The sequence below is a fragment of the Conger conger genome, chromosome 10 (assembly GCF_963514075.1).
Source record: "Conger conger chromosome 10, fConCon1.1, whole genome shotgun sequence".
NCBI lineage: Eukaryota > Metazoa > Chordata > Actinopteri > Anguilliformes > Congridae > Conger > Conger conger.
The window spans coordinates 9,361,067-9,433,155 of NC_083769.1; the positions used below are offsets into that span (position 1 = coordinate 9,361,067).

At 45.9% G+C, this 72,089-nt stretch overlaps 1 protein-coding gene across 1 annotated transcript; it reads left to right on the plus strand.

Moving 5' to 3' along the window:
• The first annotated feature begins 1,788 nt into the window (after nucleotides 1-1,788).
• Nucleotides 1,789-45,008, plus strand: cttnbp2nlb (CTTNBP2 N-terminal like b). The gene is made up of 5 exons (XM_061257565.1): nucleotides 1,789-1,900; nucleotides 11,185-11,292; nucleotides 34,205-34,432; nucleotides 38,272-38,379; nucleotides 42,482-45,008. The coding sequence occupies exons 1-5, from the start codon at nucleotides 1,862-1,864 to the stop codon at nucleotides 43,745-43,747; spliced, it is 1,749 nt and encodes a 582-aa protein (XP_061113549.1). The 5' UTR covers nucleotides 1,789-1,861; the 3' UTR covers nucleotides 43,748-45,008.
• Nucleotides 45,009-72,089: the final 27,081 nt, after the last annotated feature.

The following is a 72,089-nucleotide window of genomic DNA, read 5'->3' on the forward strand; positions in this document are numbered from 1 at the left end:
AACTAAACCAGGAGCTTTTCAAAATAAGGACATGGCTCGTTGATTACAAGCTCTCCCTTCACTTTGGAAACACAGAGTAAATATTATTTTGATACTAAACTGCATTTTAATAAGCTTGCAGTTACCGAGGTAGAGAGAGAGAGGAGAATAGTATGGGCTTGAAAGTGCTTAGCAAAATATCAAGTGGATAGAACGTTTCTTGCAAGAAAGGCTAAGCTAGTGGATATGGACAGAAACAGCATGGGCTTGATTCTCTGCCATTTTGACTAGAACTTTAGTTTCTTAATGCCTTGAATGTAATTTGGTAGTAGGCTACACCTTTCAGACGATGCAACTGAAATGACATATTTGAACCAAGAATTTTAGGAACACACATGTGTATAGAATCAAATGAGGTCAAAAGACAGCAAATAAGGAGAACATATGAGAGAGTCCGGGCGGAGACACGGCATTATTTCTCAAGCAACGCTATCAACGCCAACATCGATTGGATGCTGTCGAACGAGTAGAAGTAATCATAATTTGTGCCACCAGGGGGAGTTTAAATACCAGTTACAGATCGTAATCCTCGAACCATTACTGGCCTGCAAATCAAGCTCCAGTCACTCTTGATCTAGTTTTTCACCTACTTGAACGACACATCATCCTGCTGTCGAAATGGATTAGTTATGGAGAGTTTTTGACGAAAGGAAGTTTGAAAATAAATACGTAAGTGTTTTTTATTGGAGACTGATCAATAAAGACGGTTACTTCCTCCTTTTAAATTGGTCTGTGAAATTGGTAGATGCCTGGGGTATAAACATTACGTAGCCGAGAAGCCAAGGATTACTGGATTCGCGGCTCAAGGCCACTTAATAATTCCATTAAGTGGCGACGAGTCTCTCCAGGCTGCTGCTATTTCAGTTTGAGTGTGGTTGTGCGTGTTTGCTCATTCAATGTATATGTTGTGGGGGAAAGTTACACAGCACGGTTTGAGGAAACATGCCTCTTAGTGTGCAATATAGAATATATGCATATGACTTTTATTATTATTATTATTATTATTATTATTATTATTATTATTATTATTATTACTATTATTATTATAATTCTACAGTGGATCGCATCTCAGTAGTACACTTCCAATGACTACAGGTGGATTAAAAAATATATTATTCCCCAATTAACATAAAAAATTAATATCATAGCAGTAAAATGTTCAGAGTTTTTTTATTTTTATAATAGGTATAGTAATAATTAAACTGACAGTCTTGTTATGAATCCCTTATTGGTTGTTGGAAGCCGGCACTCTGCTTTCATTAAACTACGCATTTAGGAACTAGTGTCGAAGTAAAGTTGGGGCAATGGTTATTTCTGTCCTTTTCGGAGAAAAATAGAGTATCTGACAGATACCATATTAAGATCATCCAAAGCAAATACATGTGCTTATGAATGTGTGGCTTATGAATGAAAGTGGTAAATGTAAAAGAAGCCGGACATATGGAGGTGCGTGCGCAATGATGAGACTAACTGTAACTACAGTCAGCACGACCTCTTAAGTAAGAAGGTGGTCAGTGAATTATTAAAGATGAAGACGTATTTAAGTAGCCGTGAGGAATGCGAAGGAAATTACTTCATAAATCAGTGCAGGACAGAAGTAGCAGCGGGCGAAACAAAGTCTAAACAAAGAGATTTATCCGACACCCGTGCGACAGCCCCTTCCCCCTCCTTCTGCAACCAATACCCGTCTCCTATAGGACAATACGCCCGAATTCACTCCAGCCCATAGGCTGACTGTTTTGCCAAAGATTTTTGTCCATATTTTCCGCTGGGACTGGTCTACAGTAAGTGTACTTTTAATGGTAAATGTTTGTTTTTTTGGATGGGGAAAATTAAGGAAGCTGGAACTGGGCGTATGAAGGTATGGTCGTTTACTTGCTTTTAACGCGTACTGTTTTGGTGTGAGTGTGCGGTGTAAAGATTTAGGATACAGGCCATCGTCAAGTTAAAAACTTGCTAAAAAGCCGAAGCTTGGGGCAGATGCTCAATGAAACGTGCACGATTTTGTGAACTGAAGAATGAGATTTCTCGAAATAAGTAAATGATGCAATTAGCGCTTATCGTAAGGAAACATTTTCGTGTAGGCTACTCATTAACCGTCGACGATATCGGAGTTTTGAATAATATACCTTTTAAGCGGTTGATATAATTACTTGTTCGAGTTTTGGTCGGAGAATTGTCAGTTACAAAACAAAATGTTTCGATATTTGGTCAGGGATGTTTGATTTGTGTTAGCTGCATTCTTAAAAAAAAGAATTACTAGATAACAAAAACATGCTCTTAATACTGAGTGTCGATTTGCTTTATGCTGCCGACAATTAGTCTGTGTAGTTGATTTAAGGCAAGTTTCTGGTCTTTTTGTGATGTGGGATGGATGGCACGCTGGCAAATAAAAAATATTTATTTTTTTTAAAACACCAATAAAAGTGTTAAATGCCATTCGTTCATTCGTTTTGTTGGTTTTTGGATTCACAAATACATTTATCACTTTACTGCGTTTAGTGTTCCATTATCCTGGGGCACTCAAATTGACCCCCCTCCCCCCGACCCCCCTTCCCTCCACCTTACACTAGATGGAACATTAAGGATAAATATCTGGCACTGTGGACTAAAAACGCAGCCAGGCGCGAAGCAGCGCATACCGAATAAAAGGCCTGAAAGAGTGATGTGATTCTGAGGTAGCCGAGGATGACGAGAGAGAAGTTAATAGTTTAATAATTCCCCAAGGCACCAAATAGCAGACTTCAAACCCTAAATTCTTGCATGTCGTGTTATTATTATTTTTCTCCCATGATATGCCACTCCCATTTAGTGCGATTGTAAAGATTTATCGGTGTTGAGTTGGTCTGGGCTGGTATGCAGTGAACCTGCTATGCAAGTGTTTTGATGGGAGGTTACAGAGTTACCAGGACTTGGTTCTCTATTTATCGTTATTTTGTATAGCCCCATTTACAGGTTATTGCTATATATATTTCACAGACAACAAAAAACATGACAATATGGAATATCTGAAAATATGATCAAGTTGAAGAATAACTCATAAACTGTCACAGGGTGATTCACATGTCACATCTGTGATTGGCCAGCTCTACATATCCGCTAATTAGCCAGCCCTGCACATCCTGTGATTGGCCAGCTCTATACATTGTTTACGGGAAAGATACTCATGAAGGCAGTTCGCCTGCAAAAGCACATAATCTCAGCTATTATCTGGAGAGGAAGCCGTGAGCCTTTAAGAATTAATGAGCCCGAGGCTTGCTGACCTGGCCATGGGGAACGCCTAAACCTCAACCCAATAGGAAGCCCCGCCACTTTCCCCTTACATCTCCTCTGAGTTCGGCATAAGATCCACAATGCGATGCCTTTTCCACACAGACTGGGAAGCGCCCTTAGTCCCACGGCGGGAGCGAGAGCCAGTCCGGTTGTTCCGTTTGGGATGTTCGCTCGGTAATGCGAGTCACAGTGCTAAAGAGATCTGAGACCGTTTGTAGGGCATCGTTGACCTGCAGCCATACCCGGCCGCGGGTGGCTAATGGTGTTCCAGCCATGCAGATTATTCAGGGATGTCTCGAGTCAGCATAGCTCCCATGCCTCAACCCCTTTTGCTCGCCACTGAACCGCAGTTCTGCACTTCAACCTCACACGCCCTAGAGTACTCTATGGACCGGGGATAATCAAATCATTATCCTCGAGGGTTTTCCACCTTCTCTTTACCCTCAGTCAGGTGTGGAGACCGTCTGGCCATTCGGCAGCACTCATTGTTCACTTAGTTACCCGGGAGAAAATAAAACCTGGGCTGAATTTGGAGTCCAGGGCCAGATTTGACCATCCCTGCTGTAGACCTAGCAGTCAGAGCCCACTTTCGTCTAGGCCAGGGGTGTCAAACTCCAGTCCTGGAGGGCTGCAGTGTCTGCTGGTTTTTTTGTGTGGTTTCCTTTCAATCAGCAGCCAGTTATGGCCTTGAGAACAAGGTGTGTGGACTCAATGAAAGACTCTCATGCTGAAACACACCAAAAACCAGCAGATACTGTGGCCCTCCAGGACTGGAGTTTGACACCCCCGATCTAGGCTATGTCATCTGCCATTTTGCACGTGACACCCTGTAAATTCAGTTGGATTTTGATTGGCCATCGGTGTTCTATTATTCACACAGCTGGATAAAAGCTCTGAAAGTGGTCGTTGTCCTTAAAGTTGCGGTGTGGCCATTCACCTGAATAAGAACGATTTTTAAAACGACATATTTATAGTTATTGTTATCGTTCTTGGTGTGGATGGGCCTTAACAGCGCTGATCTAGGAATGTGTTTTATTCCTTTAAGCTCATAATGGGTTTAGAATAGAGACAGGAGAAACCTGATCCCAGATCAGTTTCTACTCTGAGATCCTTCATGAATATGGGGGTCCAGTCCAGGCCTGAGTTTCACCTGATCCAGCCAGAGGTTTGCTGGGCTCCAGAAAAAAACAGTGTGAAGGGGAGGTTGTTTACCAGTAGAGCGCAATTCATTTATAAAGCAGTCGTAAATTCCACCCGCTTCAGAGAATGAACTTTGCCTCCACGTTCCGCCTTGACACCGTGGCAACCCCCGGGGCCGAGCCCTCTTCGCAGGGCGGACTGTTGTTGTCGTTGGAAACCCTTACAGATTTTCCTGTCCAGCAGCGCTGGAGCCAACCTTTGGCGGTCCTGGTCACGGTTAAGGAAGGCCTTTATTAATTAGCCCCGGACATCTGTTTGCCTAAGCTGGGCCTCAAAGCCTGCAGCAGTTGGACACACGGCACTAAAATAACTTACGAAGGAGAAAGGAGAAAGAGTAGCGACCGACTTCTCCTAGTTTTTTGCTCACTTACAGATGTGACAATTATATAAAACTTTAATCTACAGTACGTACCACAACAATTCTGAGATTACTTTTCTCCAGCGTTGTAAACAAAAGGCTTATGTCATTTGATGAGGTTTGAACATTTTGTTAGCTAGAAATGTTTCAGGGACAGGTGCGGTGTTCTTTAATTTGCCTGGTAACGAAGGAGTTAAAGTGCTTAAAGTAGGCATCCGACTCGTCGGGTCACTGAATGCATGACGAAAGCAGGCCAAATGGGCATGCGACTACGTACGGATGACGGGAATTAGAGTGACAGCATTGCGGTGTGGTCGGGCTGAGGTTATGTAACTCCGTGCACTGGGCTGAAAATAAACTGGAATGAAGGGATTACTGCCATGGCCATTTTACTGGGAAAATGGAAACAGAGCAGTGTGGGAATCTTTTCAGTTTCCCATGCTAACGTTTTGACCCCGCGATGCCTTCCCTGAATGCCTATTCCATATGTTTTCAGTCGGCCTAACCGTCATCTGGAAGCTGGCAATTCCACTGAATGGGTCCACCGGTCTATCAGATTTGAGCACATATTTTAAACCTACATGCAGTGAGCACTTTATTGGGTATACCTGTACACCAGCTTTTTAATGCAAATATTTTATCAGCCAATCATGTGGCAGCAACTTAATGCATACAAGCATGTAGATATGGTCAGCTGTTTATTCAGACCAAATGTCAGAATGGGGAAGAAATTTGATCAAAGTGACTTGATCAAATTTGATTGTTGATTGTTGCTGCCAGACATGGTGGTTTGAGTATCTAGAACGGCTGATAACCTGGGATTTTCATGCACAACGGTCTCTAGAGTTTGCAAAGAATGTGTGGAAAAAAAAAAACATCCAGTGAGCAGCAGTTCTGTGGGCAGAAACGGCTTGTTAATGAAAGACGTCAGAGGAGAATGGCTGAAGCTGGCAGGAAGGTGGTATGCAGAAGAGCATCTCTAAACACAAAATGCGTCAAACCTCGAAGTGGATAGGCTACAGCAGCAGCAGACCAATAAGCTTAAAAGAAGTCACATTTATCAGTTGATCGAATCTGTGCTGAAACGTGAACTTGTAAAGTTGCAAAGTCTTACACTTGCTTTGAGGCCGGCGGGTGCCGTCTGCATTAGCGTTTTTCCCAAGTCTGTAATTAACATTCTGCGCATGTGGTCAAACCACAGACCGCTGTGCAGAGCGCGCTGGTGTACAGATCCACGACATACATTTTTGTATTTTCCTTATAGTTGGAAAAATCTTCTCGTAAACTTGACAAATACATTTCAATTGTGGACTTTAAACTCGATTGTGATTGAAGAATTCTCCGGCTTTTAACATCTGTTCTACTTTTCATTATCGTTTTGGCTACCCCTGTCTCATTCCCCATTTGATGTTGTAACGTTTGTCAACTGTTTTGTTGTGTAACTTTGTGTTTCATGCCAGGCCCCCCTTGTAAAAGAAGTTTCGATCTCTGGGTTTTTACTGGTTAAATAAAATAAAATGCGCGTTCCTCCGCTGTGCGTGCCGGGAAGGCGTGTCACGCAGAGACAGGTCTGCAGATTTTGCATGCGTAATGGAAAGGATTCTTCCTCGTTCCTGCCAATGAGTTGATTCCGTGTCGAGCACTTGCGTGAAAATATGAAGACAGACCTGTATCTCCGAGCAACAATAACAAAACATTCGAGCAGCGCGATGTTCGGCAAGTAAGAGCAGGTGTCGTTTATTATCGCTATTACACTTGCTTGGCGTACTGTGGAAAATGTAGGCTAACTCTCCTTTCCGTGCGAGGGTGGTCTTTGCGCGAAATGTGGTTGGCTTTCACACACAGCTTGCCAACCTGTGATATGCTGCACCTCAGTTCAGGCTAACCAGCTGTTATAAAGCTTATTTTTTTCAAGAGTGACTTTTTGGTGCTTTCCATGGGCAAAGAAATGCAGACAAAACATGATTGTCCTAAGATTGGTCTCATACTTAAATATGCCACTTATTTACCCCAAATGTTAGTGTGTCTTTTAAAAGGTAAATGCTCTCACTTCTTATTTTGAGTAAGTGGCAGTGTGTATACTGAATGAGTATATGAGTTATAGGTTTTGTCCTAGGACATGCAAATGGTAAGTTCATTTGAATGGGAAGGGTCCTCATTAAGTTAATGGCAACGTAAATGTATTTTACGTTGCGCTAATGAGAAAACAACACGAGTGCATCGTAAAAAGTGCCATAAATCGTCAGTAATGTTAGTTTTACAGCCCCAGCAGGCAACTGGAAGGGTTTCTGTTAAAGATTGAGACTACCACACTGCCTCACTGTCAGAAACAGAGCCCGTGAAAATTTGACCAATGAGAACGATGACGGTAGCACCAAAAACCGCTCTTGTGTTTACGGTCGTTACTCAGAGTCGTCTTGTGTTGCGGCTCCGATGATGTCACGGCTGTGGAAACGATGGGAAGTTCGGCCTGCTCTCAGACCTCATGCTGAGACCTGTCTGGAAGAGGGCTGCGCTGTAAAAAACGCCTGATTCACAGGAGACCACAATTCAAGAAAAAAAATGCATGCTGACCATACGAACTGTAAATCTGTGTATGTCCATGTGTGTGTATGTGTGCACATATGTGGGTTTGTGTGTGTATGTGTGTGCATGTGTCTGTGCTTGTGTGACAATGAGTGTGCATGTCTGGATGTGCTTGTGTGGGTTTGTGTGCGTTTATGTGCATGTGTGTGTGTGCATATGTGTGTTTGTGCAGATGTATGTGTGTGTGTCTGCTTGTGCGACTATGAGTGTGCATGTCTGGATGTGCTTGTGTATATGTGTGTATGAATGAGAGTACAGTGTGTGTGTGTGTGTGTCTGCTTGTGTGACAGTGGGTGAGCATGTCTGGATGTGCTTGTGTGTGTGTGTCTGTGTGTATGAATGAGAGTACAGTGTGTGTGTGTGTGTCTGCTTGTGTGACAGTGGGTGTGCATGTCTGGATGTACTTGTGTGTGTGTGTGTGTGTGTATGAATGAGAGTACAGTGTGTGTGTGTCTGCTTGTGTGACAATGGGTGTGCATGTCTGGATGTGCTTGTGTGTGTGTGTGTGTGTGTGTGTATGAATGCGAGTACAGTGTGTGTGTATGCTTGTGTGACAATGGGTGTGCATGTTTGGATGTGCTTGTGTGTGTGTGTGTGTGTGTGTGTGTATGAATGAGAGTACAGTGTGTGTGTGTGTGTGTCTGCTAGTGTGACAATGGGTGTGCATGTCTGGATGTGCTTGTGTGTGTGTGTGTGTGTGTGTGTGAATGAGAGTACAGTGTGTGTGTGTGTGTGTGTGTGTATGAATGAGAGTACAGTGTGTGTGTGTGTGTCTGCTAGTGTGACAATGGGTGTGCATGTCTGGATGTGCTTTGTGTGTGTGTGTGTGTGTGTGTGTGTGTGTGTGTGAATGAGAGTACAGTGTGTGTGTGTATGCTTGTGTGACAATGGGTGTGAATGTCTGGATGTGCTTGGGTGTGTGTGTGAGTGTGTATGAATGAGAGTACAGTGTGTGTGTATGAATGAGTACAGTGTGTGTGTGTGTGTGTGTGTGTGTTTTCCCCTGCTTACACACACTCATTTCCATTACCCTTTCCAGTAAGAGCGCCCGGTTGATCTGATATTTCAGGACTCATTAGTCAGGATGTGACAGCATGGAGAGGCAGCGCAGGGTCTAAGTGCTGTGCAGCGGACGTGCGGGAGCAGCGGGGTGACTCAGCGGCCGTTTCAGACGCCTGTGCGCTCCCTTGTCCGGGTTTACACCCAGCTCCCTCACAAGCCCTTTTTGGGTGTTCGTTGTAGAGCGGCGTCACAGCCAGACAGACAGCGCAAATCCTGGACACTATTTATTTTTCTTTAAACACCTACAAGCTGTGTACGCACATTCAGTTAAATTTAGAGTTATTCCGTATGCATACTTTGTAGGAAAGATGGGAAAGGCTTGAATCTCGATAGAAATCTCAATAGATAAAGGTAACAGGTGCTGTGCCTCATAGCATTGAATGTTTCTGAAGGTAAACGTGGTAGATTTAGTTTTAAGTACTGTATAAGAAGCACTAGGGCATCAAATGAAAAACTTTTCTTGCTAGCATGGCTTTTTAAACCCTTTTCCTGAAGGACTTATCCTAATTTTCATTGGTATGCAATTTTTCTTTTTGATGCGAAGACATGAACCTCCCAATAAGTAAGGTATAAACCTTCCCAGTGGGGGGGGGGGGGAACTCAAACTGTGGTGAAAAGAAAACTCCCAAGTGAGAGGAGTCTCTTTCTCGGATCTTCTATTGGAAACAGTTACAGTCAGACTAACAGCTAATAGGGAGGTAATGGGGAATCTACAAGCAGAATAACCACAGGGTTGGGAGAGATTACAGCCCACGGTATAAGACTCGATGGTAAAGAGAAAAGTCGAAGCAGAGACGTATGTAATAACAAGCCATGTCAGATGAGGCACAGCTGGGCAGCGAGGCTGGATCCAGCAATGGCCACACTCTGTGCTCTGACCACACAGCGCATTAACACAGCTTATCTCTCCCCACTCGAGCGGTTTTAAATCAAGTTTACTGAATCAAATGTATTCACACATTGCAGTTCACCAGACATTCGTCATAATATGCTGGACAGCACACCCTGGCCTGAAACCCTCATCAAAGCAAGGCAAGCCAAGGGTAATAGTGGCAAGGAAAAGGTCCTTAGGTGGACAAATCTCAAGAAATCTTGGGAGGAATCAGACTCAATAGAGGATTCCTGGCCACCCCATTGCCTGGGTCCATAGTGACCAACAGGGTTTTCAGGGAACAGCATCTCACCCCATTCCCTTATGGACAAGCTGAAACGGAAGTTAGAGCAGCATTAGCTTCCGCGACATGACAGTGAAACGGTTCTTTCGCTGGGAGTTTTTGGTGGGCGGGGTGTCGATTTGACTGATGCCAAGAGGGCGAAAAAGAGGGCGAAACAGATATAGCCTATAGCTCTGGGGGGAAGACTACGTGCTGCGGTGCCAAAGGATATTTATTTAGGAGAAGACAGAGTGACAGATATAGGACTGACAGATATTTGATCTAAGTACACACCCGCTGGTACACGATGATGTCAAATCTCTTAAAATCTCATTTTCCAGAAAGTGGATGGAAAAGCACTGTGAAAATATGCGACAATTTAAATGTAATAAATTGTTTCTAATATACACTTTAAGTGAATTTTGATTTCAGCTTGCCTTTATCAATGCATCAGCATCCCTTCAGACATTAAAGCACACTGCTTATGCCATTCTAAAATCCCCCAGTGTAAAACGGGGGTGCTGGTAGAAAGGTGTGTAGTCAGCATGCTCTGCACAGCCTGGAGAACAGGAGCCCGGCACTTTCCGGAACATTTCTTTCCAAACACCCGCCACCCTACAGCTGCTGAACAAATATATTCAAATATTAAAAACTCTGCTCAGAACCAACAGATTTTGAGCAAGTGTTAGGAAAAGAGACATTCGCTCACATATACATGTATTAATTATGCTTCTCCGAGTTTAGGATGAAAACGCAATTAGCTGTGAAAAATGTTTTTAAAAACAAACCTAAGAGCCTGCCAAATGATTGGCGAGGCCACCAGACTCTCCCCTTCACTGACAGTCTGGCAAAACTACCCCTCAGACTGTTTACCTGACAAGCATACATTTGAGACATACATTTGAGAGTAGACATTACTTCTAATCACAATAAAGACCAAGGTGTTAAGAAAACACACAGGATTATAACCCAGGTCTGGAAGTGGTGAAGACCATCACACCACCAATGTACTCATACACAGAAGGGATTTTGTGCCGGTCTAGAGCTTGGGGTGTCAAACTCCTGTAGGGCCGCAGTGTCTGCAGGTATTTGTGGTTTCCTTTCAATCAGCAGCCAATCAAGGCCTCAGGAACAAGGTGTGAGTGGACTCTTCAGCCAATCAATGACTTACAACAATCAGTCGTGGTGGAAGATAATGAAAACCAGGAGACACTGCGGCCCTCCACAATTTGTGTTTGACATCTAGAGTAGGAGTCACCAAGCCTGTTCCTGGAGATCTACCGTCCTGTAGGTTTTCACTCCAACCCTAACACAGCGCACCTCATTCAACAGCTAGATAACTCATCAAGCTGCTAATTACTAGAATCAGGTGGGCCAAATTAAGGTTGGAGTGAAACCTTACAGGATGGTAGATCTCCAGGAGCAGGGTTGGTGACCCCTGGTCTCGAGAATGAGTCCCTCTCCCGTCACCTCTCACTCACCTCTCACTCTGTGCCGTTTCGATCCCCCCAGGAATCCAGGATGAACTTGGAGAAGCTGAGCAAGCCGGAGCTGCTGACCCTCTTCAGCATTCTGGAGGGGGAGCTGGAGGCTCGGGACCTGGTGATAGAGGCGCTGAGGGTATGTGTCACCCCTCTCCCCCAATAACGAGTCAGCAGGACAGGATTCTGCAAAACATAATCACGATTCTGTTTACCGTTTGAAGAAGACCAATACCCCGGAGCAATGCAGGGTTAAGGGCCTTGTTCAAGGGCCCAACGGCTGCATGGATCCTATCGTGGCTACACTGAGGCTTGAATCTTCCGGGTCGCAGTCATGTACCTTAGCCACAAGGCTACAGGCTGCCCCTTTAATGAGCATAGTCATGATGTAGACATACAGTCTACATCATGTCCCCATACATACAGTCCCCATTCCACAAATCATGGTCCGTGGTGCTGGTTCTCCCTTTACCTGGGAATCGGATGGGAAGACAGTTTGGCCAGTTGGGAGCAATCATTCTTAAGTTCATTGTTAATTATACAGGAGAAGAGAACACCAGGGCCAGAGTTAATGATCCCTGGTTTACGTAGTCAGTTACTTCATCACCAGCGGGATGAAGGAACAGTCATTTGTTTGACTTGTACTGCATTATATGCTTTTGCCCGTCCATCCAAATCTTACAGGTGTATTGTTTCAGTGGACAACCTCAAGACGGTTCCTCTTCATGAAGCATCTGCTGTAAGCTCAAGTCATAGAAAGTCAATGTCGTAGGCCGATATTTGGACGTTTTCCGGCAAAACCAAAGGCCTTAAAGCCCTTAACGGCTTGATTGACAGGCAAAAGCTTGTAAAGCTTGCTTTTCGTCCAAGGTACACCGTGATTGCTTGGCACCTGGAATGCACTGCACTGTTGTGGCAGGCTCATGAAAGGAGAGGGTATGGTTGCCAAGTGGAGCTGCCAAGAATCCTTAGGCACTGATCTGGGACCAGCCTCAGTTAATTTTGTGCGTTTAGAAAAAGCGGCTGGTTCGGTCCTGGATCAGTGCCTACGGGACCATCATTTAGCGGTTTGCTGAATATTTCGACTGCAGATTCCTTGATGAGTGTCTGAAGCTTCCACTGCACTTATCTTCAAAAGGCTCTGAAAGGATGCTGGGTGGCTAATGCTGTTAAATTGGCTTGGTCATGTTTTTGTGATGTGATGATGTGATGGATATCTATTCAGATATCTACATGTATTTCAGACAACCTGCCAGAATTTCTTTGTAAGGCAACAACACGCACCTCAAGGGACTCCAAAGCAGCTTGTACACTGACATTAGTGGGGTTTCCATCCAACCGTTTTTATTTGAAATTTGAATTTGTGCATACAAAAACTGCAGTGGAAACGCCCGCAGTGATGCATGGAAACCGATGGAAACTTCTCCAGAAAGCGCAAAATTGGGCAGCTGGCCCAGAGACCCTCCCACAGATCTCCGGCTGGCCCCAGCTGGCAGTCTTTTGATTACGTCATCTTGTTGCCCCCTCTTCAGAATATTCAGAACATTCACAACATTCGTTGATGGAAACAAATGGAATTTATCTTAATTTCTATCTTTATTGCTGAAAAATTTGGCTGGAAACTAAGCTATTGTGCCTCCAGACGTTGTTCTCAGGGTCCCCTCCTAATGCCCCCACCATGATCAGTGAACATTTCTACAAAAGAGCATGCAAGTCAAGAAAACAATGGATACGCTGTTAATGACTTGGAGTAAACAAACATAGCATTCCATGCATCGCTGCATGGGATCACCTCGGTTGGTTTTCTCCTGGAAGGTCATGGCTTCCTGCAGGACAGCCAATACGAAGCACATCATTTTGTAGCCAAGAGCAGCGCTGCTGACGTCATGCATGACAGCTGAGTGGGCGAGCAGCATCGAGCAGAACGCCCCTCAGGCGTTGCTGGCTTTCACGTCCTCGCCCCACTGCCTTCCCCCGCTAACCGCTAACCCCAGCACATGACTCAGAGACCCAGTCCTGACCCTCCCACCCTGGCCTGACTGCCTGGCCATTCCCATGCCCCGTTATCCAGAGCCCAACCTCCAGTAAACCCCTCTCTGAACCCTGTGACTTCTGCCATAACGTTCATCAGTCAGTGGTGGGTCAAATATGTACTAGAAATACTTCAACTCTTTAGATGCTGGTATTTAAGACTTCAGCTTGATGGATGTCTCTGCTTCACTGCAGAGATCTTAGTTGAATTCTGTGAGGCATGGTTTTTATACCACCAGATTACCTTTTTTTTAGAAAAATTCTACTTGATTCCCCTGGTCAGCTCAGAGAATCACATCTTAAAATACCAGTTTATAAATGTGTAAATGTTTATTGTTTATCAAACTTGTCAAAATGCGACAACTATTTTAATCAAATTGCAGTTGATGCTAGATTTAGCCTTTTTGCATTCTACTTTACATCTTTTTTCGTTGTCTTAATTACTGAACTTTAATTTTGAAAGACAAGTCCTACCAAATAAGCCCATTTGCAGTTCCTTCCCTCACCTTGGTCAAGCACGGACCTTTCTGCTTACCACTTTTCTCTCCCTTTATCTTTCTCTGGCTTATTTGTGCAAATAAAATCTGCCTCGCACACAACCTAATAAGCTGCAGGCTGAGTTTTTTGGAAGGGCAGGTGTCCTCCCTCCCCTCATCCAGGCCCCAGTTAGCCTGCCCAGTCTGAGATAGAGTAGCCTGCTTTTCAAAGGGAAGAGCTAGAGCGCAGAACCAAACTTGGAGTCACCTCCAAGACAATAACACAGACCGCATGCCTCACGAGCCAGGAGGAGGAGAAGAAGCGGAGGAGCACTCAGGCACGAGGATGGGGCACCGCCTGCCCTTAAAGGCAAACACCAACATTTTGGGAAATTACCTTTTGTCTGACTTACCCAGACTTGTAAAAACAAGAGAGCATACATGTGTGTTCAGCAGTTATAGTTCCAACTGTCTAAACTCCAAAAACAATGTCTCTCGTTTGAATTTAAAATGACTGCACTGAGAAAACAACACCGAAGTGAAGAATGTCAACAGCAGCAGTCTATTCAAACCCACGGAGAAACTGTCCATTTGACATGTGCTCAGACTGCTTTTGGTGGTCATTGGCATCCCTTTTAAAGAGTTCACCCTTTCAGCCACGCTGTTGAGAGTGCGGTTGGTGGACTCCAGTAGAGTTGCAGGAAACTGATGATGGTGTTGAGGGCATTTTACCTTTGACTCAAAGCACTTGGTTTCATGAACGTAGGGGACATCCTGACAAACAATCTGTGAAAGCTTTGATGATGTAAAAAAATCAAGACAAATGCAGTTAATTACGTGGTTGAACAGCTCATGTGTCTCCATTACAGCCAATTACCTGAGTCTACCACCTGCTGCACATGCCCAGAATCCTTTGGGGCGTTTCATAAAGTGGGATTAAGGAGCTAGCCGGCTGACTTTTCGCAAACCTTTTCAAGGGGATGAAATGTGACTGGACGAAAGCTTGAGTTTCAACATATCTACCAAGCTCTACCATGCTCAGTAAAATACCACACCGCTCTGCGCTTTCTCTATAATGGGGTACAGTTAGCAAACCGCTAACAAAGATGCTCCCCTCCTCTGTTCCCCATGTTATGGGGGAAGCCTGTAGCCTAGTGGGGTACATCGGGACCCAGAAAGTTGGTGATTCAAGTCCTGGTATAGCCATGATAACATCTGCACAGCTGTTGGGCCCTTATGCAAGGCCCTTAACCCCTGAATTGCTCCTGGGGGATTGTCCATTGCTTAATCTAATCAACTGTAAGTGACTGTGGATAAAAGTATCAGATTTTTTCAATTGTTATTGTCATCGTCATCAGGATTTGCCCGGGCAGCAGTCTATCGGCTTTAACCTTGCCGAAGCGGTTCACATGCGTATCTGTGTCACAGCAACCATTAGCCGGCATGACTGCGACTTCTCCTCCTCGCTCTGGCATGGTAGAGAGCGGGACTTGTCACGCTCCAATACTCCCCTAAACAGAGTCGTGTTTTCTGCCACAGCGCAATGTTTGCTTTTGCCCTCAGCGGCCTATCAGCTGGGCCCAGAGCGAGCGAGTTGCGTGTCATTATTGACCCACAGCCTCTTCGTTCAACAATGGCTGCCTGGAGAAGCCTTTGTCTTGCCTGGGGGTTGAGTGGAGTCTGGGTCTGGCGGGGGGGGGGGGGGGGTCCCTGTTGAAGTTTGGTTGAGATGGATATAAAATGGCAGCTTTGCGGTCAATCCTTGTGCAGGCAGAGGCCGAGAGGCCTGGAGGTAAATTAATCTCTCTGCATTGACGTATCAAACACCGACATTGAGTGTGTAGACCTGGCTCTAAAACAGGCCTACTTAACTCCTCTGGCCTACATATGGCAGTAACATTGGAAAAACACTCCTGGACATCCTTTAAAAATCTTGGTGGAAATATTGGCCTTTACGTTTGAAAATCGTCATCTGCAATACATCAAAATTGTATGTGTGTTTAAAGGGTTACTTGAAATGGAAGAATTTGACCCAGGTCCTCCCATCTCAGTCCACCCTTCCCAGGTTCCCTGGGGAGGGAGATTGAGGTGTCCAAAAAACAAAGCTCTCAGTGATACACAGACTTGAACCAATAGAGGGTTCCTGGGCAGAGCACAATGTTTTGACTTCATGCATTCATGGGGCGAGCGAGTTCATGATGTTCCCCTCACTCCCCCCCCCCCCCCCTCACTACCCATGTACTCTTGGGAAAGCCCGCCACTGTTGCTGACCTCACACCTCATTTACTTGACGGCATTCCTGCGGAAAGTCCGCTCCGGCTGACTGCAGCGTGAGCTGCATCGCACGATTAGAAAATGGGCAAAACAGGAAATAAAACAATGGGCCAGTGGAGTGGGAGAGCTGCCAGTGAGTCATAGGACCCCCTATGGCGCAAATATTTCGTTGGCAGGATACACTTCAAAGCGCTGGCTTCAAAGCGGAGAGGGGCATTTTGAGCATTTGCAGCGTCGGGGGGTTTACCAGAGCAGAAATATTCAGAGAACGCGAGGATCCTCGGTAATCGAGCCGTGCGTTTTCGATGGCAGGACACATTTTTTTTTTGTTGCTTTTTTTACACTCAATATTTATGCCTCCTTTATCTGGGGCTGTTAGTTTCTGAGCCAAGTTACATCAGGAAATAAAGCCTCTAAACTAAACAGAAACTAGATTGCACTTATCTCTCCAGATAAGCACAAAATCAGGAAACATCAATACAAACCTCCCAGCTATAACTGAAACTATGTGACAATTCATATCTCAAGTCAAGTAATATCAGAAAGCTGAAATCTAAACTGAAACTTTAAGAAAACATAAATGTCTCAAACTGGACAAAACAAGAACTCCACTCTATAGATAAGTGCAAAATAAACCTTGACGAAGCTTCTTACAAGACACGTTCACAATTCTGAGTTTAAATCAAGTACGTGTTGCGCCTTTAATGTCTTGTTCTGACTTGAAAGATTGCTGTAAGCATCGTCTTTAACGTTGAATCTTCTTTTTGCAGCGCTCTGTTGAGAGTGCGATTGTCTCGCACGGTGACATTCCTGTAAGAATAAAGGTTAAAGCAAATGGAATAAATGATAAATGGCAGCCTAACTTCAGACGTCTCACGATGGGCGTGTTCCGTCGTGCTGTCAGTTGCTGATTTTAATCAATCGGAATTGAGCAGTTTGTCATTAGTGGCATTTGACGGCGTACATAGGCATCTGCAGCCTTTGAAAGGAAGGTGCGGTCGCCCTTGCACTTCTGGCTTGCTCTCATTGTGCGTAACATACCACAGCTAATGCACTGCAGGGTGGCAGTTAGGAATAATCATTAGGGAACTTGCCTTTCAGAAGTTGCTGGTGCAAATCCCACAAAAGGCACTGCACTATTTTTCCCCTTCAGGGGAATTACTTAACTTCAATTGCTTGAGTATATACAGTGCAGTCCATAAGTATTTGGACACATTATACAAGTCTGTTATTTTTTGCTCTGTACTCTGGATTTGAAAAGAATTTGAGGTTGAAGTGCAGCCCATCACTTTTAATTTGAGGGTATTTACATCTGTATTGGATCCATATAGGCATGACATATTTTTGTACATCATTCTAGGGGACCAAAAGTAATTGGACAGTTGGCTTCCCGGCTGTTTCCCATTAGTCATGTGTATTCAATCACTTCCTTGGTGTAAGTATCTAGTCTTATAAAAAGGATGTACGTTTAAATATAGGCTGTGTTAATAAGGGTTTCTGTTAAATGTCCAAGTCAATTTCAGATTTCTCATTGGATTTGAAGTGAAATGTACTTGAGCCCCAGATACTCAAGGTACTTTCCTTTATTTTAACGGAAGAGCAAAAGCATATGGACACAGCATGAACGTCACTGTGACTTATTTTTGAGAGCCGGTGAGAGGGGGTGCCAGCTCCTCTCGAGGCCTTCAGATCTCATCGTTTTGTTCCTGTTCCCGGTGGTTTCCTCTGGAACATGGTGTCCGCAGGCAGGAGGGACACCGTACAGGAAGTGAGCGGAAACCTCTGTGAAGTGTTATCACAGGCACAGTGGTGCGCGGGTCCCATACGCTCACAGGGTCTGACCGGCTGGGGACAACTATTTAACTCAACTTAAATTGCAGTTGATGCTAGAGTTAAGCTTTTTTGTATTCTACTTTACCTCTTTTTTCATTGTCTTAATTACTGAACTTTAATTTTGAAAGACACGTACTACCAAATAAGCCCATTTGCAGTTTGTTCCCTCACCTTGGTCAAGCGCGGACCTTTCTCCTTCCCACGTTTGTCTCCCTTTATCTTTCTCTGGCTTATTTGTGCAAATAAAATCTGCCTCGCACACAACCTAATAAGCTGCAGGCTGAGTTTTTTGGAAGGGCAGGTGTCCTCCCTCCCCTCATCCAGGCCCCAGTTAGCCTGCCCAGTCCGAGATACAGTAGCCTGCTTTTCGAAAGGAAGAGCTAGCGCGCCGAACCCACTGTGGAAATAATGCTTTTCCTTTTAGTGGGCATAGGCTATTAATTGTCTGGGGTCTATGTTATATGGATTGACTTTTTTCCCGGCAAAAAAACGCCACGGTTAGTCAAATTTTTTGCTCCACCGTCCTCAAATTCTCTGTGTGGATGTCAGATGACGTAGCAACTGTAACCGTAGGATGGAATCTCTGCTCTTATTATAGAATGCTTGGATGTTATCACACAGTGCGACAGCAATGAAAATAAGGACATAGTCGGGGCTGCATCGCACAGCGTGTACCAATCGTAAGAGAAAGTCAATATCGCACAGGGTCCAGCCAGCATAACTAGGCTGCTGCTTTTGGAGGAGTAGAGGCAGAGAGCTGAATACACGACTCTTGAAGCCTTTTGCACAAACAGATTTAAGGTTTTTCTTTTAAAAAATAAATTCTCCATTCGCCTCACTAATAAATACATCCCACAAAATCTGCCTGGTGTCTGTCCAGGTTGGCGGCAAAGTGAAATCCAAAGAGTTTTGGCAGTTGCTCCAATGGACAGCTGTTTCTAGGTCTCTGTGTGTGCCTGTAGTCCCTGATCAGCGAGTGCTGTGCTAGAGCTGTGTGTGTGTGTGTGTGTGTGTTGCAGTCATGCCAGACACGTTCAGGCACAGGTGCCTTCTTCAACTCTAGTTGTGGTGTGATATCTAAGATCCACTTAGCAAATTACTCAATCCACCATGTCCTTCTCTTGAATCCTCCTAGGAGCCCATGTAGACTTGGGCCAACATTGCTTCTTAGACGTGTATGTGAAATAATCTCCTCATTGATAGTTGGTTCACAGTTTTTGGCCACATTGATGCAACTTTATTGTTGTAAACAGGTAGTTACTACACAGGAAAAAAATGTCTCTCAGAAATGAGATTGCTGAGAGATGAGAAAAGGCCGTGGAATGCGTTTTTTGCCTCTGTTTACACTTTCAAATGCAAATTTTCCCATTTGAACGAAACAAGTTTTCTGACATTCAAATTTCGTTCCACTTGTGAAATTCATTCCGACGGCCCTTGAAAAACTGTTTGTGCGTGTGTTTCTTTCCCAATAAATACGTGCCTTGTGGGCTATTGGAGCCCTGGCTCTCGATATTTTGTAAGAAGAAAGAGCAAAGTACGTTTTCTCGAAAGATAAGCGCATCACAAAAGGCTGAAATGCTGCAGAAATATGCTACCTTTATAAGTGGGTTTCCTGTACCGGGGTGTGCCTGGCATCTGAAGGTTGGCTTTCCGCGAGTCGCAGTGGGACTGACGGATGGTGTGCCGTAGATAAGAACGGAAAACAAAAACCCCTTACAGCAGATAACAGTGATCATTCTTCTACAGAGCATACCACCGCTCCCTGTGCCAGCCTTATCAGCAGCAGTTGCGTTAATGGAACACTGCCGCACTGTAGACACAGGCCGGTCTCTTGGGTTGGAGATCAGGGCGTTGTAATGGCCTACCCGTCACGTCAATGGAAAGTACCGGAATGTACTATAAATATATGGTCTTTCGGTAAATGTCGTTGCAAATACATCACGGTGGTTTTTTTCTTTTTCTTTTTCTTTTTTAAATCATCATTTTTGTCCCTATAGTATGTCGTGAAGTCTATTCTGATTTTGATGAAATACATCTAAATTCTATCATTTGTTCTCAAAGGTACAATAGGTGAGATGTTTAAAACACTGTTACAAGACCATTGTAAATCCCTTCCTATCATTGAAAAAGGCTCACTGACATGTTGACTCACTCTCTGCCTGTGTTTATAGTCCTTAAATTCTAGTTTCAAAATATACAGTTGACGGCCCGACACTCTGTACTAATCAGTGGTTTGAAGGAGTTTGTTGCTGCTATTCTATGCTGAAGAAGATGAACAAGAGTTGAACAATGGCTAATGCTAGTTCGCCATTGAGATTGACTTACAAGTAAGTACAAGCATCACACTTCGCAAACTAAAAAGCATATGTCAATTGAATAGAGGCCTCAATATAGCTATTGCAATATATTTAATTGAAATCATGAATGTGTCTTTCTCAATTGGTTGGAAACAGAACTCCCAGCATATGACGGTTTAAAACTGTTCCGGGTTTTAGTGGACATTGCTTAGTGCTGTACACTGTTGTGTAGATTTGTGTAATTCTGGCAGGTACACACCTCTGGGTCAGAAGGTACGTGAAGTGATTCTGGTAAAAGCAGTTATGACACAAACAGTAACATTACGCAAACCTACAGCGTAACATTTAAGAGCCGTGGTATGCGCAAGAGGGAGAACCAGGAGGAGAGAGAGCACACAGTAATTCTTGGCGAAACGCAGAGCCAACCTTACGTTGTTGGCGCTGTAAAGAGAGTTGGACCAGTTTGGCCTTTTAGACCATGAGATGCTTTACGAATGCAGGCCCCGTTGACTGGGTGTCGGTATGGCCTTTTACATTACATTACATTATTGGCAATTGGCAGACGCTCTTATCCAGAGCGACGTACAGGTGATTAGGCTGCGCAGGAGACAATCCGCAATGCAGGGTTAAAGGCCTTGCTCAAGGGCCCAATGGCTGTGCGGATCTTATTGTGGCTACACCGGGGATCAAACCACCGACCTTGCGTGTCCCAGTCTTAACCACTACGCTACAGGCCCCCTTTTAGACCCGTTGGCTGTGAGTCGGTATGTACAGGTACATACCACACACCACACACGCCTGCACGCCAAGACCCAGGGAGCCCTGAGCTGTTGGAGAAGTCTAGACCCAGATCACACCAGTGCAGGATTGGTGTGCTTCCTGTCACATATTCGGGAAGCAAGTTTGCGGTGTTAAGGTAATAGAATTACATTCGTCCTCCACAGAAAAACCTGGACTAATCGGGACACGGTCAGGAATCTGGGTATAAGTTGGAATTCGAGCAAGAACGTCCTCATTTCTCCCACAGCGGGTTTTAGGTTGTATTATTTCTCTCAACGACATTAATCCTCGCGATGTGAGCTCACGGAAATGTGACCCGCGCTCGTCTCCGTAACGACCTGGATGGGTGAAAGGAAAGAGTCTGTCGGAGGAGGAGGACAAAAGTGAGGTGCGTGTTCGGGTGCTGCATGTGGGTCAGGCGGGTTTGGATGTCCCGCTTGCCATTGGAGGCACGTAGACGGGTCCTGTCTGCACACGCGCGGCCAGACTTCGTCGCCGTGGTGACGGGCAGGGAGAGCGCTCTCTCGTTAATCAGGGCCCCGTTGACTCGGGCGACGGCTAAAAATACCGCCAAGGTCGGGCCAGATGTGGAGACGACTCCCAAGCCTTTTTGTCTTTGTTATTGAGAGGGCCCGATTCAGGCAGAGAGCTAGACGGCACATGAGTTGTTCAATCAGACTGCCGATTTGTCTTCCTCTGTAGTCCCTGCTTCAGGCGCACTAATCAAAAGACAGCGGATTTCCATACGCAGAACATGGAGGCCTGTGAACTGTGAAATTACCGGCTCATTGCAACATGTGGCTGCTACAATTAAAGAGACGAGGCCAAACAGTGCCTTCGGTTGTCCAGCAATGATTTACAGACCGAAACCCAAGCCCTTGTAGCCGAGTTGATTAGTGTTTCACAATCGATTCACCTGAAGCTCTCGTACGCTACGGTCAGGAATGCTGGAGGTAGGGTGGCCACCGCACCGCTTCACTGCAGTCCCATGTGACACAACAAATTTAAGCTCCTTTCTCATAAAACCCTGCCGTGTGTGTGTGTGTGTGTGTGTGTGTGCGCACTGTGAGTGTGTGTGTGTGTGTGTTTGTGTGCGTGTAAGGGACAGAGGTGGGAGCATCAGTGTGAGTGTGTGTGTGGGTGCGCTGTGAGTGTATGTGTATGTGTGTGTGTGTGTGTGTGCTGTGAGTCTGTGTGCTGTGTGTGTGTATAAGGGACAGAGGTGGGGGCATGAGTATGTGTGTGTGTGTGTGTGAGTGTCTGTGTGTGTGTGTGTGCGCACTGTGAGTGTGTGTGTGTGTGTGCGCACTGTGAGTGTGTGTGTGTGTGTGTGTGTGCGTGCACTGTGAGTGTGTGTGTGTGTGTGTGTGTGTGCGCACTGTGTGTGTGTGAGTGTGTGTGTGTGGGTACGCTGTGAGTGTGTGTGTGTGTGTGCGCACTGTGTGTGTGTGTGTGTGTGCGCACTGTGAGTGTGTGTGTGTGTGTGCGCGTGCACTGTGAGTGTGTGAGTGTGTGTGTGTGTGTGCACTGTGAGTGTGTGTGTGTGTTGAGTGTGTGTGTGTGTGCGCGCACTGTGAGTGTGTGTGTGTGTGTGTGTGGGTGCGCTGTGAGTGTGTGTGTGTGTGCGCACTGTGTGTGAGTGTGTGTGTGTGCGCACTGTGTGTGTGTGTGTGTGTGCGCGCACTGTGAGTGTGTGTGTGTGTGTGCGCACTGTGAGAGTGTGTGTGTGTGTGTGTGCGCACTGTGTGTGTGTGTGTGTGCGCGCACTGTGAGTGTGTGAGTGTGTGTGTGCGCACTGTGAGTGTGTGTGTTTGTGAGAGTGTGTGTGTGTGTGTGTGTGCGCGCACTGTGAGTGTGTGTGCACTGTGAGTGTGTGAGTGTGAGTGTGAGTGTGTGTGTGTGTGTGTGTGTGAGTGTGTGTGTGTGTGCACTGTGTGTGTGTGCGCGCACTGTGAGTGTGTGTGTGTGCGCACTGTGAGTGTGAGTGTGAGTGTGTGTGTGTGTGTGTGTGTGAGTGTGTGTGTGTGTGTGCACTGTGTGTGTGTGTGTGCGCGCACTGTGAGTGTGTGAGTATGTGTGTGTGTGTGCGCACTGTGAGTGTGTGTGTGTTGAGTGTGTGTGTATAAGGGACAGAGCTGGGGGCAGCAGGAAGCGGGCGTGAGCAGCTCAGACACAGGGCATGTGTACTGACGGAGCAGAGCTGAAGATAAAGCAGAGATTGAGCAGTGGAGCAGAGCCCATGGACAGGAGCCAGCGATCGGCCCTGCCCAAGATTACCGCTATCGCCTGCCTATCTGCTCCACCCTGCTACCATCACAGACACACAATTACCAGCTATTCATTGACGCTGCGCGGTCCAATCAAAATACCACCTCCAATACGGCCATGTCTGGTTGACAAACCCTTTCCATACTCTGTTCAGCACCTCAGTTTGAAGATTTTTTTTCTAATCTGGAGATATTTGCGATTCCGTATCCTCGATCTGCGGCTATCATGTTGTCGGCCGCGGCATAGAATCCCCAAGCCAACCGAATCACTGCAGACTGCAATCTTTTTAATGTTTTCCTTAAACGCTGTTGCTTCAGGGAAAACTATTGAAGAGCCACACAAAAAAAAAACCCCGCTGGCTCTCAATGCCCAACCCCCCTGCGTGAGAACTCGGTGGAGTTGTTTGGAGGGGCTGAGCTGCAGGTGGGTCTGGGTAAAGTTTCAGTTTTGCTGTTCCGCCACTCCTTTCGCCTCCAGGTAAACAGTTCTCTTAAACAACGAGCGGCGTTTTGTCAGACTGGGGCCTTTTAATTCTCGGACACAATGGAGGAATCCTTCGCGGTTTTATGAACTGTGTTTTACTGTGAGTCATCCGTTCCATAAAAACCTGTAAACTTAACAGGAAGTCACCTGAAACAGAGCCCCTTCCCAGAATCCTTCAAGCAAAAGCGGTCAACTTGTCCGTTTGGTTAAAGCCACAAAGAACCTTCTGTCTGTGATGTAAACCATGGACGTGTTTATATTCTACCAAATGTAGCTATCACTGCACATAGTACTTCTGCCAGGAGCTACCATCTGTACCGCATTGAAATTCAACTCCCTTCACAGTCCTTTGAACTTAAAAACTGTCTTTATATACCTAATGGAGAGGAACCTGGTATCCATGTTTAGTTTGCATTGACTCAATAAAAAAGCCTGATGTTTCTAAGTGTAGGTGAAGTGTGAAAACAGTACAGGGGAGGCCCAGGGGCTGGGGCCTGATGGAGAACTATCCAGCTCTACAGTGTGAATAATTTAGGCGTTAATCCCCCCTGCCCTGCTTACCCCAGAGGGGTGTTGTCAGCCATCCATCTGGCCTGCCCTGTCTGCCCACCCCTTGGGGGTCTTACACTCCCACAAGCGGATTAACGCCCTGTCACTGGTCCCCGAGATGGGTCACATGACCCACAAAGCCCATGAGAGCCACACCCAATGCAAGACGCCCCTATCATCCGTTACCCTATCACCCGAGCCCACATCTATACTCAGTGAGCACTTCTTTAGGTATTTATTAGACTTAGACTTGTTGGTCTTCTGCTGCTGTAGCCTATCCACTTAGAGGTTTGACACGTTGTGTGTTCAGAGATGTTCTTCTGCATACCACTGTTGTAATGTGTGGTTATTTGCGTTACTGTCACCTTCCTGTCAGCTCTGACCAGTCTGGCCCTTCTCCACTGACCTCTCACATTAACAAGGCGCTTTTGTCCGCAGAACTGCTGCTCACTGGATGTTTTTTTGTTTTTCACACCATTCTCTGCAAACTCTTGAAAAACACAAATGACGGTACTAAATTATTATTTTTCAAGAGTATTGTGCCTCAAGGTATCCCTGGATTCTTGCTTTTGGCAGCACTGATGGCTGTTGGAATATCGTAGAAATTAGTCAGCTATCATTATTTTGCATGGTTTTTTATAGATGGATACATTGTGAGTATTCAGTTTAATACTGATAATGAATTGACTGAGCATTTGTCAGTCATTGCATCAAATTAGAATTTGATTAGTGTGTATGTTCGAATTTTGTTGTCACCAGGAGTGGTGTGTGCTTTGTGGGGACAGCACAGCCGATGACATCATCAAGGCAAGAAGGGAAAGAAGCAGACAAAATAAAGACGCTCTTAAATCCAAACTTGAAAAGCTGCCAGCTTCCTGATTTATAATTACCACAAAAAATTCTGGGGGAAACAGACTGTAATGGACCCCCCCCCCCCCCCACAAGTTCCAAACCCAGAGAAATCCAGACTCCGTAATAGGATTAGACTTAATGGCTGTGGCCTCGTTTCAATTTTCCACCGTGTCTGTGGGCCTCACTTGCGAGAAGAGTACAAATCAAACTGGATCGAGGATTTTTTTGTACTTTGACTTCCTTCTTATAAACAAAAGCACTTGCGGCTGGAAGTAAATAATTTCTCCAACAATGGGTGGTAAAATGTCATTGAAATGAGAAAAACAAGGATTTCCATAATAAACCACTTTCATTAGCCGTGAGCGTGCTTCAGACGGCCCTACTGTTTACTTTTATAGGCGCTGTCAGGATCTGCAATCGCACTACTCCTTAATGTGTCATTTGTTGTTTATCGGGCTGCTTTTTTTAATCAAATCCCACAGTGATAAGAGGAAGACTGACAAAATGATCAACAACAAGGTCCGCCGCTTGATTGTGATTTGTTTTTCTAGCCAGCTTCATAAAAATAAATAATAATAAATTAATGAAACCGATAACTGTGACGTGAATAGAGCTTGGCAGGTTAAATCAGGTCACTAAAAACATTTAGTGCAGTTTTGTGCTTTTAAACACAAGCCATGGGTGTTGCCAAGTTTTACACCGTGAATAATCGGTTTAACTGCTTAAATTAAGTATCTCTGAAGGAGACGCGGTTAAACCTGTCTCTAGGTAAACTTGTGGAGAAATATCGTTCCTTCGTGTACTTCTGAAGCAAACCCAACATATAATTATGCTGCCTTTAAATCTTCCCAACTGCTGAGAAATACATTGAGACCTAGAAAAATCTTCTCGCGGGCGGCACTGTGAGAGATTTTGAGCAGGAGCTTTTCAGTTGACTGGTGCTGGGGAGAGCCCTGGCATTTCAGGGCATAGCCCACGCATTCTTCAGACTGACCCCAGACCATGGAGCTGCATGTTCAAAGGAACAAAAGCGCAGAGAAGCCCGAGGCTGGTTTTCCTCAACGCTCACACACATTCGCTTCAAACGGCCACTTGTGTTCCTCCCCTTTTCTGTTTTTAATCCGGCCGAGGGATCGACCGTAGAAACTGTGAGCCGACGGAGGAATTGAATTTGCGGACCGGGGGAACTCAAAGCCTGGTCGTTGATGACTGATTGCCTCCTGGTATGTTAGATGATAGTAACCAGCTCACGCTAGTTTTTGAAAGAGCTGGAAGCTGGTTGACCAGTTCACACCAACTCCCAGCTGACATGGTTTAGCAGGTTGACCAGTTCAGACCAGGTCCCAGCTCGACATGGTTTGACGAGATCAAGCTATGTTTTGAAACAGCGCAGACAAGCTTCCAGCCCAAGCTGGTTGACCAGCTCATTCCCAGCTAGACCAGCTTATGAACAGTTAAATATGATCAAGCTGGCATAGCTGGATTTTACAGCGGGGTAAAGCTCCCTCTGTGGCAGTAAGAGCAGTCGTCTGGCAGTCGGAGGGTTGCCGGTTCGATCCCCCGCCCGGGCTGTGTCGAAGTGTCCCTGAGCAAGACACCTAACCCCCAAATGCTCCTGACGAGCTGGTCGGCACCTTGCATGGCAGCCAATCGCCGTCTGTGTGTGAGTGTGTGTATGAACGGGTGAATGTGAAGCATCAATTGTACAGCGCTTTGGATAAAGGCGCTATATAAATGCCAATTATTTACCATTTACCATATGGGAAGGGACACGAGAGGGACTCTGGGTATACGGGTGAACGGTGGACTGCGCTAACGGGCTAACGTCCAACGGGCAGCCTGTCGTCTGGTCCACGTCGGGGTCCGTTTCAGAGCGTGTGCTGAACCGTGCAGAAGTGCGGCGGGCAATCGAGCGATGCCCAGTGGGGGCGCCGGGCGAAGCACAGCCCCGCCGTCCCCTCTGCCCTGAACAATGAGTGGCCAGTGCCCGAAGCGGGCAGGCCGCCAGCGCACGCTGAAAGGGCTCTGGCTCTTTTCTGTTGTTGCCTGGCAGCTCCACAAGAAAGGCAGACATCAAAATGGCCGTCCTTACGGAGGGCTCTTTTCCCTTTTCTTTCTCTGCGAGGGTCTCAGGCCACAGCAAGGTATTGGCAGCTAGTCCAGAGAATTGGATATCCCAATGTAGGCCCCAATTAAAAAGAAAAAAAATCATAATTTAATCGCAAACTTCACACAAGTTATTTATTCATTGAAAATCTCTCACATGTTTCGTCAGTATTTCTTCATCAGTCTTCAAACATGTAGTTGATTTTCAAATGAGAAAAAAATTGTTTTAATTGCACTGAGAGAAGTGTGCGATTTAAATTGTTTCTACTTTTGGATTAATGGATGGTTTAATCAGCACATTTTTTGGGGGTGTGCGATCTTACTACTTTTCATCCCTGCTTAATTCCCTGGCGGTGTGAGTGCAGTTTATAGCTTATGGCGGCGGTGTGGAATAACGGTTAGAGAACTGGGCACATGCGGGTTTGCTTCACAGGTGGGGCACTGCTTTATTAGAGCCAAAATTAATATCATAAATACAAATGCCGAACATTTAAAAATTCCACAATGTCTCGTTTGCCAGTCAAAGAAAACACTTTATTCAAAATAACCAAAAACGTTTCAAATATCCACAAAAGAAAAGAAAAACGGGCCGGCAGAATCCCGACCCTGAACACGAGCCTTAGTGTACAGCCAGCTGCTCCCAAAAACAGTGTATTAAAGGAGTGAGTCTTCCAGGTACCTGCCCCGCCTCCCTAACCTGTCCTAAACAAAAAGGTGAAAAAAAGAACAAACAAAACAGGCTACCAGAAGAAATCGAGCCGTACTCCAGTAACGAAATAAACTGAAGGTTTTAGTGTAACAAAGGAAATTGCCAAAAGGAGTAACACAAAGAAAGAGTGAATGGGTTTGCAAAACTGGGCATAGGCATCTGTACCCTTAAGCAAGACACTGCCTGAACGGCTGTGTTTATGTCCACCTGTTTCTCTACATATTCAAAAGTACAATGAGCAAAAGTCAAAGTCACTCCGGGTAAGAGTGTGCTAAACGGCTAAATGCAGCCAAAAATGTTTAAAAGTAGAACTTTTCCAAGAAGACTCTTTCAGGGCTCTGGCTTGGTTCTGTCGAGGAGGAGCAGAGCCTTGGCACGGCGCCACAGATTCTGAGAGTTATTAAAAGCCAAGTCTCCGTGGAGATGTTTTTTGATAGTGCCGTTTATTTTACGCCGTTTTTGGCTGGACGCCAGCGAGGGCGGCCGTGCTGGGAAACTGGAGGGCTGAGCCTGACTTCAGCCGATGGACACAGCCCCAGGCTTTCACCTCCTTTGAGGTAAACCGTGCCACGAAAGTGCGCTGTCAGCAGCACGGTAACATACATAGCAACAGCTGACAGGAGGCACACATTCCAAGCGGAGGGGCACCTCCCAAGAATTAATATGACGTCTCATCACTTTTTAAGGGCGTGCCTAAACTAATAAGGCAATAATGGCAAACTGCTGTACAGAGCACATTGCTGTAGTGCCTTTCTTGTCATGTCAACAACTCACTTATTATACTGGACAATTCCATGGTAACAGACGTTACAACTGGCAGATATTTGTGAGATAAAGTTCTATACAGGTACGTAATAGAGACTGATGCCGGCTTCTGTAAACATCAGGAGCAGGTAGCCCTGTCGGTCTCGTATGTAGCTGTATTGGCCTTTACCATACAGACATACTGCATTTGTAACGCCGTTTAGCGTGGAATTGCCCTTTTGCTTATGTTGACTCATGCTATTAACTGAGCTAATGTTAGCATAACCTTAGTAGCCTAGTTGTTACAGACCCCGTGTAATGACTTCATTTAGTGTTCATTAAGCAAAAAAGTGGACTCTACATTTTTCACGAGAGTGCTACAACTTCCCCTTGATATTTTTGAAGAGGAGAGAGAGCGGGGTGGAATATAACCCAGACACGACGACACCAAAGCCAATGAAATCAGTGTGGCAGAAGCAATTCAGCCATACGTACATGAGCCAGTACCGGTCAATCCCAGGGCTAGGAATAGTTTCTCTGCTGCCTCAGGGGTGGGATCTGTCGATAGGACAAATCAACATCTGGGTGGCCAGCTATATAGGTTAGCAAGAGATTGATATCCGCCAACTCATCAAGCCGGCTACAATAAATTGACTAAAACCAAGCTAGAGATCTTGCTCATTCTAATATCATCTGGTGAAAGTAATACCATTCCATTGTTTTGGTGGCGTGCTTAAAAACAAATGCCTAATATCATTGTATTTATTATTATTTTTTTAAATGATGTCACATGGCATTGATCAAACTAGCTAGCCTGCAGACGCACGGTAACAATATCTAGTAGTAACTGCTCCAATTGACCTATTTTGAAAAGTTGAAAAGTATAATTTGTTATCATCATTTTTTCTTTTTTTTAAGTTACTGAAACAGAGGAAAAAAGGAACAGGTGGGCCTTGAACCCCGGTCTCCCACATGAGACAATCTCACTAACTACAATATCCAATCTGCTGGAAGACAGAGCTGGCTTTTAATATATGAGGTTGCTCTCTCTTTTTCCTGATTGATTAGCAAACATGCAGGCATGAGATCGTGAGAACGTGAGATTACCCTTTTGAACCAACCGTTTGCCCCCCTTGTGTTGTTGCGGGCATAAATATAGGTAACCGTTCTAACTCAAGTGGACGGCCGAGTCCACACTACAACTATAACGACACTGATGAACGATATTGGCTGGGGAGAGTCGTCACATTCAAAATGGCAGACGACATAGCCGAGAGTCTATTCACAGAACGTTATCGCTTTCATCAGCGCGGATGCTCACATGGTTATGGTTAAAGTTATGGTTCTCGGTGTGGACGCTCACATGGTTATGGTTATAGTTATGGTTCTCGGTGTGGATGGGCCTTAAGTTGGTGCGCTTTGACAGAGAGAAACCTTCCCGCTGCGCTGCGCTGTAGCCTCACTCGTTGTGTTCGGGCTGTAGCCTCACTGCGTTTACCGTTACACCGCAGGAAAGCAAACAAGTGCCCCCCCCCCGACCCCCACCTACCCAAGAACTTTGGCACGGCTAACAATAGCTCTTTTGACTTGGGAACACTTGCTTTTCAACCCTGGGATGGTCCCTTAATGTTAAACAAACAGGGGGGTTCCGCGTCCCTGTTTCCCTGGAAAAGCCCCACATTTTGGGCCGACTTCCACTCAGCCTAGAGACACAGGGACACGGTGTCTCTCGTGCTCGGGAACTCCCTCGGGAATACCCAGGAGCCGAAACGAACACCTTTTTTCGCTGCTACGCTTCCGCAGGTAACCCCACCTCCTGACATGCCCAGGCATTCTCAGCCAAGGGTGGGGAAAGAGAGAGAGAGAGAGAGAGAGAGAGAGAGAAAAAATATGTCCCCAAAAGTGTAACAGGACACTGTACCTACAGCGGCAACGCCAGCTGCGGAATGTGCCGGAGGGGGGGGAGGAACAGTATGACGATGGAGGAACTGTATCCCGGAATCATGTCCGATGGCTGGGAAATATAAATGACCAGGCAGAAGGATTGGGATAACTCTCACCACGGCCAATGGAGTGTCTGAGTAACGGGGGGGGGGGGTGCGGATGAGTGTATGGAGGGGGGGACAGTCTCTGTGAAACTGGGAGCGAGAGGAAACGGTGATGTGTGTACTGAAGGAGCACTGTGAGCTTCTGAATAATGCTGTAAACTGCAGTAAAACGTGGGAGGCCAGTCCTCCAGCAGAATGGATAGTCTGTGAGCCGGGGGCAGTGAGCTCTGCCCTGACGCCGGGCAGCTTGAGCAAACCGAGCCTTATGAGACATTCAGAACACTGCTGCGGTGTGTCCATTGCCCTAAAACGTCCCCCACCCCACACACAATGCGGAGTGTGTACATGCACACACACACACACACACACAAAGACACACACACACATGCATGCACACACACACACCACACACACACACACACACACACATATACACATGCATGCACACACGCACACAGACACACACATCCACATATACGCATGCACGCGCACACACATATTCATTCATATTCATTCAAAAAGAGACTTAGACAGACACAGAGTAATGCACACACACAGAGTTATGCACTCACGCACACACACACACACACACACATGCAGACACAGATACATGCACACAGATACACACAGACTCACAGTTATGCGCACACACACACAGTTATGCACACACACACACAGACATACCGAGAGCACTCTGGGAGTGCAGGGGGAATTGAGACTGCTTCTTTGTGCTAATCCCGGCGCAGGGGGAACGAGGTTTACATTTTCCCCCTGTTGTTATTCTGTAAAGAAGGCAGCATCAAAGGGGTTATTGTGTCTCTCGGGGGGGTTGGTGATGTTCTGCCAGAGGAATGCGGTCATTAGCTCAGACCTGCACAAGGCGGGGGGGGGGGGTGTCCTGTTAGGAAGGTCAGAGGAGGTGTGGACAGCATCCTGCCAGCCTGCCTTTGTCCCCCGATGTGTTCTTTCTGTTTATTTATACCTTCTCTGCTTTTCTGACTGTATCGTAACTTTTTCAGCCAAGACAGGGTACAATGTACTCTCTCTTTTTCCTGTAACTTTTCAGGACTGGGGGTAGTTCAGCTTGTGTGTAATCGTGCCATATCTGCCCAGGTTACATACCAGATTTGAAATACTTCAACCTTTTAGACCGCAGTCTTGTTCACGCAACTTTCACAACAAATTTTCATTCGAAAATTCTCAGGGATGTGCATGAGCGCTTTCAGTTTGAAACGTTCATTACAGTATTTAAAACATGTCATGTAACGGGACGTACTCATATTTATTCTCTAAAGTAGAAAATATTAATGGTTTGAAATTAAAACTAATGTTTCAAGTTACTACTCAGCTGAAATTCTATTACCAAAAAAGGGAAATCTTGAAAGTCAAACAGTCTCATCTCAACTCAATATTTTTGTCACATTTTACAAAAAAGTAATTCAAAATAAAATTTTAAGCCTAAATATGAGACTAAAATACTTGGTGAAAATGACGTTTTTGACCCAAGGTCTGAGTCCATCCCCTGCCCTCCCTCAGCCTTATGGGTGTGGGTGTGTGTGTGTGTGTGTGTGTGTGTGTGTGTGTGTGATACAGCCCAGTTTCCATGGTGACTCATTGTGTCAGGAAGGAAGCAGCTGGGTCCTGGGTCCAGAGAGGGCTCGTCTGTTGCAGGCTGTTGTCTGCGCTCCAGCCAGTAAAGGGTTAAGAGTGCGGGTCTCTGTCCCTCTCTCTGTGTTGCTCTTGGCTCCGGGGGCTAGCCGAACACGGTCTGCCTCCCCCCCAGCACTTCCTGTACGCGGCCAGCGGGGGGAGATTTCGACATGGGGGGGGGGGGGGGGGGCAGGCCTCGGCAAGCCACTCTCAACCGCCTCACTAAAGATGGACATTTAAGGCTTCTATCCGCTGAAAAACGCACATATCATTACATTCAGTAGGACGACAAACAGCAAATTGGATGATGAGCTGATGATTAGTAGCAATGTGCAGTTTTCTGTGTGGTCCTTCAGCCTGAATATGAATTACATGATATCTGCTTCCTGAAATAGTGTGAGCTTCCATGGAATGTTCTGTGGACAGAAGAATTTCTAAAGAAAAACAATGAAGTCATCTGCATTTTCCTGTTCAGCTTATTGACACTACAGTTCCCACTACGCATTTCTCACTTGTGCTAAATATTTGAAAGAAAAGAAGCTACCCATTGCATTCTGGGTTAATGAGGGTAAAAAGAAAATGACGGATCACTGTCATCTCATTTGAAATGTATTAAATTGTTGTCTAGTGGACCACCTCCGGGACAACCATGCATGACCACCAAAACACCCTGCACTGTAACCATCTCAAAACGTACGTATTTTAAGATAAAACACAAATTCAGCTATCCATACATCCATCCATCCATCTATCCCATCTCTTCTCTGACTCTGACACCTTCCCAATCTATTGAATTTGTGGGAAACGCATTTAATTTGCACATTGAGGTCTAGGTTGTGATTTGTTTTTGCCACCTATAGATTAGGAAAAGCTTAAAATGTTTATATCTGGGAAGTTGAATGCTGCAGGAGAATGACATTTTAGCCAAACTAAAGCAAAGCTCTCAGCTCAGCACTGCTCTGACCAGGCTTAAGAGGAGAGATCAGGATCAATGTTAGCATCATTAGCCGAGTTCCTCTCATCTAGGTCATTGATCTGCCGCATACAGAACCAGTCATTGGTTTTCTGGACCACCGTGCCCTGCAGAAGTCCACAGTTTTCCACCTTCAGCGTCCTTGGCTAAGCGCATCACGGAACTGTGCAGGCAAAATGATATTAGGTTGTTCTGGATATTAGATTTGTTTCCAATTGACATTGAAATCCACGGCTAGCGGTTGTAAAAGTCAAACGTAAAGGGGCTCAGGGATTTAAACAAGCAGAGATATTAACTCAGAACATATGCACATTAAAATGGGGGAATGGAAACTACAAGCGTGAGTCCACTGTGGCCGTTCGGTTTTAAAAGGTCGTTGTCGTCGCGTTCTGGTGTAGCGTATAATTCTTCCCAACGAAAACTTTCTCTGGGCATTTCTGGTTCCCTAGAACTGTATCAGGGGCGGCCTGTAGCGTGGTGGTTAAGGTAAACGACTGGGACAGGCAAGGTTGGTGGTTCGAATCCCAGTGTAGCCGCAATAAGATCCGCTCAGCCGTTTGTCCCTTGAGCAAGGCCCTTAACCCTGCATTGCTCCAGGGGAGGATTGTCTCCTGCTTAGTCTAATCAACTGTACGTCACTCTGGATAAGAGCATCTGCTAAATGCCAATAATGTAATGTAATGTATCAAGTATCAACTCAAGTATACCTGGCGTCCTTGACTACGATTAATACAGCTTTTAAGGGTATGCATCTATAGCTAACTGTTCGCAAGGTAGCTAGCATTAATTAAGTGTAAACACTTAACTTAATTAATTAGTTAAGTGTTTTATTAAATACATCGATCTGAGTAGACATTGCTGAACATCCCGCTTGTAGTTGAGCAGCATGCTCATTTGTCAGAGGAGAGTACACTACGCCGCCACAAAGAGGATATGACATAATTGGTGACCTCTGACCCCTGTCCCCGTTTCCTGCAGGCTCAGCACAGGGACGCCTTCGTGCAGCAGCGCTACGGGAGGTACGACCTCAGCGACCCCTTCCTGGCGCTGCAGCGGGACAGCGAGGTGGCGGGGGGTCAGCGGGGTGAGGAGCCCCCAGCCTGCCCAAACCCTCTGGCCGTGCTGAAGCTGGTGATGGCGCACTGCAAGAGGATGCAGGAGAAGATGATGGGGCAGCTGGCCGCCGCAGAGAGCAGGCACAGGAAGGTAGGGCCACGCCCGTCCACCCTGTTACACAGCGTAGCCCAGCAACGGCACCCCTCAAATAGGTACCTGAATCAGACTGACCCTGAAACGGACTGACCCCTGAAACAGACTGCCCCTGAAACAGACGGACCCCTGAAACGGACTGACCCCTGAAACAGACTGCCCCTGAAACAGACGGACCCCTGAAACAGACTGCCCCTGAAACAGACTGCCCCTGAAACAGACGGACCCCTGAAATAAACGGACCCTCAAACAGACTGACCCTGAAACGGACTGACCCCTGAAACAGACTGCCCCTGAAACAGACGGACCCCTGAAACAGACTGACCCCTGAAACAGACTGCCCCTGAAACAGACGGACCCCTGAAACAGACTGCCCCTGAAACAGACGGACCCCTGAAACAGACTGCCCCTGAAACAGACGGACCCCTGAAACAGACTGCCCCTGAAACAGACGGACCCCTGAAACAGACTGCCCCTAAAACAGACGGACCCCTGAAACAGACTGCCCCTGAAACAGACGGACCCCTGAAACAGACTGCCCCTGAAACAGACGGACCCCTGAAATAAACGGACCCTCAAACAGACTGACCCTGAAACTGGCTGACCCCAAAACAGACTGACCCTGAAACTGGCTGACCCCAAAACAGACGGACCCCAATACAGACGGACCATTTCAATCGGAACAATGTGTGATTTTCTCCAAAAATCACACATTCTATAGATTGAGAAATTACACTTTCTTTAGATTCAATCAGACACCTGGTACATCTAAAGAATCTGCCAATATTCTGAACAACCCAGATATTAATATGATTTGATCTCACTGAATCATCTTCAAGTGCAATCCCGGATGAGCCCCCAATTTATTTACAGTGAGCGCTGGCCATGACAGTTAGATAATACATATTTGAACAGGTACCTAATCCTGAAGGCACTATCTAATCTTTAGCTCTTCTCTCACTATCACTGCTTGTTTCTTACATAAGATGTTAGGTCCTGATTGGTTACTGGTATTGGCTGTGAGATGATTTGGGATTGGGCAATCATGCGTGTATGTGTGAGGGGTGTGTCTGTGAACAGGTATGGTGTCGGGGGTCAATACCTTCAATATATCTTGTACTTGTATGTCACAGCAGCTGATTGATTTTACCAATTAAAATAATTTTGAAATCAAGAAAATACATATTTGACCCTGGGCTGAACCAACTCTGAACCAACAAGTAATTGTCTATTCCTAATGGAGCAGCTGTCTTATTGGCAACGTTCTCGTTTGGTTTCCAGATGCCCCCAATTAGCGCTCAGCCCATGGAGCAGATTAGGGGTACCGTTTACCGGCCAGACTGCCTCTCCCGCTCAGTGCTCCGATAGAACACCTGGGTTGTGTTCAGCCCTGGCAAAACGTAGCAAAGTGCTTCTTTAGACGGAAAGGGTGCTGTGTTGAATATCCTGTTGCAAACCGTCAACTGACGTAGGTGTGGTTTGCCCGTATGGCATCAGAGAAGGCTATTCTGTACGTTCTCTGGGCCTTAAAGCAGAGGCCTACGTTATTATTGATTCAGGCTACATCCCCGACACACCTACCAAACGGGAGCAAACATACCTCAGAGCCTGTTGCAAAATATTGCACAACGTTGGGAGGAAACGTATTGTTCAACCTGGACACTGTAGCAGAACGTGTTCCGATTGAACGTGGCCAGGTGTCTAAAACACACCAGCACTTTTTGGCTTCAAAATGCAAATGTGCAAATTTTTGCACAAGGGTGCCCCAGGGCTAACCTTTCCATTTAATAATCTGAGGAGGTGCCCGTTAAGCACTTTACTGCTTTTCTAAATTAACTTAATCTCCTGTGGTCTCTGAAGAAGTATCCATTAAGTCAATTATAATAGTCAAGCTACTGCGAAAGCATGCAAAATGGTCTGTTCACACATTTGGAGCTGGCCGCAGGAGTCAAAACACACTGAGCAAATATTACTGAAGTAGAGAGAAATGCACTGTAACAGAATTCCCAACTGTCCTGTAACAATTCCCATTTACTGCCAGTTTTCCTCTCTGATCTATGTGTACATCTGCATCTCATCTGCAATTACCGCCAAAGATACTTGGCTATTAGTTGTGAAGCTTAGCTCAAAACTAGAAAGACGACTACAGGTGCTGCTGGCTCCCCCAATCCCTTAATGCCTTGTGCTGGAGCACGGATTAGCGCTACGGTCTCCTACCCTGCCCGTACTGACTCTGCTTGAAAAGTTTTGATTTTTCAGCTTGAGTGGAAGGGAGAAACCAATATGTTATGTTAAAGGCCCACAACACAGCGTTCTCTTCCTGGTTTTAGGGCGTAGTATCTAAAATACCCATGAAATGTCCGCAAAGAGCCGTGATGTAGCCACTTTGGAAAAGTCCCTAACCTTTCCACCTCCGCCTCCTGTGGTCCGCTCCCTGTGTTAAAACTTAGCTATGTCGTCCAATAATTATGCAAAAACACACTTCAGGTAATCGTTTTACGATCGGCTCGGAAAAATAGCCGGAAAAGTATGCGTACTTCTACCAAAATTGCATTTGTTTTACTTGGCACAGAATGGGACCTCGAAAGCTCCAGGATGATCCGAAAAGCTGAGAAACAGGAAAAATACGCTCGCGGGCCATTAATAATACGGAGGCAGGTATCTGCTGGATGTGCAGCATGTGGCGTTTTACTGCGAGGGGAGTCGTGTGACTGATGAAGGAGAGGCCTGCAGCTGCTCCTCCTTCCCTATTGTTCCTCCTCCCTTTGTCCCGAGACCCAGCCAGACACAATAGGGCTTCTGTCACTCTGCGCTGGGGCACACGGACCTACGGGCGTGTGTGTGTGTGTGAGTGTGTGTGTGAGTGTGAGTGTGTGTGTGTGAGTGTGTGTGTGCCTGTGTGTGTGTGAGTATATGAGTGTATATGAGTGTGTGTGAGTGTGTGTGTGTGAGAGAGAGTATGTGTGTGTGTGTGTGTGCGTGAGTGTGTGTGAGTGTGTGTGTGAGAGAGAGAGTGTGAGTGTGTGTCTGTGAGTGTGTGTGAGTGTGAGTGTGTGAGAGTGTGTTTGTGTGTGTGAGAGAGAGAGAGTGTGTGTGAGTGTGTGAGTGAGAGTGTGTGTGTGTGAGTGAGTGTGTGAGTGTGTGTGAGTGTGTGTGAATGTGTGTGAGTGTGTGTGAGTATATGAGTGTATATGAGTGTGTGTGAGTGTGTGTGTGAGAGTGTGTGTGTGTGTTTGTGTGTGTGTGTGTGAGAGAGAGAGTGTGAGTGTGTGTCTGTGAGTGTGTGTGAGTGTGTGAGAGTGTGTTTGTGTGTGTGAGAGAGAGAGTGTGTGTGTGTGTGTGAGTGTGTGAGTGAGAGTGTGTGTGTGTGAGTGAGTGTGTGTGTGTGTGAGTGTGTGTGAATGTGTGTGAGAGTGTGTGTGTGTGAGTGAGTGTGTGTGTGTGTGAGTGTGTGTGAATGTGTGTGAGTGTGTGTGAATGTGTGTGAGTGTGTGTGAATGTGTGTGAGTGTGTGAGTGTGTGTGACCAGGCCCTGACTGTTAGGACAGAGTGAAGAGGAGCAGGGTGTTCTCCTGTAAGGAGCTGGAGGAGCAGGGTGTTCTCCTGTAACCGGGGTGCTGTGGGGAGGAGCAGTTCCCCACAGCTCTTTCATACAGGAGTAAAAGGCCACTTTAGCGGTATTTTGGGGCAGTAGTCAGGTTTGAGTTCTGGGTAACAGTGAGCTCCTGCACTCCTGCCATGGACACTAAAGGCCCATCCACCTCAAGAGGGCCTGGCTGAGGGGTCCACCTGTGACCAGACCCGATCTCACCGCCGCCCCCTTGTGTCCACGGCAGGTCATCGCAGACCTGGAGGACGAGAAGCGCCGTCACGCCCAGGACTCGGCCGAGGGGGACGACGTCACCTACATGCTGGAGAAGGAGAGGGAGCGGCTCCTGCAGCAGGTAACGTCCCGGCAACGCCAGAGCAACGCCAGAGAAACGTCAGAGCAACATTCCCACAGCGCTCCAGCAACGGGCCCTCAACACTGCCCAATATGTCCGAAAATTTCAGAAAACTCCTTCTACACTTTTTCATTACACGTTCTTATTAACCCTTTGAAGAGTGGGTTTTTTGGAATATTCACTTCCAAGTCAGTGTTCTATTACAGGGCAATTCCACTGTGACTGATGTTACAACTGCTGGATATTTGTGTGGTAAAGCCCAATACAGCTATAAAATGGAGACTGATAAGAGTTATTTCCTCCTGAGGGTCATAAAAGCATTATATCAGTCTTTTATGTAGCTGTGTTGGACTTTAACACTTAAATATTAGTTGTCAGTTGTCAGTCACCAGACTTTAACCCAATTGAGCATGCATTTCACCTCCTGAAGAGGAGATTGAAGGGAAAAACCCCCCTGAAGCAAACAACAACAGAAAGAGGACTTTACTCCTCAAATACCAGTTGTAATGTCAGTTACCGTGCAATTGCCCAACAGAATTACCGGTTGTGGTCATTACATCAGCACTAGAACGTTCCGGTTAAGAATCACATATTTGGCATGTTACACCTTAAAGCGGCGAATAGTCATTCTGACTCGCAGGCGAGGAATCCGTGTCCCCCAACCCGCTCTGCATCGGCAGTAGCACTGGCCTGAGGAAGGGGGTAGAGCTCCCTCATCGCTTCTCTTCAGCGAACAACCGAACGATTAAAACACTAAAACGGACTGACAAGCACATCTAGAGCGTACATGCCTTTATCTGCCACCCCCACCCGGTTTCCTGGACACCGGAGGTGGAAATCGCACTTCAGGCCAAGCGAAGCTCAGTCACCAAGCCCGGCTGTGACTTCCGGAAAGCGGCCCGGCCAAACGGAGCGGAAAGGAGCGGGAAAGAGGAGGCACTTAGCCAGAGAGCCCTCTCCACACCGCCCGGGGGGGTCACCAGGGGTCCCCCTGCACACGTTTCTGTGGGTCCCGTTCTCTCCCAGGTCCGGGAAACGCGGAAATGCGTTCGGAACCGAGCGTAGCGGAGAGCAGTGACATAGGCTTTTTTGAAAAGTCCCTAACCCCTCCACCCCGGCTCAGGTCACGGCCAAAAAAAGTGTGGAAAGTGTAGTTTAGGTGGAGAGAATATAATAGTGAGGGAAAGGATCGAGGCGGATTACATGGATTCAGAGGTTTATATAGCAACGTCATCCGATAATTATGCAAAAATGTGTCATGTCATGTGGGAAATCGTTTTATGAATAGCTTGGAAAAATAGCACTTTGACTCTATAATATGCATACTTGGACTCAAATTGAAATAAAGGATGTTTTATTATATTACAATTTTTTTACTGGAATCATTATGGAACACAAATCGGAAGCTCCAAGATCATATAAAAAGCTCAAAAACACGCAAACTGCACGTGGCTCTTTAACAAGCATCTTAGTCTTAAATTTAGACTTGAAATCAGATGTGAACATATGACTCATTTCAAGATATGTCAGAAATTTCACTTGTCAAGCAAACAGTAACTTAAGACAAAGCACACAGTAACTTCTTCTGGAGGGAAAAAGATCTTACTACGGGCCTAAAAACGGCAGTTAAGACGGCCGTTTGTGTGCAGTGTGGGATTCCGCGCGTGTCCTGCCGCTCCGTTTCGGAGAAAAAGGAATTTCCTGCCAATTTCGTCCTCCCGCCTCTCCTCCTCCCCCCTCCGAACAATCGACTCTGTTCCAGGGGCGGGAGAAAACCAGTGCGGCGCGGAGCGCAGGAAGGGCCCATTGTTGGGGCAGGAAGGCGGGTCGGCGGGGGTCAGGGACAGAAGCCGCCGGGCGGCGTAGGACCTCGTTCCCGGACACTTCCTGGCCTTCCTGCTCAACAATCAGCCTCTCAACAAGTGTTTTTAGTCTCGTAATGAGACTTAAGACTTTTTTTTTCCCTCCCAAGTCGAGAATATTATCTTGTTTCAAGTTACCGTTTGCTTGAATTTTCTTACCCCAATTGGCAAATATTGAAATGAGTTTAACTGTCATTACCTCATTGCCATTATGTTTGTCTTATTTAGCAAAATGTTTTTATATGATTTTGAGTCTGAATGAGACTAAAATACTAGTTGGGACAGACTTATTATTTGTTTTTGCCATGTCCACCGCACTTCTTTTTCAGATGGGAACTTACTCGCTCCTCCTGATAGCTAGTTGCTTGGAGCACTGTCGTCAATTAGGGAAATTAGCGTGTAACTCAAGAGGCTCTGGGTTCAAATTCCCCATTGGGGAACTGCCATTGTAGCCTCAAACAAGGTACTAATCCGGAGTTGCTTCCTGAAAATGCGTCGCTGAACATAAAAACGCAAGCTGTGCCAGTCACCAGCCAACAAGGTACTTTAAACATTCTTTCAGAATAGGTTTTGTTCACCACATCAACATCAACCATACTTTAGATATGGACTAAACAGCGTTAACCAGAACATTCATCAGAATTTTCCAGAAAAGCTGAATTTCACCTGACCTCAAAATTGCAGGTTGTTGACAGACACTAAGCCCATTCGCCGCTCGGGTTCAAACACATTACTTCGGTTCTGCCAAACGTATTCATCCTTCTTCCTCCTCTGCATGGATTCCTAATCGCGTTCCTGCATTTGACAGGCCTTCCCAATCACAGTCCTTACTGAACCATGGCACCTGCTCTGCTGAACTCGAAATGATTCCACTTCCTGCGCTGAACTTTCCAACTTAAACTGATTTATAGTAACTTGCCGTGCAGAGCTTGAAATGGTTCGACCTGGCTGCGCTTAACTTGAGCTGATTTGCGTACACAGATTGTATGACTGGCCTTAGAAGCGAGTGCCTTTCCTAGCTGTTCATGAAGTGTACTTTGTCGCCGCCGTGTGGTCAGAAATGGGAAAACAGTGGGTCAAGGAGTTCAGGAATATCAGCCATGGACAGCTTTTTTGTAAAACCACAGTTTTACCCAGATACTACATGGCATTATTCACAGACCAGTGTGAGAACCGTTTACAACACGCTCATTCTCTGTCCCGCTTTCAGTTTACATTTAGCTGCTCAATTTGTTCAATACAAAGTCCACAAATTGTATTCAAACACTCACAAATCATCATTTGTGTAACAATAGTGAAGCTGTTTGATTTAATTCAGATCACTTCATTGCAGTATTTTGTTGTAAATGTCTATGTATTATTTATTCCATATTCTTTTTTCTGCAATTCAGTGTCATTTTCACAATGCAGTGCTATGTCGTGATAACATTAGTATGTACAGTAGAACCTTAGAGAACCGAAAACGCCAGGAATGAAGGAACACTGAAATCTGTTGAAATATACCAATTTCAACTGACGAAAGTCAGTGCTTGCATTGTCTGTAGACACGATCTTTGCTTTGCTGGATTTAAAACTATTTGCATGCTTCTCCCTTCTATCCAACATCCAATATTTGTCCTGGTGCTCTTTCATGTCACCAGCGGTACCTTCCATGTAGGCTACTCTTTAGCAACAGCCAATAAGGTCAGTCCCTTGTCCAATTTTAATAAAATGTTAAGTTCTCTCAATGAATAGGATTTACTCGTTTACGTTTTGCAGCATTTTGTATTAATGTTATACTTCCGACTCCATACCCTGTTCGGTTGACCAGACTTCTCGCTTTCCTGAGTTTCCGGATCCCTGAGGTTCTACTGTAGCTAAATGCTAAATACCAGAACGAAAAATGAAAAATGAAGAATGTGGATGTGATGGCCCTGCGTGTGTGGTAAAGTGCAGAATGTGGATGTGTGGTAAAGTGCAGAATGTGGATGTGTGGTAAAGTGCAGAATGTGGATGTGAAGGCCCTGCATGTGTGGTAAAGTGCAGAATGTGGATGTGAAGGCCCTGCATGTGTGGTAAAGTGCAGAATGTGGACGTGATGGCCCTGCATGTGTGGTAAAGTGCAGAATGTGGATGTGTGGTAAAGTGCAGAATGTGTACGTGTGGTAAAGTGCAGAATGTGGATGTGATGGCCCTGCGTGTGTGGTAAAGTGCAGAATGTGTGGTAAAGTGCCCTGACCCGCCCTCTCTCTCCCCGGCAGCTGGACTTTGAGCGGGCGCAGGTGCGGCGTCTGGAGCAGGAGCAGAAGCGGCTGTGGGGCCAGGCGGAGCAGGAGCGGCAGCGGGCGTGCGCCCAGGCGCAGGAGGAGGGCCGGCGGGTGGCGGAGCTGGCCCGGCGCCTGGAGGAGGCGCGGGGGGCGGGGGAGGCGCTGCGGGGGGAGCTGGAGGCCCAGAGGAGGCGCGCGGAGGAGAGCGAGGCGCGGGCCGAGAGGCAGCTGGCCGAGTCGGACACGGAGCGGGAGCAGCTGAGGGCGCGGCTGCACCGGGAGGAGGCGCGGGGCCGGGGGCTCCGGGAGGAGCTGGAGGCGCTGCGGAGGGAGGCGGGGGCCCTGAGCGCCGGGGAGGCCCCGGCCCTGAGCGCCGGGGAGGCGGGGGCCCTGAGGGCCGGAGGCGCGGGGGCCCCTAGGGGCAGAGGCGCGGGGGCCACGGGGGCCACGGTCGCCAAGGCCAGAGCGCCCAGCGCCGAAACCGACGCAGACGAGAGGCCGTCCAGCGGAACGCCCGTCCAGGTCAGAGTGAACGGGCACCACGCCCCCAAGGAGGCCGAGGCTCCGCCGGAGAACGGGTTCGAGAACGGGGTCCCGCACTCCCCCTCCGTCCAGCCTCAGCCGCACCCCCAGCCCCACCCGAGCCTCTCCCCCTGCAGCACGGCCTCCTCCTCCCTCGCCTCCTCACCCTGCTCCTCCCCGGTTCTGGCCAAGCGGCTAGCGGGAGGCCCGGGTTTCCAGTCGCCCTACCAGGCCAGCGTCAACCAACGCTTCCAGGCGGCACGCCACAAGTTCCAGTCGCAGGCGGATCAGGAGCAGGGGGGTAGCGGCCCCCAGTCCCCCCGCGACCTTTCACCCACCACCACCCCCTCTCCCCCTCCCCCGCCCCCGGAGCACAGCGCGGCCAAGCAGCTGGCCCGCAACACCGTCACCCAGGTCCTGTCCCGCTTCACCTCCCACCAGCAGGGCGGCGCCAAACCTCCGGCCCCCAACAACTCGCCTTTCGGCACCGACTACCGCAACCTGGCCTCCCCCACCAAGAGCCCCGTCTCCGGCCCCCTATCCCCCGGGATCAGGTCCCCGACCGTTACCCGGTTGGAGAGGGGCCACCCTCCGCCCATACCGCCCAAAAAGCCTGGCCTGTCCCAGTCCCCGGCATCCCCCACGGCACCCTTCCCGGAACTCTCCGGAAGCTGCGGCCTCAGCAGCGGGCAGGAGGGAGCCAAAGAGCTTGACCTGGTCATGCCCTCCACCAGCTAACCGCCCGCGACCCCTAACCCCTCTACTCCAGCCCCGAGCGGTAACGCGCTCTGAAAACACTGTCCAGTTTTATTTATTATATATTTTTTATGACTTTATATTTTTTTAAACCGATTCTGTTAATCTTTACAAAATCTAGTCTCGGGTAATATAGTTAGATAGAGGTTAATATACCCAGATTATATGTATTTTATAATTTGATTTTGCTCAGCGTATAATGATGAAACCTGTGAAAAGGCTGATAACTATGGTGTAAAATTACAAAGCACTAAGTCATGACTTCATCAAGCAGCCAAATGAATAAAAGGGGTGAGTGCCTGCCCAGTTGGCCCCAGCTGTAGGATATGAGAAGAACTCCATATTCTTTCACTGATAGCTTGGCCAATATTAAAGTCTTCCAGAAGAAGGGAAGTCGTTAGGAAGACTTTACAGAGAGTGACTGTAAATTTTGGCCCGCGCTTCTGTCATGGACGTGCCGCGATCGACTGGCTTAACGGATACCTGACGTTAGTGGCCAGGAGGGCGGCGACAGAGAGCAAGATGACAACGGACCAAAAATAACCTTGAAGGTTAGAAAGAGAGGCAAGAAAAAGAAGTGAGGACCAAAGTCCTACCTCCGTCAAACGTCTGTTCAAAGTCGCGTCCGATACAAACTCGGCAGAAGGGGAGAGTGGATCCACAGGTTGATCATTTATATGTCACGCTTTCCACAAAAATACTTTCGCAAAGGATGCGTTGATGTTTCCTTGCTCCAAGGCAAGTTTTGGAGTTCCTAACTTCTACTTCTAGCTCCTAGGAGGAACATTTAACAGGTTGGAATGTTTTTAAAGATGGCGGACCTCGATCGATTTCCGGGTCAGGAGCAAGGAAAGGGAAAAGAGGAGGAGAAATAAGCGGTTGGAATGAGTCGCTTGTCTCTGGAGCCTAGTGTCCCAGCAGAGCTCCCCGTGCTGATTGGGCAGCACTGGGTCCAGCTCCTGCAGAGGGGAGGAGGGTCCGCTACATGCCTCTCCCCCTACACATGAGTGGGTGTCCTTCACAGTTTTGCAAAAAGGGAATTCTTCTTGCTTTAAAAAAGTACTATATTCCTCTGTTTTACCTGCTGTATTTATCGATCCATGAAAATAGCATAAAAAGAAATGGGTTTTGTATTTTATTTTCTTATCCCGCTGTGACCCTGCACAAAATCTACCCCGGGAACTTGGGTCAATGGCATTTCTTTAGTTGGGTCAGTAACATTAAACTCAGTTTCTGAAGGGCAGTAGTAGAATTTGTGTATATGTGTGTATGCTGGTCTTAATTACAACCCAACCTTCATGGATTAGCAGTCTCAGTTTGATAATTCACTGTATAAAATATACCTATGGACAAAATACTTACAGTACAGTGACTAGAGTGCAGTCATAAATTCAAGTGTCAGCTGTGAATAATCCTTGGTAAAAAAAAATAATAATATATAAATATATATATTATAAAAGGAAAAAGAAAGAAATCTAATAATGAAAACATAATTAAAAACTAAACTAAAATAGATGTGGCCCAACAGGAATCAAACTGACAGGATTATGGTAAATTGCGCCCTCTTGTGTGTCATCAAAAATACTGTTCTTGTGAAGATTCATAACTACGTTTCAGTGTGGAGTCAACAGATAGTCAATCACATCTTTTCTCCGACACCTATGTACAAGGCATATATGCCCTGGGTTTGGACAGTGGAGAGAACCCAGCCAATCCGGAAAGTACTTTACTCCTTTTAAAGTAGAGAATTTAGTAGATGGCGCCGTCCACACCACAACTATAACGACAAGGACATTGGTGAATTTCAGAGCGTTAGAGGGTGATTATCAAAGCGTTTTTTACAGCTGCATGAACGATAAAACACAAAATGGCAAAATGCAAAATGGCCGGAACGTTATCGTTCAGAAATGTAGATGCTCACATCGTTATAGTTGTTGGTTATAGTTATCGGTGTGGGCGGGACTTTAGTCTCTGTTTTCATACAAATTGTGTCTGTTAAGAAACAAAAGATTCAGAAAGATTGAAATATTCCCACTGGCAGAATTCTTAGCAATGCGTTGTCTCAGGGGCTGCTGAGTAGCTCTGTCGGTTAAAACGTTGCCTCTCTAAATTTGCGAGGCTCGTGTGCGGCTGTGGGGTGAAAAGAAGCGGCTGGCTGGCGTCGCACTACTCTGAGAAGTGCGAACTATCTTCACTCTCCCAAACCAACTGCAGGGCCGGTATATGAGCGTGCTTGTACGCAGTTTGCGAACCGGACATTCCAAAATCCTGGCAGGATTGAACAGGGCTAAACATTAAAAATAAATAAATACCAGTGGATCCTGTTGAAATGCCTCATTTTAAAGCACAATTCATTTTTTTCCATTAGCACTCCTTTTCAGAATATTTTCTCCAGTTGATTATATTATTTTAATACTTCTTGCCAAATTACTTGACATTGTTTTTATTTTATGTCTAGTATGTGTATAGACATGTAGATTAACTAGTAAATACACTGAATGTTTCTTGACAACACTATTGAGTGAATGATGCATTTTTCATGATTATTTTGCCGTTTCTAAATATATGTACTAAAATTACTCTGATGAAAAGCCGCATTAAAAGAAAACGGTTGGCTTAAAAATACTTATAATTTCTGTAAGAGCATACAATGCCTTTGGCAGCTCTGTGTTCCTGTGAAAAAGGTTTACACCATTATTCAGGACTCACAAGAAGGCAGCCGATAGTAAATGTATGTTTTTACAGCATTAATGTTTTGGGAGACCAATCTTCAAAATGTCAATGAGGGAATTGCTTTTGCCCTCAATCTTTGTGTTGTCTTTGTTTGTTGGCTGCCATTGGAGGAAGTAGTCCTATTATTTCTTCCTTTACTGAAGTCTAGCTTGGGAGAGATTGGCTCCCTCTGCAGGGAACGCAACAACGATATTTTACCACTAGAGGGCAGCAGATACCGTTTGATTTAGTATCGTTTGCGTTGCTCTGTTTTTTTTTTTGTTTTCTGTATTTCAGGCAACAGTTGTTGGTATGCCAGGTTTCAACCGTTTTCTAAAAAGGGATGAATGAAGTGGATTATAGAAAATCTTTCAGGTTGACTTTGGTCGGTAGAACGCAGGGCGCTTGGGTGAGAGTAAGTTAGAATTGCACCGATGTTAGGAAGTGTTTTTAGCCCACAGTTGTGGTTAATGGATGGAACAGTTTAGCAAGACTCACGATATAAGCAGGGTGTTTAAGGCCACGTTTGACACAGTGCTAGGTAATCTCTATAGACAGTTTGCTCTTCTCATTCATAGGCAGCAAACCTTTGGTTTATCATCTGGAAGGAATATAGAAAAAAAACCTTGGCTTGTGAGGCTAGCAGTTAAACAAACAAGACACCTTGATGGGCTGAGACGCCTGTTCAGAAACAGCTTATGCTGCAAAATGGTGTTGTCAGTGCCTCCTGTTAGTGGATAGTGTGAAGCCTACAGACTGTATCACGGCATAGATTCAGGGTGTCAAACTCCAGTCTTGGAGGGCCGCAGTGTCTGCAGGTATTTGTAGTTTCCTTTTAATCAGCAGCCACTTAAGGCCTCCAGAACAAGGTGTATGGACTGTCTTAGCCAATGAAAGACTTAACTTCATCACTCGTGCCGAAACGCATCAAAAAGCAGCAGACACTGCGGCCCTCCCGGACTGGAGTTTGACGCCCCTGACGTAGATGGTTCCAGAAACGTTGAAAATTATGAAGGCGATTCCAAGTGTGTGATGGAAATTCAGTGGACAGCGGCATGTAGAGTGTAGATAGGGATAGGAGACTAATCTGCCCTGCGTTTCTTTTTTACTTTGTTGGCTTTGTAACGTGTAGAACATGACAATAACCCTCTTCCCTTTAACTTTTTTTGCTTTAATGTACGGCCTGGGCTCTTATTCCTCAGCTGTTGTCCTTCAAAAATGGTTTACAAAACTGCATGCGACATGAAAATACAGTACATTGAAACAAGGGCCTTCTCTTGGCCTTGTGACTGTTTACAGTAACGCCGGTGTTTTACAGTAATACGCAGCTTCATTAAAGAAAATGTCTGATATGCATGTCTAAACGGTGATGAATACTGTATAACTGAAGCACGATTGCAGGCTATTGACAAACTGCAATAAAATAGAGCTTTGATTGCTTCTAAGTAATACGTTAATTAAAATGCATTGTGCGTTGCCATAACACTGTTAACCCCTTCCTCCCTGTCGAGTCCCCAGTCTCTGCTATGTGTGGAGGTGTTAAATGGGTATCGACAGAAGTGAAAATTGATAAAAGTTTTAAAAGCATCTGATACTTTTGAAATATGGCTATGCCCAAACTGCACTTGAATTGGGGGCATTTTGTGTTTTTTCAAACAAATACGTTTGTGTACCTAGGATTAACATATATTTGAATTAAGACCTAAATGTATGGATTTATCAAGAACATGTACCATAGCAATAAGTACACTAAATTTCCGCATGCAATACGTTTCACTCCATGTACTAATAAACGTATAAAGCTGAAAGATGATATATATATATATATAAATATGCAACTTCAAGTGCCTTTGGAATTGCATGACAAAATACATATCAGAACTTTAAAAGATATGACAACCTGCTACTGTATTTTATTGTTCATGTACAATGCAATTTGCATTACTTAATAAATACCATAAGGAAAAAAAGATGTCCGTGTTCTTTTACAAATAAAAGGTAGTTTCTACTGCCTTACAAAGTTAAAATGCATAACTCAAGAACAGAAGGAACCCCAGGGATCAAGCTAAAGTGTACCATGTAGAAATTGCTCAGTTGCAGCTGGATTTGAATGTGTATTGCTTGTCTCAATTTTGTACACATCGAGGATGAACACTACTAGCATGTTACTAGCCACTAGATGGCGGTGTTGTATCAAACATTTCTAGATGGTGTAAAAAAATATTTTCCGAAATCTTTATAAGCCAGACTTTTATCCAAGACAGCCATGAATAACATTAATAGCACTACTGTTGCCAAAGAGTATTTATACAACTGATTAATGCTTTTCCAGTAAACTACCGAGTTAAAGAAGGAATCTATGAGACCCCATCAATAAGGAGAGCGTTAAACGGATAAAGCAGACTGCCCCTTTAAATTCAAAGCCGAGAGTGTCCCTGGGAAACCAACACTTCACCTCTTGCTGACAACTGTGCGGGTCATACATTATTGTAGCGACTCGTTCCCAATTCAATTTTCTATGCCTGGGAATTGGATAGGTTTCAACTCGGACACCGGTGTGTGTGTGGCCTGGGAGACCGAGGCCGATAAAGCCTGATTTATAGTCAACTCCAGTAAGCGCATTACAGCGGAGGTGCGCGCCATGCGCAAGCAGTCGCCCCCACTTATGGGCCTATTCAGAGTTGAGAGAGTTTACGCGAATTCAGTTAGGCGCTTAAACGGTGTGCAGGTTAAGGGGAGGTGGGTACGCGCGTCTGTCGGCGATGGAGGCATTTCTCGTTAGACCGACATAAGCACGTCAAGACATTTTACTTACAAAATGTAGAATATCTTTTGCGCGTCATTAAATGTTGCACAACTGCGCATGGAAGTACAATAAATATGACATTTTACCCAAAGTTAGAAACCGAAATTTAGTGGTCGCCCGGAAATGGAAAAGCATTTACGGCACAAATGCTTGCGCTGAAGGGAAGGTATCCGTCACAGTAGGCGCATAGCATACACATTAACATTGTGTGCATTTAATGAACAGACACTAAGAGCCAAGCGGTTGAACGAGTCACATTATTTTTTATGTATACGTGTTTGTGAGTCTTTATACTTATGTAGGCTACGAATAACTTAAAACTTGTAAAATCACTTTTTAAAAAAGTGTTTGTTTTTTCTGAGCCTGAAGTGGAATTCGGAAATTAATTTTGATAATGCTTCAGTCATTCCCTATATTAAGCATTCATCTGCTTTCTGTTCTTGTCTCTACATCTCACGTATCAGTACATAAACAGTGGTTCTTACCTACAACAATGACCAACTACAGAAATTATTTATATTATGTACAACTATAAAAATATATACAAGTATAAAATGGTAAATAATTGAATAGGTCCAACTCTTTGTCTCTGACAAGAAGGTACTTGTTGATGTGACTTGTGCTTACACCCACTCATTCTATGGGAAGAAACACTTTTCAACTTTTGACTGCACTGTACAACTGTACATTTTTGAACACTCAAGTTTTAAACAATGAATAAATCTACCATGAATTCTACAAGAGGAGGTTTGTATATAGTACATTGACACCCTCACTAAAACTCTCATAACATTCCAGAAAAGTCAATGGCAGAGAAGTATTTTAAAATAAATGACCAAAAACATTTCCTACAGTGAACATGAAGTGTTACTACAGTTTCTGCAGTTACAGGATCTGGAGGAATCGTTTTTCAAATGGGGCATGACAAAGGAAAACAAGGGGGAAAAAATGCTTGAAAAAAGAACTTCCCAGCTGGGACATCACTGAAACACATCTGAAATGAAACACAATGCACTATTCGCTTGCTCAGCTGTATACAGACGTGCACTCATTTGTTTTGAGTTGTGTTTTCTTTGGATGTACTTTTCTCATGCCGTTATGTGTAAAAAGTTAAAATAAAAAATTTAATCTGTGATTTTCAGTTTAAATGTAGGAATTTTGAATCGCAGCGATTCTTGAAGACTTGGACATTTATGATGCTTGGATTTATTTATTTACCATTTTACCTTATGAAACACCAAATGTAATAGAAAAAAGAAAACATGAAATGCATCACCTTGGCTTGCTCTGAGTCACTGGTGTCTGGCTATACATTTTTGTACTTTGTATGTGCTAATTTTCTTAGGGTGGACACAGTTTGACCTTGTGCGAAGGAACTTTTTCTGGTGGTCAGATTTTTTTGTTTTGTTTAATTGATCGTACAGGGCAGAAAATGTTTCGCACACCATTTACAATTTTCTAAAACTATTGTATATTTGTATAAACAGTACAAGTAGATGCCTTCTTAAATACTTAATATACACTCACCGATCATTTTATTAGGTATTAATTAGACTTATTTTTTAGGCTTCTGCTGTAGCCTGTCCACTTAGGGTTATGATGTGTTGTGTGTTCAGAGATGCTCTCCTGCATACCACTGTTGTAATGTGTGGTTATTTGCGTTACTGTCACCTTCATGTCACCTTCCTGTCAGTTTTGACCAGTCTGACCATTCTCCTCTGATGTCTCTTATTAACACAGCGTTTCTGTCTGCAAAACTGCTGCTCACTGGATTTTATTTAGTTTTTTGCACCATTCTTTGCAAACTCTAGAGACTAGTGTGCATGAAAATCCCAGGAGATCAGCAGTTTCTGAGATACTCAAACCACCCTGTCTGCCACCAACAATCATTCCACAGTCAAAGTCACTTTGGTCACATTTTTTCCCCATTCTGGTGGTTGATGTGAACATTAACTGAAGCTCCTGACCCATATCTACATGACTGTATGCATTGCACTGCTGCCACACAATTGGCTGATTATGACACCTACTTATTAATGCGGTTATTTAAAGTAAAAATGTTCCTGATCAAGTGCTCGGGGAGTGTATGTACTCTACCAAGTGAGCAGTTGATTAGCCCTGAGCCCTACACTCTTTACAACTCATGACTTAGTTTTCTGGTCCGATGTGAAATTAAGCAGTCTGGGGGTGACATTGGCTCAGGAGGTAAGGATGGTCATCTGGCAGTCGGAGGGTTGCCGTTTGGATACCTGGCTGTGCCGAAGTCTCCCTGAGCAAGACACCTGACCCCCATCTCCCAATGAGCTGATCTCAGATGGTAGCCCAACACCAGTGGTGTGCCAGTGTGTGAATGGGTGAATGAGAGGCATTAATTGTAAATGCACTATATAAATCTGGACTATGATGGATTCCAGACAGGTCAAACCTTCTGCCCCACTCGCCCTGTTTGCATTCCTTTGGACACGGGGTACCCGAGGCCTCCCGTGAAGGTTGTTGGGACAGGAGTTGTGAAGCGGGAGGAGCAGACTCAAAGTTCCAGGGGCATTTGGGGGATTTTGGGTAATCCCAGGGGCTGTATCCATAATCCACACAAATTAATCGTATGTTTACATGATACCAAAGAAAGCATTCTAAATAAGAGACAGCAGGTGAATTCACCAAGTTCTCTTAAATCTGTTCGTACGAGCGTTTCTTGCATGAGGCCCATTGAATCCACTCCACCGGCATTAGAAACAGGTCAGGGCATGTGTCATATTTGGATGGGGGATTTGTCCCTGGCCATGTGAGCAGTGGGGTTTATGTTATGGTGGCGGGGGGAGAGAGAGAGGGGGGGGGGGGGGGGGGTCAGGTTTGTTTTTCCTCGCCGGCGTTGTGTACGGACCGGGCACGGGAGCGTTGTGTGTCGCTCAGGCAGCCGTCCCCTGACAGGTTTGGACAGGGCCGGAGGTTTACAAGCTGTGAGATGGAGCTCTCCCAGACGGCCCCTGCTGCCAGCCCGGGAGACCCCGCGTGTGGGGCCGCCGTCAAACACCTACGGCCGGCTAAACACAGCATTCCGCAGGGAGGACACCAGCTACGCCTGTCCTGAGCTTCAAACGGAAAAACCTGAATACATTTCAGTCATATACGGATTAATACCAACATTTATTCATCCATTCATTCGACACTGTACAACCGATTGGGGCTTCAGTTGATTGTATGATTTTATTTGATCATTAAAATGCAACAGAATCACTTCTATCTGAAGATATGACTGCACAAAAAAAAAAAAAAAAGAAGGTATCTAGGGTAGCTCAAAGTCATGGGACACATTTTCACTGTGGGCCTTGGACAGCGTAAATGGCACATGTTTCACAGGCTGTGATTGGGCAGATTAGACAGTGATGTTGGGAGTTAAACAGGCACAGCTGCAGCCCCCAGCGTTAGTGGCTGTAATGGTGTACATAATGGCTTTAACAATAAGGTAATGACGGGGCCAGGGAATGCTTTGATCTTATCGAAAGGGCGCGGGACGTTCTAATAGCTCTATTAGACTGGGGGAATGCAATCACTTGCGTTCACTTGTGAATGAATGGGATCTTTTGAAGGCAACAGTCAGAAGACCAAAAAAAGGGTAGACAAAAGAAGCAAAAACAAACGAAAAATTGATTTTTAAAAAGTGCCACCAGGGGTGGCGGATCCCTTTGTCTCAGGGATATTCACGAACATTTTGGCGGCACGTTGGTTGCTGGATCCAGAGAACACGACCGTCTGTTTGCTGTGCCTGCGTCATAGCGATGATAAACGTCAGAGCGGTTTAATTGCGGGTAAAACCGGCGACATTTCAGAAGAGAGCCTGGGGCTTTATAAGCCCCTCCTGCTTACGGTTTGCAGTGACGTGATCGCTTTGCGAGCGTTTCACATCTGCCCAGATGCCAGGAGTGAACCAGAAGGCCCACAGGTGTACGTGTCCTTTGGTTTCTTTTGAAAACCTAACCGCTAATAAGCACAAGCAGGCGAATTAGCCGCTTACACGGCTGACACGCAGCGAAACCGGATCGGCGCTTAAGTCATACATGTTTGAATTAAACGTTTGGCTTCGTGCACGTCAAGGAGTTAGTTTCGCGTGCTAAGTGAGATGAATGCGCAGGTATGACCGCCTTTCCAGCTAACGCTTTTAGATTATCTCGGTTTTAAGTTTGGGGACGTTAGGATAAATGTTCCCACCCAGCATACATTCATTCATTCAATGTCTCTTGAATGTTATCTCTTAAAGTCGCGAGGAATGCTGCAGGAACAGCCAAAGAACATTCTTCAAATTGATATTCCCGTTAGAATGTAAATTTATATTACAGTAGATAGTCGTGTAATGTTAGTTTCAGGAACGTTAGCATTGTTCATCAAAACTGCCTCCATCCAGACCATTCTTAAAATGTATTTCGCATGTTTCCTGTATAATCTTTTTCCATGACTAAATGATAACCATCAGATGATGCTGCCAGAAAGTTTGTAAGCAGCAATTCTGGAACATTTTCTGTAATTCTGACAGAATTTGTTTGGAATAAAATGTTCTATGGCTGTCTGAGGAACATTCTCATCATAACACTCTCACACAATCCAACTAGAATGTTCCCCAACGTCCTTGAAATGTTTTGTGGTGGCTGTGTGTTTTTCTTCTGACAAACATAAAACAGCACTGGGCTTCAAAACATATCTGTATCCTGATGAAACAACATTTGTTGTTGTTAGACGGATATATTTTAGCAGCATCCAAAAAAATGCTTACAATGGGAATTGATGAAGATGTCCCAGGACAGAGTGCATACACATTAAGACTTCACACCAGACTGGATCTGGCAGAGGATTTGTCAGTTCTACGGCCAAATAAAAAGATTATATTGCGGTATTTAAATTGTATTCCAAGATGGTTTGGAGAACATTCATCATAGTATTCTCAACAAAATATGAATGAATGTTCTCCAACATTATGATTTCTTAGAGGGTAAGATATCTTGTTAAAGTTGAATTCATCTTGGGGTTGTCAACACCCCCACCCTAAACAATTGACTAGTAACCCATTTAACTGAAAAATCTCAAAGACTGCAGGCAGTTAACATTTTAACCAGTATCCAGAAATGACATCAAGTATATTTTACCTAGGTCTGGAGCCATTGTAAAGATCTCAGAAAACACCTACAGTACTACTGTATGTAAAAAATCTGTGTATTCCTTTCCTTTCACATTTAGCAAAACAAGCCATGTATTCTTATGAGACCTCTGACTCTTCCCTTACACAAGTGTGACTTTTCCAGCTATGAAAAAGATAAAACATTAAAATGCTGAGGCAGACATCAGCTTGGGGTCTAATTTGTCACTGCGCAATACGAAAAAACAGTGATCAAGCTTTCTCACTTCATAAGCTAATTTATGATAAAAACAATAAAAAATTGTAAGAATACACGCCTTAAGTCTTCCTGATGTGCACAGGTTCGGAACAAAGGCTAGACAGGGCAAACCATTTCAGTTGTTCTCCAAAATCTGCTTTTGGTTCCATACCAGAGCACAAATTCACAACCAGCCAACAATCTTCTTCATTTTCAATCAGCCGTGCTACTTTAACAACCCCTAACCACTGCTATTTATGTAGGCCGAATACACTTTCCCATCACTTCCTGCAGTCGTGCGAATGACTTCCAAATGTACCATTATGAATGAGTCTGGGAGCGATCGCAGTCACAACAAACAAGGTAAGACATGTTGCTGGAAGGCCCGTCCATTTAGCAGCCTGTCGGCCTCTGTTAGAATTAATTGTGAGCCTGAGACCAGTTAGAAGAGTCTGTGGAGCTCTGGTGTCAGTGGCAGCCGATGCTAGTGCAGGGAAGGCCAACTCCAGTCCTGTAGGGCATGTGTGTATCCTGGATTTTGTTGCCACCAGTTACCCTGGCTCAATCACTCAGTTAGCCATATGAACCATGACCGACTCGCTCATAAATTAGACCGCGATAAAATGCTACAAGACAAGAACATTTTTCAGCTCTTGTTTATATTATGGAATGTGGCTGTAAGTGACAGAGCTTGTACATGATTAAATAATTAAGAGCAGAAGTTGGTCCGAAATTCAGAAACGGACGCAGCGTGCCTTGCCCAACCCGGTGCTAGAGGGACAGACAGAGAGACAGATAGACAGAGATACAGATACAGGTTTAATTGGTCAGAGCAGTGTGAGCAGGAGGTAGATTGTTGACGCTGAGAGATCTTAATTGGATTGGATGGCACATTAAATGTATAATAGCATCTGCATGTACCATATAGGGCATTACGACACAAGAAATCATAACTGACCAACTCCACACTGCTGCTCGGATAAAATACGTTTAGAGGGAAACGATGAATTGGCCATTAACTGGCTGGCAAAAGTATTAATTCACTGTAATGTGGCAATGTTGAGGAACCAGGAATGTATTTTCATCTAGAATGTGAGGAAAGGCATTTCAATCTGTAAGAGTATCCTTCACAGGGAGCTTTTAACTTTTCTTGACTTTCAGCTCCATGACTATGTTTTGTGGTCAGTGTTTTTCCTTATGGAAACAGAAAAGTGTGTGAGACTAATCCGATACTCCTGAGCTGTTTGCCGTAGGGCCTACAAACTTTTTTTAATGTACCCAAAAAATGCTTACAAAGGTTTTTTTTTGTTTTTTTTGGAAGGGGGGGGGGGGGGCAGAGCGGCTGCCGGTTGCCTGAGGAGATGGGACAACCAGCTGGCGAGAGGCCGAGCAGAGAGGTCTGGATGGAGTGTGGGGCGTAATCATTGTCTGAAGGTAGGAGGGGGCAATACCACTTGCAACTTGGTATGCTAATCCAAGCTAATTTAATTGGATGCTGCTTGCCCCTGTGAGCCAATGAAGGTTGGGTAAGACATGGCATGACATCAGACAATGCTGGTTGGTTGAAGATGGGGTTCGAGCAGCCGCATTCTGGAACAGTTTCAGTGGTTTGATGGTACAGGCCAGCGAGCTGGTCAGCAAGGTGTTGGAATCATCCCAACCAGAAATCATGAACTTGGAAGGATATCCCAGTGGCCTTTTGCATGAGGAACTGCCTGTGATGGGTCATCCAGGGACAAAGTCCACCACAGGGAAACATGGTGGCTCCTTCAACAGTGATTCAAGTGTTAATCTCCTGGGAACCATTCACTAAGAAGGACAGAGCCTCACCAAAACTGAGCTTCTGGAGGAGGGCGGACTGCAGGCCACAAAATCAGCCAGGGGTGCGAAGATACATACTCAAGTATGTGAGGGAGACGATGAGAAAAATTGAGTGCCATCATTCAATTTTTGCATTAATGGCATTTGGCAGTCGCTCTTATCCAGAGCGACGTACAAAAAGGGCAAAGTGCAAACCCATAACCAAGAATAAGTGCGCTGAAAGTTCCCTGAGGGAAGTACAATTTCAACTGCTACCTGCACAACAAAGATAAGGACCAGGGCCCATTTGATAATTGTTTTTTTATTTTTTTATTTAAATCGTAGTACCGCAACATGCAAATGTATGAACAATGTATGAACTGCTTACCTAGCCAAACAAAATGTCCTAATATACAAGTAAATATCACAGGTAAAGACAACAATTAAGGTTTACAGGGAGGTAGGGAGGGACAAGGAAAGGTGTAGCTTGAAGAGGTGTGTCTTCAGTCTGCGCTTGAATCAGCATAGCAATGAGGTTATGCCATGAGCAGATATTACTGCACCAAGTGATCTGATGTAAAGTGAAATGAGGACAGGACCAAGTACCAAGCCCAGAGGGACACCAGTCCAGAGAGAACAAAGGAATCCCATGCAGGCCTTGATGGCTGTGCTGTTCATATCAATACCACAATATACAGCAGCTTATCTTTTGACAATCAATAAATGTAATAAGTCACTCAATCTTTTGTTTGATTTTAATGAAAGGTCTACATTTGTATCAAAAGCAAGCCTTTTCATGCGAGCCATTGTTTCTGTTGACAGAAATACAGCACTTTTTCTGTACAGTGAGCATCCATTGTGCTCAAAGACTGCATTTGTTCGAATAGTTTTTTTAGAAACCAGATAGGATGAAGAGGATGTCTAATTCTTGCCTGCTTGCAAGAAATGCAATACTAAAATAAAATACAGCAGCAGTATAACAAATATTTGCATTCACCAAACTCTAAACAAAAAAAAATGTTAATACAGAATGTTTTCACCATGTGTTTTTAAACATTACACCATGTCCAAAATAAAGTGTGAATCATGGTTCATAACTATTGCCTGGAGGGCAGAACTACCTTTGTAGGACAAGAGTATGCAGGATACAGGTTACATACTTCTATTATTTATCACATTTGATTGAACACACCTGTATCAAGCATTATTACTTATCTTCATTAGAAAGTAAGAACATATAATGAATTCAGCCCAATCTGGAATGACATCTAAGTCCTTGCAACAAATTTTTCGGTCGTCATTCATGTGATAATCACAACGGTTGTCAAGTTATTTTGATCTCATTCCTCGAGTTCCCTCTGGCCAACGTAAAGCGCAGCGCATACGATTCCAACCTTCATATGAAAGGAGTTAGACACCACTGGACCAAGAAACGGGGAATACAAATGGCCTGTCAGCCTCACATTGCACAACCTGTGAAATATGGTCGGAAATTATGCGAAGGGGCGATCGTACGAGTTGATCTTGACGGATATATCTGCATTACAGAGCGGCGATGACATTCGCGCCCCTGCTGGGATCGCGGTTAAAGGCACCGCTGAGACTCGGGTTCCTCGGCGGTAGTTGCTTGTGGCATGGAGCTAACAGAGACGAAACCGCCCATTCCTGATTTTTCATAGCGCTTGCTGACACTCAGCCCAGGATAATCTCTCTTTCCCAACAGAATTTTGGAGGGGATTCGCTGATTGAGTGGCCCGGTGTCAGCGGTGTATGATAAACAGCTGTTACGGGTCATTTGAGGGCAGTCTCCAGCCCTCCAGCCCTGGCCACCGTGCAAAAAGCTTTGATGACCTTCACTACCACCACCGACTCCTCAGTGCACGTTGCCATCCACCTCAGTCCGAACCCAATGCCCTGCCTCTACGGCCTCCCCTCTATCTGCACCGGAGTTTTATTTTTTTGGGAAGGAGTCCCACACGGTCACCAGTGAGGATCGGTGCCAAGATGGCCGCAGCTACAAGGCCAACCTCCAGTCCGCCCCATTAATGAGTCCCCCGGTCCTCCCCATTAACCGAGTCCCCCAGCGTAAAGTGTTGTTCTTCCGTGTCACAGCTGCATCACAGAGGTCGTTAATCTCCCTGTAGAAGAGGGAACCTTTGATCTCTGCAGGGTTTTGCGCTCCGCGTACATTGGGACGTACACACGTGCCCCCCCCCCCCCCCCGCAAACTTTTGGTTCCCCTACGGACTTTCGATGGAAGGTCGCCCCTCTCTCTTTTCGAAAAGCAACGGAAACACGCGTTCCATTTGACTGATGTCCTTTCAAGTCGAATGTTGACTTCTGCCTCTGCGCTTTCATGCATTTGTGCTGGCCATAAAAAAAAACCCAAACAGAACAGAAAAAATCAAACTCAATAGATCTTTAGAGTTGATGCAAATTGATTTAGAAATGTTGATAATTTGAAGGGTGTGTGTTTTCTTAAGCTCAAGCGAACGCTGGTATATCCAGGCACATGGTTTATCAAACTTGAATAATAACATTTTTCAAAGCAAAATGAAAGGATCTGGCAGAGTGGTGTTCTGGTGAAACGATGAACCATCTTCAACGTACATGTGGGGTTTCTGTAAGCCGTCCAGTCACCATCAAAGTGCGGGACCCAGACCCAACGTTTCAACAGCTCGCCAACTCACAAAGGCATATCTCCAAAAGGCCTGGGGAAGGGCCTTCTCAAAGAGAGAGTCAGCATTTCACAAAACCTAAATCTTCTCTGAAAGGCTCGGTTTCAAATTTTGTTGTAAAGCACTTTAGAAGGGAGGTTAAAGGGGGTTCATGTAGGTGAATGTGTGTGTGTATGTTCACATATGTATAAGGTCTACACGGGTGGCATGGCAGAATACCAAAAACAAAAAAAGGAGAAGTTGACCGTTTTTTCGGGCAGCGGCTAAGCCAATTAGAAGCGCTCTAATCCGGTGCTCGGCGTGATGCAGACCCCGCGCGGGCACAGATGGTTATCGGGAGTGGCACGTCAAGGGGATCGGCGGATGGAGGGGAACCGTTTCATGGTGAAGAAGAAGAAAGAAAAACCAACTAGTGAGACTTCCTGGCAGACCAGGCCCGAGGTGCTCAGTGTGTTCGATGATTAAAACAAAATTGCCTTTCTGATGGCGAGTCGCTGTGGGGTGGAGGCTTGTTGCACGCTAGCCTACATCTGGTTGCTCTTTCCCAACCTCGCGTACGGGACAGGAACTGAGGGAAATCGGGGCCGGGGGAATGCATTTAACCTCTTGCTGACCAGAAAACTGTTTACAGGGTAGGGCAAGCAGCAGAGCAGTTGGTGCGAGGCGTTTCATCCTCTTCGAGAAATTCTGAAAAGCTTTTTAGCTTGAGGGCTCCGAAGCTCTGAAACAACTTTCCCTTGATAGTGCGGGAAGCGGAAACTGTTTTTAACACCTGTTCCCCATCGTCTAAATCTATACCCGGTGAAATTGTGCCGTCCTGAAATTGCAGCCCCGAAAGCTATTGACAATGTGTTTCGTGACTTGCTATACAGCAACAAATATCCATGCAATGACTGACTGAATGGTTTAATGTTTCTCCATCTTCGGCAAGGAATGGATTAGTACATCTATACAGGAATCGTGGGAGTGTGGTAGTCCTTGGGTAGAGGTGTGGATGAGAGATTATCCCAGGGTTCTTCAGCTAGATCTTCTTGGGGCTAGTTTTTTTTTGTTAATTGGACTGTCTGAAAATGTTAAGGCCTTTCCCAAAGGATCCAGACATTACTAAACCAAGCCAAAGCAAATAGTTTAGCTCAATTTTCAAATGATTTACCGCTTGCAATTCACTGTATTCCCTTTTCAATTTGAGGCAGAAATGAATCGCATGCTTCCATACACACCACATAATATCAGCACTAACATTCTGTAGTTCATGAGATTTAATTCCGCACAAATGCAGATATGAATAGCAACTTATGAAAGTAAGAGGTTTCCTGGAACAACAGAGTAATATAATGTTCATTTTCCCTCACTCTGTGGTATGTGGTAAGGTCTTCAGTTTTGCTTTCCAGGAATTGGGTACAGTCTCAAATAAACCCCCCCCCCCCCCCCTTGGGTCAATTATATTTATTTCTATGGTTCTTAATCAGCCTAATTCCTGCAATGGGCCTTGTGTCCTGAAGCTGCAACCTCCTTACACAAACACCAAAGGAAACCGCTGATCGACAGAGGAAGCCGTACTTGCTCACGACGTATCCAAGGAAAACAGCTTGTTCAGATCTTGGGGGCTGGCACGGCGATGGCGTGGTCGGTCTGAAGGCGCTGTGCGTGCAGAGGCATACAGTATTGCTCTGTCTCCGCTGCCGGGGAGGAAAGGCCGCCTCGGGCCTCGGACTCTCAGGGAGAGCGCTCCTTCTCCCGGGGGTCCGCAACTCCTGCGGGCCCTATTTCTCGTCCTTTCCTTTAACTAAATAACACCGTTCGACATTCACGCCGGACATCCGGGATATGCTTCCTACTTTGGATTCTGCATCTTTGTGAAGGGTTCTTTGGCAGAATATAAAAATCTAGGTCTAAATACATATTTGATATGTTTTCAGTGTCTCGATGCTGGCTCCTCTGACATTTGACCATTTTCAACACAAAAGGCTACAAACCAAAACATACTACAACTGAACATGAAAGACACATTTTGTACTCAATGTTGCTGAATACTTTCCATGATTACTTATATGCGTATTAGCATTGTCAGGAATGTTACCGGCGTCCAAAGGGTTACAGTATTTAAAATAGTTGCGTAATCCACGTCCGAATAATTCAGGCAGTGAAATGCCAGGAATGTGATTCCATAGGCTAACCAGGTGGTCAAGCTCCGTGTTCTTAACACTGACATTTCGGTCTTCTGTCGACTCCAAAGTATTCCGAAGCGATGCAACTTCTGAAAATTGATTAAAGGGTGTGACCAAGTAAAATATGGTTTCCATGGACACTCAGAAGCACTGGAACTTCCTGTTACTAACCAGAACCTCGTGTACTTAAGAAACATGGAGGAAGAAAAAATATGGAAAATTGTTGGAGGAGACTATCTGGGTTGTCTGTAATGGCAGAGCTGACTGACGAAGGTGCATGACTGGGAATCAGAAGGTTGGTGCTTTGTAGCCACACACAAATTAAAAAATATATATATACAAGTAAAAAACACACAGCTGTTCGGCCCTTGAGCAAGGCTCTTAACCCCACATTGCTCCAGGAGGGATTGTCCCCTGCTTAGTCTAATCAACTGTAAGTTGCTTTGTATACTGACAGTTCTAGCGTCAGCTAAACTATATAACTATATCTAATATAATGAATTTCTCACATCTATGCCGGAAAGCACAGAGTGATTAGTATAGTATATGTACGTCTTGACAACAGACATTGGCTAGCAGTCATAATGTCTTACTCGTTACAGAGAAGAACAATGTTATTTTGGTCTCAAATATAAGTTGGGCTGGGGGTGGCAGCACCCACTCTTATTTGTCTGTTGTACTGGGAATTGACATTCAAACACGGCCCTAAATGTTTTACGGCCTGCTTCAGACAGGCCTTGTCCGGTCCTTGTTCATTGGGTCTGGTACTGGAGGTCCATGTAGCTAAACTTGTACACATCACTCTGGAGTTAACTGTATGCGCATGAAACAAGCCAGCTGAAACCCCACAAAAATGGCTAGCATGTGGATAGGGATGGAGGGAAGGTGAGAGAGAGAGAGAAAGAGAGAGAGAGAAATTGGCCAGGGAAAAGAAACAAACGTCAAGAAGTAGAAATCTGGCCGGCCGTTGATTTATATAGGTATGATTTTTTTTTTTGAAGGAGGCAAAGAGAACTTATGCGGGGGTTCCAGGGAGATGTGCAGATAATGCATACCATTCCCCATTAGAGGGAGAGTATCAAACCCTATTTGCTTAGTCGGTTTAACAAGGAATTATTACCGGCGATGGGCGGAAATACGGTTCTGTGGTCACCTCACGGAACAAGTCATTGAGTTCATCCTCTCACACTTACGTGCATTTCTGTTCACCGCTTCTACTCCGAAGTCAACCGAGTGTACATCAGATATTATTCTTCAGTGCATCACTGAATAATAACAATGTTACTTATGAAGCACTTTTCATGAATTACTTTCAAAGTGCTTTTCAAATAAAATAACCGAAGAAAGCGATCACTCCTCCGAAAACATTTCAAAGATTTCCGTCAGTTCATCAGATTTCAACGGGCGTATGTTGACGTGGAACGATGCGTACAGCGATCACCAGGCCATTCGCGCTCACAGTATGCGTTTGGATTCCACCGACTGGCCAAAAGAATGCTTCTCACCGTTAGCACGCCCAGGCTATCCTCTGGAGGGCTCTGAGCTCATCCACATCGGAACGCATCGACCTTGCTTCCTTCCCCGATACAACACTGAATTCATTTCTCGTTTTTTAGGGTACGCAACTGGGACCCGGAAGGTCTGACAGTTCAAGACCCGGTGTAGCCACGATAAGACCTGCACAGCTGTTGGGCCCTTGGGCAAACCGAACATTGCTAAGGGGGGGATTGTCTACTGCTTAGTCTAATCAACGGTAAGTCACTTCGGATTAAAGTGTCAGCTGAATAACTTTTTAAAAATAAATAATTTTTGAGTGACTGCTCGTATGTTGGGGGGCGAGCCGTATGGAAAGCCGTGGGGGGGTGCGGAGGACGCTGAGGGGGGGGTGGCGGGTCACGGCTGTAACACCGCGCAGTGCGGCGCTGCTGTCCGGCTCAGCGGGGTCTGGACGGTTTGCGGGGATGAGAGCATCCATGTGGTCGGCACCGAAGCCATCGGAGGCCGTAATGAAAGAGCCCTGGATGAGAAGAGAGCAGCGGTCTGCCAGATTCCACATCAGGCCCCCAGATGTGTGTGTGTGTGTGTGTGTGTGTGTGTGTGTGTCTGTGAGAGAGAGAGGGAGAGAGAGCGAGGAGAGAGAGAGCGAGGTTCTTTTTTCCAGAGGCCACTGTGAAGTACAAAAGGTTACCTCAAATAAGGTGCAGCTGAAGAAGATCCTTCGCCTGCCCGCGAAAAGGGCTTCCAACCCACGTCCTCTGGAGAGCGCCGCGATCGTAAATCGCCAAGCCGCGGGGCCGATCGGTGGGTCTCTCTCCGGTCGAGAGGGCCGGAGCGGCTCAGAACGCGTTCACGACCGGTCACGGTCTCCGCGACCGGTCACCGTCTCCGCGACCGGTCACCGTCTCTGCGGCCATCTCCGCGGCCGGTCACCGTCTCCGTAGACTCCACCGTTGGCCAACCTGATAGGAAACGCACAGTCCGACGGGCGTACGGGGCGCCGGGTGAACGCAGCATAAGGATTATGAAAACCAGGCCCAGTGCGTCACGTTTTGAAATAACTGGGGCCAGGTTTACTGGGTTCATAAGAAGCAAGCTTGTTTACTGTCCACTGTCTTTCACCAGTTCTGGGTTAAAAACTCACAGATGAGACAGTTTTATTACCGTTTCCTTTTTTTGTTTTCGGAAAATTAGTATAAGAACCGCTGTAGGCTCAGCAAGATTCAACAAGTCAAATTTCGAGGACACGGTTAAAGATGAGACATGTCGCCACAACTCAAAGTAACCTGTCGTTACATAAAAGATTTTTTAATTGATGCGAACTGTGCCTTCTTTTTTTTTGCTCAGAGAGCTTCCAAGAGGGTTTTTTTTGGGGGGGGTTGTTGAGAATTTGCCAGTCTCATTTCATCTCATCTGCTTTCACAGTTTTGATCTGAACTGGGCTCTGGGTGTTGTGCTGACAGACCGATCATATTTATAAAGGCGCATTCCAGTGTTTGCAAAAATCATCTATTTTTTTTTTTTTTTCTTGTATATGATGTACTTCGAAACATGCTTTGGGGGTGGAAAAGATGGATCTTGGAGACATGCACCTATCCCCACATGTGGCTGCGGGAACAGGAGAATGGTTCTGGTTACTGCCGTGATCCACAGTATATTAAACACACTGCGTGAACTTCAGAAAGACCACTCGCACTCAAACTCTGTCAAATTTAGTAAATCAAGTCCACCGAAAGGTGAGGCGAAGGCAAAAGTTTTTCAAAGGGTATCCGCACTGTGTGTACCCGACCCATAGCAGCAACAGCAGCGTAGCATTCGGCCGTTAGCACAACAGTATAGCAGTGTAGCACAGGGTATGGAAATCTCATTTGCTAACCAAATCGGTCTGCCTACCAGCAATGGGCTCCTTCCTGCTTTCTGATTATCGGGTTAGGGCAGACGCGGTGGTTGTAGCGAAGGGAAACCTCAAAAGCGAGTCATCTTATCTGTCGATCAGGTGGATGAACGGCTCTAACAGGGTCATCGTGGACATGTGTTTCCCCAGTTGTACGGTCTGCCTGAGAGGCCTCCAGTGCTTTTAAGATCGGGTCTGTTATTTATTGAAGGGTTTCTCATGATCGAGGGGCTGTTTGTTTGGCCGGGTTATTCCCACCGCCGATCGACAGCGTCATTTCTATTGCCGCAGCACTACGCCAGAGAGGTCGGCCTCCAGTTCCACAAGGAAAACTGTCGTTTCATCCTCGCTGCGCAACAATGTTTGGATAAAAACTTTCGCTTTATTGGCTTTTTCTGCTGTAAGGACACTGACAAGTACATTCGGCAGAATTTCTTTCTTTTTTCTTTTTGCCCGTGTTCTTCCTTTGTGAAAAGGCACAAATGCATCAATTATGATAATAAAATGAAAACATCAAACACTAGAATCGCGCTACTCGCCCGTCTTCCTGTTTGGCGTGGAGCCATTCCATCGCTTCACTTCAGTGTGGGTTCACAGCAACGCGGAGTCATAGACTCTCTCCCTCGCGGCTCGATACAGGCCAGCTCGTCATACGCAACTCATTACAACGAGCTGGTGGGACGAAACGCATCGCGAATATTACGTTACTTCTGATGACCCCGGCGTGCCAGCTGTTTTCCCGCAGGAGTTCAGAGCACGAGTTCCGCACAGCTGGAAGGTAATGGGGTGCGAATCGTCACAAACAGTTATTTACAAACAGACGCGGGCCACTGACCGCACGAGGTCACCACTGTTTGCGTTTCTGCGGTTCCAGAGTTACACAAATCCCTGACACAAGCTCCCCCCCCTTCCCCCACTTCACCCCAAAATCTTGTTTACAATAACTAGATAAGTATGTTAAAGCATTTAGATTCAATGCCAAAGGTGCTTTCAGGGCATTCTGGCCTCATTAGGAAGAAGCTTTGAAAATCCGAATATTGAATGTGGACTATTTCATTTGGGATAGTCCAAGATTAGTGCGGTCTTTTTTCTCCCCTCTCTGAACATCCTGTGATCTTCCACTGCTGTGGGAAGAAGCATCTTGTATAAAGCAGTGATCATGCCTGGCTCTGTAGACCACAGCAAAATGCAACATATTCCTGCTTGAAAATCTTGCAAAATGCAAGCACACTGAATGGTATGTTTGCTGCAACAGCCATATTAACACAGAAAAAGATAACACCAAAAACAGTTTGGACACAGAGGACCTATGATGTTGATACTATCCTGTGCATAGGCATTGGGAGAACCTTCGAGCATTGGTTTGTGGGATATTGGAGGTGGAATCTCATGGCAAGAATGAGTGAACTTCCACACGCCATGGAGACAGAGAGAGAGAATAAACTGATGTAGCATACAGATGTGCTGGTACCCTACATTGTTGTTATTATACGTCAGTTGACCACACAACACCGTGGCTCAAGGCGTTCATACGCAAATCAGTAATGCTGTTTGTTCCAGTGCCTTCTGAACAGAAGCCTTGCAGAGAGACACTTAAATGATGGCAACATCAGGCCGGAGTTAAGGAGGGTATAGTCGGCAAGGAACAGTCTCATCCCTCTCCCACACACCCTGCTGGTCAATCGTGCACTCGCAGTTTGCTTACAACAGCGGCACAAGAGGAGTCTTCCTCCAGCTCATGTCTGTGCGAGCGTGGCTTTGGGCTGCAGTGTGAGAAGACGCAGCTGGTGAGATCGTGGGCTTCAGATCGGGGAGTGCACTTGCCTACGCTCTCCCACAACGGCTGTGCACCATGTGATCGACTGGGAACTGAAAACCCGGGGAGAAATTTGGGGGGGGAAAGTGTAAAAAATTAATAGTTTGTTAAAAGTTGAGCAAAAAAATTGAGTTATAAGCTTCATGCAGAGGAAGTCATGTGATCATGCAGCTGCTGTTAATTCAGAGGGATGCTAGCAGTAGGGCCCTCGCTACGAATTCCAGATAGGTACGTATAGACACGGACCACCAAGGAGCATGGGCAGAGCACAGGCTTGGATTGGAAACACATGGCAGGGGGGGGGGGGGGGCGGAGGGTTGAGATGTTGGGGTGGTGGGCCCTGGCGGAAACTGGCGGAGGTCCCGATTGATTGCGGAGCCCCACTGTGTTCCACGCATTAAATCGCCCACCGCCCCTCCTCCCGGGGCCACGTTCCACTCGCACGCAGTCCGACCCCCTCAAGATTCATGTGCATGTCGCAACCCCCCCACCCCCCCCCCCCCCCCCCACCTGAGGCTCTCCTCCGGTCACAGATCACACAGGCCATATTACTCTTTAGGGCTCCAGAGGGCTCGCTGATCCAGAGTCATCAGGAATTTTAGGCTACCGTTCTCCTCCGACTTTGTTTCCAGGCGAAAAAAAAAAAAAAAAAATTTTTATTCAAAGTGGGCTGAAAACCCACAGGTAGAAAACAACGTTTCTTCTCCATAAATTTGGAGACGCACAATAATCCATCATCCCGGAGATAATATATGGAGTACGGAGAGGGTATTCAAGATGCTGTTCAAGATAGCCAACGTTTCAATTGGCCGGGATTGGGTCTACCTTCCTGTCAGGTTGTGTAAAAAGATAAGTGAGCCTCATTTCTTCTGAAACCTTCACCCCCTCCCAAACCTTTCATTCCCACCCAGCTATGAAAGCCAAAGCGGGCACCACAAGGTTTGTCCACCTCAATAAGGCTTTTCCATGATCAAACCCCAAAGCCCAATTTATTGCCCTGAAAAGAATCTTATTATTGATTGAACACACGGCACATTTTCATCATTTGATTGTGTATAATCTTTAATAGTGTAAAATTGTAATCTTTGTGTGATAATATGTACCATTTCACCCATCACTGCCCAGGTAAAATCCCTCACAAAAAGTGGCAAAGCACTTTTATCCAATCAAAAGGCCAGGCTGCACGTACCTCTAGGCTTTGCTAAACCTTTAAGGCTGACATATTGCAATAAGCGCAAGTTAACCTATTGTACACACGGAGGTTAATGTAGACGCATAGACAGCAATGAGCCTCCTGAGTGGGCAGTGGCAGGGTGGCAGTTAACTTCAAATTCCCACATCAAAACTGTCTCTTGGGCTCTTGAAGCATGACCTAATGGGAAGAAACGGTAATGGAGTAGGCTTGACGTTCGATACGCGGCGGTCTTCTCCCCGGACTCGAGTCAAAGTTCAACAACAAACACATGCGAAGGACCTGACGGGACATTAAAAGCCTCGTTAAGTTTGGGAAAGTGGCTGCAGCAGTGTGCGGGGCGAAAGCTCGTGAAAGTGGGTGGGCTTTTAACGTGCAGGGTTTTAATGTGCCATTTCAACAGGCAGCTACGATCTTTTTTTTCCTCCCCCTGCCTTAAATTCACGGTCTAGAAAAAGGAATACATTCATATTTTCTAATATCCTGATCATATCTTTATGGAACGTTGTCCGTCTACATCTGTGACCCATCTCAAAGCCATTCTCTAATCATTAATCTTACTATCGGGAAGACGGATATGGGGCTGCATATTGCGATCTCTGTATGTTCTGATGAATCACTTTCTCTGCTGCCTTCCTTGAGGATTAAAATCATCAGGGAAATACAGTAGAACTTCAAACACACAAACCGCAGTTATGAACTGACAAGTCAACTGAAACACAATATAGTCCGCCGTAAAAAACAAACTATTATGCCCTATCAAGGGCTGCATAGTCACCGATTTGAGCAAAACAGAAACAAGTTCATTTTCCTTCACGAAAAACTGGAAATACTTTTCATTTGCATACGGCACACATCTTTCTGTTAAACATACAATTGGGAAGGTCTTTCCTTTTTTATTTAAAAAAAAGAAGTCCCGGACAACAGACAACATGTCACTAAAGGAGTCATTAACAAAGCTAGTTAGGCTAGTTATGTTCTAACAAGATCTTGATTATTGGTTCATTTCCAGCCATTAAAAAAAAAAATCGTCCCATCATTTCCAGACCAAATCATCAATAACGTATTCAAATGCTAATACAAAATGAGCATTTTTTTGACATCACTTTCAAGTCCAAATATCTCGCGTTTGTATACCCGGGAGTGTGCCATGTCCTCTGGACCCTCTTGCAGCCCAAGGCCTGGTGTGAGGCTGCTTCACCAGCTCCACCAATCGCCTGCCGGGCCTCAGGTTCCATCACTGCGCCGCGGCCGGCGGCCAGGTCGCCGGGACGTTCTGGAAAAGCGCTCGTCTCCCACGGCAACAAACGCTGCATCCACCGTCCTTTCCAGGAAAGCGCCCGCGCCAGAGAGCGTCGGGAACGAGGCGATTCTGCGGAGAGAGGCAGGCTTGGGTTCAGCCCAGGTCACAGGGCAAAGGGAAACTGGTGCATTTGGATCCCGAGGAGTTTTCCTTAGAAACACAATGTTTTGAATGTCTTACAGATGTATCGTTTTATTAACCCCCACCTTTTTTTTTATTGCCCTAAAAAAAAACTGTTCAAGGATTTGTTCAAGAGATTGCTTTATAATATGGCATTTTTATAAATATTTTGTACACCATTGTAGAGAAAAGGTTGACCGATTTAATTGACCTAATGTGGTAATTATTTAATTGTTCAGATTGACTGTGAAAGTGATCACCAAGCACAAACTGACTCTTTATTTCATAATATTTTTCGGTATTATAGCATCTGTTTTCTTACATGACCAATCTTTTTATCAGAAATCATTTTTGGTTCTTATATTTCACACAAATCAGGTGTGTGTCAGGTCCTTGAACGTCTCATTTTATTTTAACCAAGTATAATATTTGTATTTCTTGCGAAACATATCTGAATAATACAAGCCATGTATGTGAAATCTGCCAAACTGGAGCGATCCCTAGTGATGACAGATTGACCAAAACAGGACCCCCGAAACAGGTGGAGCTGCAATGACCTGCCAATCACACACTTGATTCAATAAGCAGGTTTTGCTTGCTCTCCATGGCGACACACAATGACTGGCCGAAGCCACACAGCGGCCCCGCCCGTCGTTAGCCTGAGGAGGCCTCGCTCCCTCTCCCATCACTGGCGTGGGGCCCGCTCTTTAAAAGGGCCGTATGTGCAGAGGGCCCGCTCTTTAAAAGGGCCGTGTCTGTGGAGGGGGCTCTTTAAAAGGGCCCTGTCTGTGGAGGGGGCTCTTTAAAAGGGCCGTGTCTGTGGAGGGCCCCGCTCTTTAAAAGGGCCGTGTCTGTGGAGGGGCCGCTCTTTAAAAGGGCCGTGTCTGTGGAGGGGGCTCTTTAAAAGGGCCGTGTCTGTGGAGGGGGCTCTTTAAAAGGGCCGTGTCTGTGGAGGGGCCGCTCTTTAAAAGGGCCGTGTCTGTGGAGGGGGCTCTTTAAAAGGGCCGTGTCTGTGGAGGGGGCTCTTTAAAAGGGCCGTGTCTGTGGAGGGGGCTCTTTAAAAGGGCCGTGTCTGTGGAGGGGGCTCTTTAAAAGGGCCCTGTCTGTGGAGGGGGCTCTTTAAAAGGGCCGTGTCTGTGGAGGGGGCTCTTTAAAAGGGCCGTGTCTGTGGAGGGGGCTCTTTAAAAAGGCCCTGTCTGTGGAGGGGGCTCTTTAAAAGGGCCGTGTCTGTGGAGGGGGCTCTTTAAAAGGGCCCTGTCTGTGGAGGGGGCTCTTTAAAAGGGCCGTGTCTGTGGAGGGGGCTCTTTAAAAGGGCCGTGTCTGTGGAGGGGGCTCTTTAAAAGGGCCGTGTCTGTGGAGGGGGCTCTTTAAAAGGGCCGTGTCTGTGGAGGGGCCCGCTCTTTAAAAGGGCCGTGTCTGTGGAGGGGGCTCTTTAAAAGGGCCCTGTCTGTGGAGGGGGCTCTTTAAAAGGGCCGTGTCTGCAGAGGGGCCCGCGCTTTAAAAGGGCCGTGTCTGTGGAGGGCCCGCTGGACCCCGCTCTCTGACACCGGCTCTCGGTGTGGTGCGACCGCGTCTCCCGGGTTTCCTGCGTCTCTGTAAACAGAGAGAGGGGCTGCCTGTCAGACGGGCCTCGGCCTGATTTCAGAGCGAGCGCAGCTGAACGTGCCGGCCTAATGAAGCCGTCAGCCCAACCTCCAACACCCCCTCCCCACACACACATACACACACACACACACACCCTCCCCACACACACACACACACACGCACACACACACCCCCTCCCCACACACACATACACACACACACACACACACCCTCCCCACACACACACACACACACACACCCTCCCCCCACACACACACACACACACACACACACACACATACACTCACTCGCACTCACACTCACACACACACACACACACATACTCCCTCCCCACACACACACACACACACACACACACACACACAAACACACACACATACACACACACACACACACTCCCTCCACACACACCCCTCCACACAAACACACACATACCTCCTCACACAAACACACACCCCTCCACACAAACACACACACACCTCCTCACACAAACACACACACACTCCCTCCACACACACCCCTCCACACAAACACACACACACTCCCTACACACACACCCCTCCACACAAACACACACAAACACACACACTTCCTACACACAAACACACACAAACACACACACACCTCCTCACACAAACACAAACACCCCCTCCACACAAACACACACACACTCCCTACACACACACCCCTCCACACAAACACACACAAACACACACACACACTTCCTACACACAAACACACACAAACACACACACACTCCCTCCACACACACCCCTCCACACAAACACACACACACCTCCTCACACAAACACACACCCCTCCACACAAACACACACACACTCCCTACACACACACCCCTCCACACAAATCTTGTTGTAAATCTTTGTTCAGTTGACAGCCGCGTCTGGGAGGCCGGGACACTGTATTTTCCCCCCTAATGTTTCTGTGCAGAGAACGACAATGGCAGGCACTGCCAAGTCATCATCGCTCCAAAACAGGCAAGCGTATTAGAGCGACTGACTGAGGTACTAGTAGGGACGTGGCACAAATTCATTCAACTGCCATTTTGGAATTTCTGGAATATTTTAACATTTAAAACACCAGATTATTGATCATCTGAGAGGAAACCAATATTCAGAACAACATTTTTCATAATTGTGAATTTTGGTTAATAATGACTTCTTTCGAAATTCACAGGGATCTGCAAAAAAAAATGCTTTTTGTTTTTTTAAATAGCTGTTTCATAACTACATGTCAGTATACAGTCTCTGCAGAAAGACAATAGAGACTTCAACATTTTAAACAAAAGTATTTTTAACTCTCAGCTGGGCTCCTGTTGTACGAGCCTTTGTTATTTTTGTTATTTTTGC

Excerpts from the sequence above, each read along its gene's own strand:
- cttnbp2nlb (XM_061257565.1), top strand. The coding sequence starts at position 1,862 with ATGGGGAAAATTAAGGAAGCTGGAACTGGGCGTATGAAG. Across the intron at positions 1,901-11,184 it reads CTGGAACTGGGCGTATGAAG|GAATCCAGGATGAACTTGGA; the intron begins GTATGGTCGTTT and ends CGATCCCCCCAG. Across the intron at positions 34,433-38,271 it reads CAGAGAGCAGGCACAGGAAG|GTCATCGCAGACCTGGAGGA; the intron begins GTAGGGCCACGC and ends TGTCCACGGCAG.